The 72,089-nt window shown below is 39.0% G+C and overlaps 2 protein-coding genes across 2 annotated transcripts; both read right to left on the reverse strand.

Annotated features, from left to right (window-relative positions):
- Positions 1-24,418: 24,418 nt before the first annotated feature.
- On the reverse strand, positions 24,419-28,573 carry LOC149174417 (LEAF RUST 10 DISEASE-RESISTANCE LOCUS RECEPTOR-LIKE PROTEIN KINASE-like 1.2). Its single transcript, XM_089419336.1, has 3 exons — positions 25,987-28,573; positions 25,835-25,867; positions 24,419-25,738 (listed from the first exon to the last, which is right to left on the reverse strand). Exons 1-3 carry the CDS (start codon positions 26,702-26,704, stop codon positions 24,582-24,584), a joined length of 1,908 nt encoding a protein of 635 aa, XP_089275462.1. The 5' UTR covers positions 26,705-28,573; the 3' UTR covers positions 24,419-24,581.
- Positions 28,574-29,834: 1,261 nt separating this feature from the next.
- LOC149174418 (LEAF RUST 10 DISEASE-RESISTANCE LOCUS RECEPTOR-LIKE PROTEIN KINASE-like 1.2) lies at positions 29,835-32,699 on the reverse strand. The gene is made up of 3 exons (XM_089419337.1): positions 31,441-32,699; positions 31,315-31,344; positions 29,835-31,226 (listed from the first exon to the last, which is right to left on the reverse strand). Exons 1-3 carry the CDS (start codon positions 32,129-32,131, stop codon positions 30,064-30,066), a joined length of 1,884 nt encoding a protein of 627 aa, XP_089275463.1. The 5' UTR covers positions 32,132-32,699; the 3' UTR covers positions 29,835-30,063.
- Positions 32,700-72,089: the final 39,390 nt, after the last annotated feature.

Raw genomic sequence — 72,089 nt, forward strand, 5'->3', positions numbered from 1 at the left:
GCCTCTGGCTTAGTTGACCTTGCTGATAGTTCTTGTGGCAACCGTCGTTCGTCGGTTCACCCAGGTGGCAGCAGTATGGATGACGAGGCAAAGGCGGGCGAGTTATGGGTTGGCAATGCATGCCCGGTTGTGGAGGAATGTCCAGACCAAGACGCGGTCATTTGATGCCTCCTGGACCCTGCATGCTCCCCCAGCATTTTATTTTGGCTCACCAGGTTACTTCGTTTTGTTTCTATGGTTCTGGTAGTGTCTTTTTGCTATGGGTCTATGGTTTAGCAGATGTCGATTGCTTCTCTGTCTCTGGTTAGTATCGACAGCTTCGCTAAGGGCTACCACATGTCCTTTTTCGGGTTTATCGATATATTCAACTCTCTATGTATGGTTTTTGGGCATTCTGTAACTGGTTCTCCCAACCTTGGGATAGTTTTGATGAGCTGAAGGCTACTACTCTCCTCTGAGGTTTCGACCTCCTTGTATTATTATTTTTATTTACCTTTAATAGAATTAGTCTTTACCGAGAAAAAAAAAATATTATAAATCCAAGGTATATAAACCCTAAGATAAATATTATAAACCCTAAAATAAGCATGGTTTACCATGGTTGACCATGTTTGATTTTCATATTGAGACAATCCTTGTCACAATGTGAAGGTGGACCATGGTTGACCATGATTAATTTTCATATCGAGAGAATCTTAGTCACAATGCGACAATTGGACCATGGTTTTCATAGTGAGACAATATTTGTTGCAATGCGACGTTGAACAATGGTTGACTATAATTGACCATGGGAATAATAAACTAGAAGGGATTATAAACCAATGGGAATAATATTAAACCAAATAGAATAACATAAACCTAAGGTATATAAACCCTAAAATAAATGGCGTTGGACCATGATTGAACATGTTTTACCAATGTCGACCATGGTTGACAATGGTTGAGCATGGTTGATTTTCATATTGAGACAATCTTTGTCACAATGTGATGTTGGACCATGGTTGACCATGATTATAAACCCAAGAGATTTATATTAAACCCTAGGATTAATATTATAAACCCTATGAATAATATTATACCCTAGGAATATGAACCCTAGCATTAGTAAACCCAAGGTATTGATATTATAAACCCAAAGGAATAATAAACCCATGGGATTAATACTAAAACCCCAAGGGATTATAAACCCAAGGGAATAACATTAAACCTAAGGGAATAATATAAACCCTAAGATAAATATTATAAACCCTCAAATAAATGGTGTTGGACCATGACTAACCATAATTGACCATATGCAACCATGTTTGACTAATGATGACCATGATTGACCATGGTTGACGATGTTTGACAATGATTGAGCATGGTTGACTTTCATATTGAGACAATGTTGGTCACAATGTGACATTAGACCATGGATGACCATGATTATAAATCCAAGGGATTTATATTAAACCCTAGGATTAATATTATAAATCCTTTAAACAATATTATACCCTAGGAATATGAACCCTTAGATTAATAAAGCCAAGGGATTTATATTATAAACCCAAGGGAATAATAAACCTAAGGGATTAATACTATTACGCCAAGGGATTAATATTACTAGCATTTGCACCAGATGTTGCAAAGGAAACGCTGTAAGGCATAAATTGAGGAACAATCGCGACATGGGAATGGGAAAATCTAAATAAGATGCAGAGATGTAGCAGAAATGAAATTCTAAAGCTGTATAAACTGAAGTTGATTTAGGGTGCCTAAGACTATATTTTTTATTAATTATTGAATTAATATTGCATATAAATCTCATAAAATTCAACCAACTTACAATTCAGGGCTCTGATCTCTAAGTTTGACTTTGGGTCATTAACATGATGATGCCCTGTCTCAACCACTAAACCACAGGCCAACAAACAGAAGACTACAAAATGTTACGATCATTATTTTTCTAGAATCATTTTGTGAACTTACAATTCAGGGCTCTGAACTCTAAGTTTGACTTTGGGTCATTAACATGGTGATGCCTTGTCTCAACCACTAAACCACAGGCCAGATTATATTCTATTTTATTCCACTTCAAGCCATTCTAACTCTCCAGGATTTATGAAAATAATGTTTGGGAACTTTGCAGGGTTGTCCTGCAGCCAATCACTTTACATGTGCTTCAGATGCTCCACCTCTCACGATTGAACTTGCTGACCCTCAAAATGTCTTCTGCTAAGGCTTGGGTTTTGAAAGTCAAATCGCACATAAACATTTCTAATAACCATTCAAAGATCATTTTGCTTTGCAGCTTAAAAATTGTTTATAATCTCCACGTGTAATCAGGAAAGTTGGATATTTTTTCATAGAAGTGAAGATTGCACTGGCCTTCTGTCTTCAATCCATCATCAATTTATGACCATTTCCTACAAATTCCATGTACAGTTTAAGCTGGGTGATGAAGAGTTTGATAAGTGATAGCAGCAACTCTCATTTTTTTCACCATTCATCATGCAAAAGCCAATTGAATTGTCTATCAACTATTTCTTTTCACCATCCAATCCCCCGGGATAGCTCAAAATTTCTGAGCAATTGTGTGGGCCCAACTACAGCCCCTCCAATAACAAAGGGTCCATCCTTCCTTCCTGTTGTTAAGTGTTCCATATGCATAACAGTTGTGAAACAGATGTTTTATAAAGCATACCTGCACCGAAAGCTTTGCCAATCTGAAAGCTGACTTTCAGATCATTACCAAGGATCATATTACCTACTATTGTTTTTGGAATGTTTTCAGTGTGATCACCATGTCAACAAAGAATGAATGAACCAGACAACAAAATCTAAATAGTTGGTCCCATAAGACATTACTGGGCTGGTCCTGACTGAAAGACTACCTTACTGGTTGATTGGGACCTTATTGTCTGTAAGGACCCTACATATATTTTGGCTTAAGGCCTTGAAGACACAATGTTAACTAGAAGCTTGTTTATGCCATATACAGTTTAAGCTGGGCAATGAAGAGTTTGATAAGTGATAGCAACAACTCTAATTTTTTTACCATTCATCACGCAAAAGCCAATTGAATTGTCTATCAACTGTTTCTTTTCACCATCCAATCCCCCGGTATAGCTCAAAATTTCCGAGCAATTGTGTGGACCCAACTACAGCCCCTCAAATAACAAAGGGTCGATCCTTCCTTCCTGTTGTTAAGTGTTCCATATGCATAACAATTGTGAAACATATGTTTTATAAAGCATACCAGCACCGAAAGGTTTGCCAATCTAGAAGCTGGCTTTCAGATGCAAGTCCCCATGTTGATGTGATAGCATCCTCCCACACTAGGATACTAACATTACCAATGATTTCAGTGCTATGCCTTGTGAAATCATCTTTTCCTTGCAGTTATTATCTATGGGTTGTTGCATGCTAGCTTACCACATTGACATGTCGATGTGTTGAAGGGCCTCCTATTGATTAGCCCACAAATGATAGTCGGCCCCATAAGCACAGGAAACAACCATTTACCAATTGCCATCCATAAGACCAGTACTGCCATAAAAACTACAAATGATTGGCTGCAAGAAGAAAAAATGAGAGTGCTGCCCTGAGGGAGGGCACAAACGCACAGGATAACCCCTTGTATCTGCTGAAAAAGGCCAACAAACAGCCAAGAAAGGAGGGCACTAGAGGAAATGAGGATAAAAAACCTTTAAAAACAGTTTGTTATGCAAAATAGAATGATGAAACCTAGTTTCATACCTAAAATTTACCCTAGCTTCAGACCTGGAACAACTCTGAAACAATACAAAATAGAGAAAGAAGAGTCCACAGTAGCTCTGATACCATGTTGAGATTATAAGATAGTGGATTTACAATGAAACATTCAATAAACCCTAATCCAGTGCAACAGAAAAATATGACAGCACTTCAATAATGAGCACAATATATATGAACCCATACAATGTGCTTGAAAGAGAAATTCAACACAAAAAAGGATGATCACTGTCAAAACACAAGTATTCAAGAGAGGGGCACTATAAGTAAGATTACCCCTAGGTCTTTTATCAAATAAAAACTTGTGATTAATTTACAAATGAGGAGGATGGTGTACACTGTATATATACAATATTACACCTAAAGCTCCTTTCAGGTTTAGAGTGCTAGCCCCCAGATGATGAGATGACTAGGCCAACATAGTCAAACATTGATAACTGATAAGTACAATAAGGTGGGTTAATTATCAATATGTAGGCTCAATAAAAACACTCAGACCTCAAATAGAGGGTTGACACATGGCATCAAGTGTATATTAGCCATAATCTCAATAGCAATAAGTGTGCCCTTACTACTGTTGTACATATTTGTTGTTGTACCTGGTCACTGACTGTGCCCTGCTACTCTAGAGAAGACTGCCAGAGAAAAACAAGGTAAATTAAAAAAAAATCAATCTAATTATATTCTATTTTATTCCACTTCAAGCCATTCTAACTCTACAGGATTTACGAACATAATGTTTGGGAACTTTGTAGGGTTTTCCTGTAGCCAATCAATTAACATGTGTTTCAGATGCTCCACCTCCCACGATTGAACTTGTTGACCATCAAAATGTCTTCTGGTGAGACTTGCATTTTGAAAGTCCTGTACCTGGTCACTGACTGCACCCTGCTACTCTAGAGAAGACTGCCAGAGCTAAACAAGTAAAAATTTAACAAAATCAATCAAATTATATTCTATTTTATTCCACTTCAAGACATTCTAACTCTCCAGGATTTACGAACATAATGTTTGGGAACTTTGCAGGGTTGTCCTGCAGCCAATCACTTAACATGTGCTTCAGATGCTCCACCTCCCATGATTGAACTTGTTGACCTTGAAAATGTCTTCTGGTGTTAAACCTAAATTCTTTGTTATCATGCCTACTCCAACCATTATAGCACATTACACATAGACACATAGACATTTCCCCACCAAGACATGCAATACCTACACTTTCCAAACAAAACGATAGTAGACTACCCCTATTGCCATGGAAGTGATCCCAACACTAGAAGAAATCATAGGAAACAAATATGCATATCATTCAACCTTCTTCCTGCCTCTTTTCTCAGACACCTTTCTTTAGCTTTCATTTATTTTCATTAACTCAAATGCTAACTTTGATTGCAAGGGCTCATCAATATTTTCCTTCTCATCTTTCTCTAGGCCTTTCTTTGTTGCTATTTATTGAGATCCTTCACTCAATGCCATGTTTCACAATGACAAGATTTCTACACAATAATATTAAGCAATCTTAATACTAGCAGGACCAAGGCCAGGAATGTCTTGTTTGGGAAATGGTTCAGTCCAGAAAAAATCCAACGCAGCTTGTTCAGGTATAATTGCATGGTAGGGGAATTTATTTAGCCTCGTGGTCCATGACAAAAATGAATTCATCACCAATGTTGTCAGAAGAAACCAACCCCACGTAACTCCCTCCTAATGCTTGTTCGTTCCTTCCTTGATTACGTAATTTACAGATAAACTCTTCTCAAGTCTATAATCCTTGCATGGCTGGAATTATTTGTTACACTAAAAAATGTCACCATGACTATTTACAGTTAGTATGGCTCAATCAACAGTCATGCTACCCTCTTAGGCAAGTCTTATGCCTCTGCTCTCCATGTCAAACTCCAAAAAGAGAGAAAGTCTTGTATAAATGTATTTATCTCTGGGGACGCAGGTTCTCTCAAACTTACCTGCGGGGACGCTCCCAATGTTCACAAAAGCTGAGTCCGAAGACGCTCTGTATGTAAAGGGACAGGTGCGTCCCCCTGTAAAAGTTAGAATGCGCAAGTTTCATCTTTAAAAAGTTACTTGTGGTCATTTCTAGAGTATTCTAGAAGGTTGTTCGACGTGTATTGGGCGCCTCCAGATGGTTCATGCACTCCTATCAAAGAGGAACTTATCCCATCAATAAGGGAGTGATCCCATCCAAAGAGGGGACTATCCCATTGATGGTGGACCTGATTAACCTCCTCTTGAGTACTATAAATACAGGCATTGGGCCAGAAGGAGGAGAGGTTGAAGCTATACATTTTCTAAGGGTAAATGCTGCAGGAATTAGGACTCCCATTTAGAAGCTTGTGAGGAGAGATTGCCATCTTTTCTTGTTCTATTTGGAAGTGGGTGAGCTTTGTCAAAGTAGAGGAAGACTCTTGTGGACCCTGGAAGGAGCTTGCACAACACCAAGGCTCAGGTTGTAATGGTTCCTTTTGATTACCTTTAATGCAAATTGGTCCATTCTTCTCAATAACTTGTTGTTTATGGGTTATTTCATGTACTCCTTGGTCTATATGTTGGATATGCTTTGTTTTATGTTATAATCAGGTGCTATTTAATTGTTTGACTGTTGGTGATTGCAGGTTTTGGAGAAAAGGAGGAGCTCATCCAGATCAACAAAGCTTGGACTTCTACAACAACGTTTGGACAAAGGTAAGAACGAAACACTTGATTTCTCATATCATAATGCATGTTTAGAGAAGGATAGCTCTAGTTTGTTTTGTTTGTCATTAGAATGTCTTAGACTTCTAGGAAGGTCGGTTGTGTCCGCACTTTTGACTGATTCCGTGTGACAAATTGGCGACTCCGCTGGGGAATCCATTGTTGAGAAGAGTCTTTTCTTTTGTGTGAACTTTGCTTTGAGAAAATTGGTTTATTTTTCTGGTTTTGGCTCTGTGATTCTGTCTCTGGGTGGGTTAGCTTAGGATTAGTTTTATTTTGCATTTTCTTGAGTTTTTCAGTAGGACGCACCCTCTGAGTGCTGCACAGTGCGTCCCTGGACGCACTTTTGCTGTGTGCACAGAGCGGGCCCACACCTGTGCTAACGGGTTGCCTGCGTCCCCCTGCTAAAATTTGAGAAAACTCCATTTTTTGCTTTTTTACTCTTAGATTTTGTTGTTTCTTAGTTTTTTTCTGCCCAGATTCATTAGTCCCTTGCCAAGAATCTTCACCTGAACTTGTTTTCATAGCATTAAGTGTTTTAGTGGATTTCATTGAAATTTAAGCCTAGGGTTTGATTTTTGAGTAGATCCTGTAGTGACTTTAATGGTGGAAGTTGTCAAGCCTTAGATCTCTCTGGTTTGGTCAACCTTCTTAAGAGTCGGATCTGTCGTAAGTCTACCCGTGTGAGCAACCAACCTGTTGAGTTGTCTCTTTGGTCAAATTTCAAAGTGCTTGTTGATTAAGTCTTGAATTCCATTTTACAAAAAGAACAAAAAGATTTGAGTTTTGTTTTGATCAGCTCTTGATTCTGCAATAGCTGGTCCTTGATTTGATTTTGGTCAAGTAAAACAACCTAGAAACATCCTTGTAGGTTTTGGCCTCGTTAAGTTTGCTTAGAGTAAATTTACCTTTTAGTTTGCTCGTGAGTGAATTTTCGTAGATTTTAATAGTTGTTAAGATTGATTTTTGTTAAATTAGATTTATTTGCTTTATTAAAAGAAAAATACAAAAACATCTTCTTTAAAAGTCTTGTTTCAAGTAGCTTTGAAAGTTTTGAAAGAAAAAGAATTTTTCGTGCAAGTAAAGAGTGGTCATGTTTGTGTGCTTGAAAAGAAAAAGAGAATTGTTTCTTTGATTGTCTTTTCTAAGGAAGTTGTTTTCTCTAAAAATTTGCATTCTCTCAACTCTCTTAGTTAAGAATTTCATTGAAAAAGGAAAGTAGCGTAAATCATCTTAGGTGCATCTTTGTAGTGGTTGGAGTCAAGTCTACACACCATTGGTTTCACTTCCACTACCTTGTGATTTTAAAGAACAACCATAAAAGTAACGCTTAAAGTAAAATTGAAATAGTAAATTTTATTTACTAGGGCTCTGAAGCACCAATTTAGATCAGGCTAGTGTCTTGGAGTAGGTGAGTAATTAACTCTCCAAGACAACAAAACCAAACAAGTAGCTTATCTTGTGATAGAATAAATCCAATTGTCTCACTTGTACTCTGGGAAAGCTCCTCTTAAAGGAGAAGCACGAGCTCGTGTCCGAACCAGTGAGGGGATCATTCCCCCCTCGTTGGGAATGATGCCAGACACGCACGTATTACAAACGGTAAACCTCGGATTAACCATTGTCGAGGAGCCAGGGGTCACTTGTCGGTAAACCTTGGATTATTGTCAAGGAGCCGGTAAGGGGATTGAGCTTGCTACTCTGCCCTTGCGTGCTGTCGGAGTTTAGACTGTTCCCCCAGGTGCATTTGTTGCGGTTGGTAACCTTAGTAGCCATTATCTTTAGGATTCTACCGAGGTGACGGTGGAGGGAAGGTCCCACTGTACCTGGAGCAGACGTCGGTTATACTCACTTGGATTTTCTGGGGGGTTCACTTCACTCGAGACGGTTAAAGTGGAGGAACTTGGTCCAGTCTATTCATTAAGCAGGTTGCTGGGGTAACTGTTCCACCCGCCATTTCTGTACTGAATCCAGCGAGGTTGGGCTTCATCACCAACTAGCGCTTTTGGTCCGGAAGACTACTGTTTGTGTTTGGTTTGACGCCCTAGATTCTTTAGGCGTGTGATTCAAATTTGTTTGGTTCTTTAGAGACTTTAGGTGGTTTGATTTGAAATTTTATTTTGTTTTCGTGTGTAGTAGTTAAAAGTTTTTAGCTGTGGCGGAATTACCGAGACAGTCCCGTAGACTGCGGGGCCAGTCTCCTGAAGTTGTTTCTGTGGCCGAATTGTTGAGAAGATCCCGTAGACTTAGGGGTGAACCTCCTCAAGACGAGTCCAGTCATTTAAAAGGTTTAAAGGTCCTTGTAACTCCTCCTAGTGGCAGTAGAGTAGGTTCACCTGAAGAAGGAGAATCTTCCTTGGTGGTCCATCCAGATTACCAAAGTTTAGAGACAGGTTATAATCCCGAAGCTGTTACAGTTTCTGAGCTTGTTGGTAGTTTTTCGTCTGCTAGTGATACAAGCGAAGAACCAGAAATATCCGAACCTGTTACTCCGACTCCTAGTGTTCCTGATTCACCGAGAATAGAAAGGATTATCACCGAAAATCTTCTTGTTGGTTTGATTGCTATTGAAGAACTTGTTCCAGAGGAAGAAATAGGCGTCTCTGAACTTGAAGATCAAATTACCCTTGATCTAAGGGAGCGTGAATATATCTTTTACAGTCCTCCTAGAAGTACTACTTGGTACCTTTCGTTAACAAATTATCTAGACAACTTTGGGCTAGGTTTTTCTACACCTCGTACTCCTTTTCCACCTGGAGGTATTCATACTCCTGTAAATATGTCTGGTCAGTCGTCCGTGTTTACACAAAGTCCTGAATCTGTTTTACATGGCGGTCCTTCTGTTCCTACTGGGTATCAATCTCTTTCTGGTACCTTTGCGGGAGCATCTCCTCAACCCGTTGATCATGGGTTATTAGTTGGAAACAGTGGTAATGTACCATTGGGTGTAGGAGACATTTACATGATGTCAGGTTCAGTTCCCGTTTCCCAACCTCAAGGTGGCCAATTACCGCCTGGGGGGCAGCCTCCGTTAATGCCTGGGGGGCAACCTCAAGGTACTTCATTCGTGTCTGGGGGGCAACCTCAAGGTCAGTACGCTCCTATAGGGCAATACATACCTCAAGGTCAACCCCAGCCTCAATATGTACCCCAAGGTCAACCTCAGTATCAATATCAACCTCAAGGATGGCAACCTCAAGGATGGCAACCCCAAGGGTATCAACCCCAAGGGTATCAACCTCAAGGGTACCAACCTCAAGGTCAAGGTCAACCCCAGTATCCGTATTTACCTCAAGGTTATCAACCTCAAGGTCAATACTCAAATCAAGGTTATCAACCACCTCAAGGTCAATCGTATGGTCAAGGTATGGGAACTACACCTTACAATTATCAATCCTATCCTCAATCCGGCTATGGATCTCAGTATCCTCAACCTGTTATGGGTCAATACCCTGGAATGTTAGTGTGGGATCCTTCACAGGGTCAACAGATGTTGCAGCCAAGTATGCAGTCGGTACCTCAAGCTGGACAACCTGTAGTTTCTGGTCCACCCCAGCAACCGCAACCTGTCCAGTCAAGTGTTCAAACCTCTGTAACTTCGGTAGTTACTCAGCCACCAATTTCACCTAGTACTCCATCTCAAATGGTTGCTGCAACTACCGCCACATCTACCATACTTACTTCTGGAGTATCGACGGCTCCGGTTTCTACTGTCTCTGTAACCACTCCTCAGACATCTGTACCGTTGTCCAGATCTACGATTCAAACCACGGTCCAGATGCCTGTAGGCCAGCCTGGTATAAGTACGGTTGTCACTACTCAACCTCAATTTGTTCAACCTCCGTACCAGGGACAGTATCAACCTGGGCAAGCTGTCCAACAACCGGTTTACCAGTATCAACCGTATCCTGGGTACACTTATCAACAACCTCAACAACCCCAGTATGGTCCGGTTAATCCTGGTTTTCCAGGAGGATATAATATCCCAAATGCGACTCCTGTTCCTAGTTATCCTGGATATCCTCCTCCTGGGGCTGGTATTGTGACCCAGAGTTTTAGAGATCCTAACCGGCAGTTACCGTTTATCGCAACTTTGGATTTACCAGACTTGACGCGCCTAACGAACGATCCAATTCAATATCTTCTGTTCTGGCCGCCAATGCCAAATAAGTTGCCCAGCGATATACCCAAGTTCGAAGGTAAGTCTGGAGAGGATCCGTCCAATCACGTGATGACTTACCACCTCTGGTGTGCTTCAAATTCTATCTCGGATGATTCGATCCGCCTACGTCTTTTCTAGCGTACACTCATTGGTCTCGCGGCCAAGTGGTACATTGAGTTACCACGGGCCTCTTTTTACAACTTTAGCCAGTTAGCTACCTCGTTCTTAACTCACTTTCAGTTACCGGTCAGATACGATAACGGTACGGAGTTATTAACTTCACTAAAACAATCAACCTCCACGTATATTTCTGATCACATTCATGAGTGGAGACGTCGAAGAAGGCTAGTGAAAGTTTTTATCCCGGACCAAATCTTAGCTGAATGGTTTGTTAAATCATTATTACCAAGGATTACTGAAGATGTAGCTAAGGCCGGAGTAGTTACTGAGGAGCAAGTCATTGCTCAGGCGCAATACCTTGACTTAGTTTACACTCAGTCGGGTACGTTACACGAGAAGATTCCGGATCTTCCAAAGTCGAATCAAATCGCTGCTGCTCCTTCGGGATCTCATGCCGCTGATGGTATGATTGGTATCGTGAATACAAAGAGCAAGAAGAAGTCTTCCAAGGCTTCAACTACTCCAATTATCACTTTGCCCGATTCTCCGACAGGAGAGTCTTCTCCTGAACTTACCGCTGATATTCACGCTGTAGAGTCATCTACGGCCAAATCAAAAAACGGTGGAAAGAAGAAAGGAAAGAAGAAGGCTAAAGCAGACAAGGCCCCGAAGGAGAAAACAGAAAAGTCGGAAACCAATGACGAAAAGCACAAACCTCGATATCCTTGTCTTATTTGCGAAGAGGATCATTTTACGAGAGATTGCCCTCATCGGGCCGAGGTAGTGAAAATAGTCAAAGGTTCTCCCACTCCTGCTGTGTTAAAAAATCCATTTCCGGAGCAGGAGAATAAGATGATAGGTTCTTCCTCGAATGCCAGTGAAGAACCCATTTTGATGATGTCTCATGTGAGGATTGCGACTCGATCACAAGATTATGGTAGTAAGAATCCTGTTGATGGTAAGGAAGCAGAATCTTCTCATTCTAATCCATCAACCTCAGCTCCTGGTTCCGATCCACTACAGATCGAGAAACCTAACCCAGACTTAGTAATTAAACCGCCCGCCAAGGGTGTACTTCGAAGGTCTGCTTTCAATCCACATGCGAGAGCGGCCCAGAATTACAACATTGTTGAGGACTTAGCTGTTTCACCCTCAGCAATGTCGGCTTTAGAAGTGCTGCAATCATGTCCAGCACAACGGAAATTACTTTTGTCGGCTATAGGAGCTGTTGACGTTCAGGATCCGAATCTAATGATCTTCGATCTAGAAAATAGTACGCCGCGTCTCCCCCATCAAATGGCTTTCCAAATTCCAGTGATAGTCAAAAACAGGCCTATTCATAGGACTGTGATTGATGAGGGAGCTTCTACGTGTATTATGTCGATTCAATGTTGGAGATCCCTTGGTTCTCCTTCGTTGAACCAATCCCCCACCATCCTTAAGGCCTTTGATGGCCGTGGGTTCCGTCCGTTTGGTATTCTACAGGAATTGCCTATAGGGGTAGAAGGTAAAACCGTTAGTCTGGATGTGGAAGTGGTTGATGCCCCTCTAGACTACAACCTTCTTTTGGGTCGAAGTTGGTCATATGCTATGACAGCGGTCGTTTCATCGGTCTTCAGAGTAATTAAATTTCCACATAACGGTAAGATCGTGACTATTGATCAGCTGACATACTTTTCATCCGACCCAGCCTCTTCAGAAAGTATCCAGCATGTCGGTAAGACGACAATCCCTTATAGGGACGTTGGTGTAGGTTTAGTTAAGGATTCCGGTTTACTGGGAACTTTTCCTCTCCCTCCACTCAGCGTAGAACCTTCGTTTGCAACAATTCATATGATTACATCAGAAAACATTATTTATGATGATCCTTGGTTTGTCCCATCTGACTCTGAGATAGACTCATTCGGTAATGCTATGCCCTTGAGTCCATATGAAATTGCTTATGAAGCTCTCATGTCTTTTACCGACTTTCATTCAACCGAGGTCGACCAAATGAATGTGGTCAGTGAAGAGTCACTTTTCACCTCACCCTTAGAATGGATAGCGTTTCCCGAAGTCGTGTCATCTGACGAACAACTTCGCGAAATCCTAAGTGTAGACGATCTACCATGGGAGGATCTCCATCACAGATCTTCGTTTTTACCTAAGGATGATGCATTTGAAAATGATTTTTCATCTATCTTTACCGCTGAATATGTCAAAGACGCTCAGGATCCAACAAAACATTCTGATTCAGAGTTGAATTTAGGGAATATTTCTCGTACTATTCCCATTGATATTTCAGTGAAGCCCGGAATTGAGGAGAACATTCATATAGGTGCCGCATGTAAAGAAGATAACTCCCTCCTAATGCTTGTTCGTTCCTTCCTTGATTACGTAATTTACAGATAAACTCTTCTCAAGTCTATAATCCTTGCATGGCTGGAATTATTTGTTACACTAAAAAATGTCACCATGACTATTTACAGTTAGTATGGCTCAATCAACAGTCATGCTACCCTCTTAGGCAAGTCTTATGCCTCTGCTCTCCATGTCAAACTCCAAAAAGAGAGAAAGTCTTGTATAAATGTATTTATCTCTGGGGACGCAGGTTCTCTCAAACTTACCTGCGGGGACGCTCCCAATGTTCACAAAATCTGCGTCCGAAGACGCTCTGTATGTAAAGGGACAGGTGCGTCCCCCTGTAAAAGTTAGAATGCGCAAGTTTCATCTTTAAAAAGTTACTTGTGGTCATTTCTAGAGTATTCTAGAAGGTTGTTCGACGTGTATTGGGCGCCTCCAGATGGTTCATGCACTCCTATCAAAGAGGAACTTATCCCATCAATAAGGGAGTGATCCCATCCAAAGAGGGGACTATCCCATTGATGGTGGACCTGATTAACCTCCTCTTGAGTACTATAAATACAGGCATTGGGCCAGAAGGAGGAGAGGTTGAAGCTATACATTTTCTAAGGGTAAATGCTGCAGGAATTAGGACTCCCATTTAGAAGCTTGTGAGGAGAGATTGCCATCTTTGCTTGTTCTATTTGGAAGTGGGTGAGCTTTGTCAAAGTAGAGGAAGACTCTTGTGGACCCTGGAAGGAGCTTGCACAACACCAAGGCTCAGGTTGTAATGGTTCCTTTTGATTACCTTTAATGCAAATTGGTCCATTCTTCTCAATAACTTGTTGTTTATGGGTTATTTCATGTACTCCTTGGTCTATATGTTGGATATGCTTTGTTTTATGTTATAATCAGGTGTTATTTAATTGTTTGACTGTTAGTGATTGCAGGTTTTGGAGAAAAGGAGGAGCTCATCCAGATCAACAAAGCTTGGACTTCTACAACAGCGTTTGGACAAAGGTAAGAACGAAACACTTGATTTCTCATATCATAATGCATGTTTAGAGAAGGATAGCTCCAGTTTGTTTTGTTTGTCATTAGAATGTCTTACACTTCTAGGAAGGTCGGTTGTGTCCGCACTTTTGACTGATTCCGTGTGACATTATTCATAATGGTTTTACAATAAAGAAAGTATTCGTTGTACTGGCATTACAAATGGATGATGCATGGTTTGTCACAAACTTGCAACTGCTAAGCATGTTATCTGGAACTACAAGATTGACAGAGACTTTTTGATATGGCTTGTTGTTGAGTACAGGCTTCTCTTTGTTGCAGATCTTTGTTATTAAATGGTTTCTTTTAGGGAAAAATAGATAATCTCTAGGAACGAAAACCATGGGAAACCAAATCAAACTAACATACAACTCCTTATGGAAACAACGGTGCAGAACAACCTTCTAATCCAGTCCATTTTGGAGAAGTTTCAATTAATAGAATGGAGTTGGCTATGCAAATATCTAATATGATTGAAATTTTTAGGGATGACGTAGATGCATTGACATCAGATACAAAATGGACATGCTAACTCTCCTTGCTTATGTAGGGAGGGTGAGCCTAGTATGTGGTCACTGTCTTTTGGGTTCATAATGTATCATTCTTGATTTGCATTTTTCTTGTGTAGTAGTGAAATATAAAATGTATTATTCCCAAAACAAGTGATACAAGGCTGACGAGTGTGGCCATACCTAATTGGATTCTCCTTAAGATTTACCTTCTCTGAATGGATGTCAGGCTCTCCAATTATAACAACATTTCATACTTTATGTTGTGCGTGATGAGTCATCATGGCCTATATGCACCATGAGAGAAGCCTATTTCAGAATTATGCTAACAAGAACTTAGAACAATCTATATAAAAGGAAATATTACTGTGTATAATCTGAAAGATAGTGTGACATGCAATGAATGGAACTTCCCCACACTTGTCATCATGGCCTATATGCACCAGGAGAGAAGCCTATTTTGGAATTATGCTAACAAGAACAATCTATATAAAAGGAAATATTACTTTGTCTAAACTGAAAGATAGTGTGACATACAATGAATGGAACTGCGCCACACCTCCACTTGGATATTGGTTGAATTACGTTTGTGATGGTAGCCATGTAACTGTAGTACGACAAGACATAATGCTAATTGACCTAGAGTCTGTAAGAAAAGAGCATCAACTTGTTCAAGGTACACATTACTCTTAAATGCTTATTAGCTTCCCAAGTACCCAGTTTATTAGCTCATTATACTTTAAACGCATTTGAATGGTTTGTGTAATTATAATGGTATTTGCACTTACAAATGCATTGTTGCAATCAAAATTAGATGGTAAAGAGTCACGAGATTGATAACCCAAAAAATGACACGCACTGTCTAATTTCTGAGTTGTGTATGTCCCTTCTACAAAACAGAACAATCGTTAATGTTACAATACTTTTGCTAGAATATCATACAAGAATCTAGATTTGTTAGAATATATACAAACTTATTTAGTTCAATAAAAACAACTCTAAAATGGAGACCATGGTAAAATCTCAAGGTCCTGAAAATATTGGAGGCTTAGATCCCTAGACTACTGGAGTGCATCAAACATATGTTGTTCTAACTCTTAACCAATAAATGGCATCCCACATAGATCATTATAGTATGCCACTTTCTCAAGTATTGTACAAGGTAAGAGAGAACATCAAACCTTCTGCTTCCCTGGCTCCTCAACTAATTTTGCCAGAAATTTTTCAGTTTCTATTTGAGTATCCAACAAAAAGGAAAATTTTAGTCTATGTGCATAACAAAATGACTATGCCAACACTTTAAATTTGATACAAAACTCTGAGGAAGCAATCAAAATCTTTTGATTAGTTTCTTCTCCTAAACTCATATGAACTTTGGAATCATATCATGTAATATCAACTACATATAACAACTGATGACACTTCAAGAAACATCAAATCTTTGAGATCAATCTCCCACTACAGAAATACACTCAAAATTACATTGAAGTTTCTTATGAAAAATCAAACTTACATTGAAGTTTCTTATGAAAAATTATAAATTCCTGACTTACATAAAATCTTAACCATTGTAGCACATTACACATAGACATTTCCCCACCAAGACATGCAATACCTACACTTTCCAAACAAAACGATAGTAGACTACCCCTGTTGCCATGGAAGTGATCCCAACACTAGAAGCAATCACAGGAAACAAATATGCATATCATTCAACCTTCTTCCTACCTCTTTTCTTAGACACCTTTCTCTGGCTTTCATTTATTTTCATTAACTCAAATGCTAACTTTGACTGCAAGGGCTCATCAATATTTTCCTTCTCATCTTTCTCTAGGCCTTTCTCTGTTGCTATTTATTGAGATCCTTCACTCAATGCCATGTTGCACAATGACAAGCTTTCTACAAAATAATATTAAGCAATCTTCATACTAGCAAGACCAAGGCCAGGAATGCCTTGTCTGGAAAATGGTTCAGTCCAGAAAAAATCCAACGCAATTTGTTCAGGTATAATTGCATGGTAGGAAAATTTATTTAACCTCGTGGTCCATGAAAAAAATGAATTCATCACCAATGTTGTAAGAAGAAACCAACCCCATGTAACTCCCTCCTAATGCTTGTCCGTTCCTTCCTTCCTTGATTACGTAATTTACGAATAAACTCTTCTCAAGTCTATAATCCTTGCATGGCTAGAATTATTCATAATGGTTTTACAATAATGAAAGTATTCATTGTACTGGCATTACAAATGGACAATGCATGGTTTGTCACAAACCTGCAACTGTTAAGCATGTTATGTGGAACTACAAGATTGACAGAGACTTCCCAAGTACCCACTTTATTAGCTCATTATACTTTAAACACATTTGAATGGTTCATGTAATTATAATGGTATTTGCACTTACAAATGCATTGTTGCAATCAAAATTAGATGGTAAAGAGTCACAAGATTGATAACCCCAAAAATGACACACACTGTCTAATTTCTGAGTTGTGTATGTCCCTTCTGCAAAACAGAACAATCGTTAATGTTACGATACTTTTGCTAGAGTATCATAAAAGAATCTAGATTTGTTAGATTATATACAAACTTATTTAGTTCAATAAAAGCAACTCTAAAATCAAGACCATGGTAAAAGCTCAAGGTCCTGAAAATATTGGAGGCTTAGATCCCTAGACTACTGAAGTGCATCAAACATATGTTTTTCTAACTCTTAACCAATAAATGGCATCCCACATAGATCATTGCAGTACACCACTTTCTCAAGTATTGTACAAGGTAAGAGAGAACATCAAACCTTCTACTTCCCTGGCTCCTCAAGTAGTTTTTCCATAAAATTTTTAGTTTCTATTTGAATATCCAGCAAAAAGGAAAATCTTAGTTTATGTGCATAACAAAATGACTATGCCAACACTTTAAATTTGATACGAAACTCTGAGGAAGCAATCAAAATATTTTGATTAGTTTCTTCTCCTAAACTCATAAGAACTTTGGAATCATATCATGTAATATCAACTACATATAACAATTGATGACACTTCAAGAAACATCAAATCTTTGAGATCAATCTCCCACTACAGAAATACACTCAAACTTACATTGAAGTTTCTTATGAAAAATTATAAATGCCTGACTTACATAAAATTTTAATGGGGATTATGTCATTCAAAATTTTATTGGCACTATACCTAATATCAAACATTTGGATTTAATTGAAACTACCTTTCTAAAAACATTAAGCATACAAAATATGTTTTTTTCCATTTAAATGATTGAATTTAAACATGATAATGAGAAACCAGACAACAAAATCTAAACAGTTGGTCCTATAAGACATTACTGGGTTGTTCCTAACTGAAAGACTACCTTACTGGTTGATTGGGACCTTACTGTCTGTAAGGACCCTACATAGATTTTGGCTTAAGGCCTTGAAGACACAGTGTTAACCAGAAGCTTGTTTATGCCATGTACAGTTTAAGCTGGGCAATGAAGAGTTTGATAAGTGATAGCAGCAACTCTCATTTTTTTACCATTCATCATGCAAAAGCCAATTGAATTGTCTATCAATTGTTTCTTTTCACCATCCAATCCCCGGTATAGCTCAAAATTTCTGAGCAATTGTGTGGGCCCAACTACAGCCCCTAAAATAACAAAGGGTCAATCCTTCCTTCCTGTTGTTAAGTGTTCCATATGCATAACAGTTGTGAAACATATGTTTTATAAAGCATACCTGCACCGAAAGGTTTGCCAATCTGGAAGCTGACTTTCAGATGCAAGTCCCCACGTTGATGTGATAGCATCCTCCCACACTAGGATACTAACATTATCGATGATTTCAATGCTATGACTTGTGAAATCATCTTTTCCTTACATTTATTATCTATGGGCTATTGCATGCTATCTTACCACATTGACATGTCAATGTGTTGAAGGGCCTCCTATTCATTAGCCCACAAATGATAGTTGGCCCCATAAGAATAGGAAACAACCATTTGCCAATTGCCATCCATAAGACCAGTACTGCCATAAAAACTACAAATGATTGGCTACAAGAAGAAAAAATGAGAGTGCTACCCTGAGGGAGGGCACAAACCCGCAGAATAACCCCTTGTATTTGCTGAAAAAACACATATATTCTAGTAAATTTTGTTTTACTTGTCCTTATACAATCGCTTCACAGAATACAACGTAGAACAAACAGTAAACTAAATAAAACTTGTAATTTAAATAATAATGGGAGATTGCCCTTAAAAAATATTTTCTTGTTTAATGCCTGAAAGAAGTGGGAAGCAATGAATTAACTCAAAACAGTGCTTCAAAGAGATGACCTGTAGTATCTCCAATGCAAATTATTGCAGCAATGATGATTTCCATCTTGCTCAAATTCACATTCTCCCATTGCAAACTGGGCTATTCATACAATCTCGAGCCAAGTGGCCAGTCTGGCGACAGTTATTGCAGGCCTTATCATTAGGACAGTCTGGCATAATATGCCCAGGCAAATAGCACTTCTTGCAGAGTGTGGATTTTGGAAGTCCTAGCTCATGAGCAGAACATTCCTTTGCCATGTGACCTATTTTACCACACATGTTACAGACAGGCTCATTGCGGCAATCAGCTGCAAGATGACCAAGCTTCTTGCAATTCCTGCATAATTTCTCTTTTGGACACTTCGATGCAATGTGACTGACCCTGAAAATGTCTTCTGGTGTTAAACCTGAATTCTTTGTTATCATGCCTACTCCAACCATTATAGCACATTACACATAGACACATAGACATTTCCCCACCAAGACATGCAATACCTGCACTTTCCAAACAAAATGATAGTAGACTACCCCTGCTGCCATGGAAGTGATCCCAACACTAGAAGCAATCACAAGAAACAAATATTGGTTGAATTAGGTTTGTGATGGTAGCCATGTAACTGTAGTATGACAAGACATAATGCTAATTGACCTAGAGTCTATATGAAAAGAGAATCAACCTGTTCAAGGTACACATTACTATGAAATGCTTGATTAGCTTCCCAAGTACCCAGTTTATTAGCTCATTATACTTTAAACACATTTGAACGGTTCATGTAATGATAATGGTATTTGCACTTACAAATGCATTGTTGCAATCAAAATTAAATGGTAAAGAGTCATGAGATTGATAACCCAAAAAATGACATGCACTGTCTAATTTCTGAGCTGTGTATGTCCCTTCTGCAAAACAGAACAATCGTTAATGTTACGATACTTTTGCTAGAATATCATACAAGAATCTAGATTTGTTAGATTATATACAAACTTATTTAGTTCAATAAAAACAACTCTAAAATCGAGACCATGGTAAAAGCTCAAGGTCCTGAAAATATTGGAGGCTTAGATCCCTAGACTACTGGAGTGCATCAAACATATGTTGTTCTAACTGTTAAGAAATAAATGGCATCCCACATAGATAATTATAGTATGCCACGTTCTCAAGTATTGTACAAGGTAAGAGAGAACATCAAACCTTCTGCTTCCCTGGCTCCTCAACTAATTTTGCCAGAAATTTTCAATTTCTATTTGAGTATCCAACAAAAAGGAAAATTTTAGTCTATGTGCATAACAAAATGACTATGCCAACACTTTAAATTTGATACAGAACTCTAAGGAAGCAATCAAAATCTTTTGATTAGTTTCTCCTCCTAAGCTCATATGAACTTTGGAATCATATCATGTAATATCAACTACATATAACAACTGATGACACTTCAAGAAACATCAAATCCTTGAGATCAATCTCCCACTGCAGAAATACACTCAAACTTACATTGAAGTTTCTTATGAAAAATCAAACTTACATTGAAGTTTCTTATGAAAAATTATAAATGCCTGACTTACATAAAATTTTAATGGGGATTATGTCATACAAAATTTTATTGGCTTTGGATTTAATTGAAACTACCTTTCTAAAGGCAAGCATTTGGATTTAATTGAAACTACCTTTCTAAAGGCATCCAATGCCAGATTACTAGGGCTAGTCCAGCCATAAACAAGATAGCAGTGGCCTTCCTCAAACGCGCCCTCCTCTTGCTAAGAAAGGGCCTCCAGGGATTTGGATTGGGTATCTTATTTAATAAAGACACTAACAACAAAGAAGTGGCCTTCCTCAAACGCGCCCAGCAGTGGCCTCCCTCAAATGCGCCATCCTCCTGCTGAGAAAGCCACTAACAAGATAGAAGTGGCCTTCCTCAAATGCGCCCTCATAGCAGTGGCCTCCCTCAAACGCACCATCCTCCAGCCACAAACAAGATAACTGTGGCCTTCCTCAAACATGCCCTCCTCTTGCTAAGAAAGGGCCTCCAGGGATTTGGATTGGGTATCTTATTTAATAAAGCCACTAACAAGATAGAAGTGGCCTTCCTCAAATGCGCCCTCATAGCAGTGGCCTCCCTCAAACGCGCCATCCTCCTGCTGAGAAATCCACTAAGAAGATAGAAGTGGCCTTCCTCAAATGCGCCCTCATAGCAGTGACCTCCCTCAAACATGCCATCCTCCTGCTGAGAAAGAGCCTCTTGGGATTTGGATTGGGTATCTGTTGCTGTCGATGTTGTTACTGCTGATGCTGAATTGCACCCCCTCCTCCTCCTGCTCCTCTAACCATAAAAGCTGCACACAGTTTTTCCTTCATTTGGGTTGGATCTTCTACATACCCATCTGGATAGACATTGCCTTGGATTGTAAAAGCAGTAGAAGAACTGGTAGAAGTTGCAGGTGACACATTATTTCTGGTGGTGTCTCTGTCCACAAATGCCCCCAATTTCAGAGCGGTTTGTCCTCCACAGGCCCGTTATAATTATTCCCATACAACACCTGAAAACCCTTTGATGTCTGCAACCCTTCAACAAATGAGATTTCTTAAGAGAAGCACGAGCCCCATGGCAGGAAATTTCTTTAGAGACCCACGAAGGAGTTATGAATATGTCTAGGATTTCTTTAGAGAAGCACGAGCCCCATGGCAGGAAATTTCTTTAGAGACCCACGAAGGAGTTATGAAAACTGAATAATATTGAAACCGAATAAAAGACAATAACGTGGTGACATCAAACGGTGGATAAGGTTTCAATCGTCTAACAAGCCATTTGACGGTGAATAACAGATCCACGAATGATCACAGGGGAGTTGTTTTCAAAAGAAACGCCTTACGGTGTAATAAACCATATAAACCCTAAGATAAATATTTTAAACCCTAAATAAACATGGTTGACCATGGTTGATTTTCATATTGAGATAATACTTCTCACAATGCGACGTTGGACCATGGTTGACCATGATTAATTTTCATATCAAGAGAATCTTTGTCACAATGTGACATTGGACCATGGTTGATTTTTATATTGAGACAATCTTTGTTGCAATGTGACATTGAACAATAGTGGACCATAATTAACTATAGAAATAATAAACCTGAAAAAATTATAAACCCAAAAAATTAATATTATAATATAATAAGAAGAGAATACATCTAAAAAATAGTATAATAATATATTATATTATAAACTCATGATAATAATATAATAATATAATAATATAAATATATATATATATATTATAAACCAAAAAGAATAATATTATAATATAATCTTAATACAACACACCCCATACACATATATTATATAAAATAATACATATATACATATATTAAGTAAGTTAATGATGCGTATCTTAAAATTATCATCAAACATAACTCTGACTTCCTCATTCGTAAGGTGTATATCAGATTTCTGTGCATTCGATATAGATTATTTGTGTACACCAGAAAATTATATATATCGAATTGAACTCTAATTAAAGGGCCGTATCAGATCAGGTACATATGAATACATAATGTGGAGAACTTTCAGATGAGGTCAAAGATAAATATATAACGTAGGGGAGAATTCTTAGGAATGAATAAAACTTCTTATAATTATTAATTTAGTATTGTAATATGCTGGTAGCGATTGACCTAATTGGATTTTATATTTCTGAACAGCAATATCAATGAGCTTGTATTCACAATTCATTCTTAAGAGAAAAATAAAAGGAGTGGACTTTCTTAGGAAGGTTTTGCTTAAGCATGTCCATCTTTCTCTATGTGCAGTAATGTTTTTGTTTTTAATTATGATAAAGTATAGTATTTAATATAAAATTTGTTAAATTATTATTTAAAAAAATTTTATTTAATAATTTTTATTGTATTTTTTTTATTACAAAATAAGTATAGGCAGTGGGAAAGTTTGTTTAAATGGAAAATTTAAATGAGAAAGTATAAATTAAATTATAATAATATTTAATTTTAAAAAATGAATATATAATTTTTAAATTAGTTTATTTAATAAATAACTAGAATCATTTTTATATATTTTGTGATTTTTTAGTTTATGATTTATATTATTTTTTATTTAAAATATATGTAAGATCATAAAATTATAAATATTTATTAGAGAGTTATAAAGAAATTACATGTAAATAATTATGTTTTGGTTTGATGAATCACTTATTTAGATATTTTATTTTATTTTAACTAACAAATCACCTATTATAGTTTAAGTCTAGTCCAAATCTCAAGTAAATAGCCTATCATAATTTAAGTCTAGCCTAAATCTCAAGTAAATTAGTTGGTGTATCCTTTATAGGTTATTTAGACATAAACTTATGTTACTGAAAATCAAATAATAAACTTTAAAGAGTTTGAGAAATTTATTTTTTTAGTTTGACTTAACCAAACTAATATTTTTATTAAAAAATCATCAAAATAAACTTTATTTGTATTTTTTTAATAATTATCTTAATTTGAAATTTGTAACAAAATTAAACAATAGAAATAATTATTTTTCTAATTAAGAAGGTATAGCAAAACTAAATACCATAGATCATTCTAATAAAAAATAAATTTAATTAGTCAACTATTCTGGTAAGTAATGAGAAATATTGTTGTAATGACTTTGTAAACAAATTTAATTAGTCAACTATTCTTGCAAGTAATGAGAAATATTGTTGTGATGACTTTGTATTTTTCAATATTTTGGTATTTATCATCATTCTCACTCCAATTTTTTAGAATAATTTATTTAAAAAAAATGCTCGTTCACATCACATGATTATTTAAAAACCAATGTAATATACAACTTGAGTGGGCTTAAGAGCATGTGTTTCCTCTTAATATGTTGCATCTTCAAAACAAGATAGGTTGCATCTTCAAAACAAGAGAATAAGATATGTATGTTTTAATTCTCACACCAATTTGATATATAACTTGACCATCACCTTAAAAATAAATAATAATAATAATATAAAAATATCTTGTGATCACTCAAATCTATCCATTATAATGTAATCATTGAAATAAATATATAAATCAAAATCTATCCATTATAATCTAATCATTAAAATAAATATATAAAATCAAAACATTAAAATAAATATATAAAATCAACTGTGGTCTGTTCACATCATCTCCGTTAGTTAAATAATAGGTATGAATGTGACATGAACATGTTCTCGACTTATTTGTAGCGTTCAAAACTTTCCAACTAGGAGAAACAAAGTAAGCATATATTAATTTATTTATTTCGAGAAAACAATCTATACAAAAAATATTGCTATGTTATGGAAAATATATCCGATGAAGTCAAAGACAAAAAAACTTTACACAGTAAATGATAAGGTTTTAAAATATATATTTTTCCCAAATATTGAATTTATATAAATAATAATCTGAATTTTGTAAAAAAATTAAAAAATATATAATAACTTTGAAAATTAAAAATATATTCCATGTCTAGGGTTGTTTTTCTGGTTTCTGAGGCCAAAGAGAAAGTATATATAATAATTTAGAGTTTTCAAAGGATTGAGAGACGAGGACGATACAATAACCAAAAACAACTAACACATAGATTGTACTTCGTCAAAAATAAAAGAACAACGGTAAGACTGTAGCTGGACTAATCGCTGTATTCGTTAGTGCTTCCTATGCTGGGCCACTTTTCCCGAACAGAAACTGGGGACAGAGGAATCACTGAAGGGTACTTATACTGGTCTGCATATTGTTTGATTTGTTCCAGTTCGGCGACAACTTCCTTCATATGTGGCCGATCCTCTTTTAGCGGTGCAAGACATTTGAGAGCCAATTTGGCAACTGCAAATACAGTAATCTTTTGGTCAGAGTTTGTGTCAAAGTCCAGATTTGGATCTATAAACTCATGCAAAGCTTCCGCTTGCATCTTTGCTATAGCCATGTTAGCGAGGATGATTTCTCCCTTTTCCCGACTAATGTCCACAGCTAACTTGGCCGATATGATTTCCATCAAAACAACGCCGAAGCTGTAGACATCAGATCTGTCTGAGAGCTGAAAGCAAATGTGGTACTCTGGGTCAATGTACCCGGGCGTGCCCTGTGGCGCAGTGGAAATATGGGTTGCATCTAATGGCATAAATCTTGAAACCCCAAAATCCCCCACTTTGACATGTAAGTCTTCGTCCAGTAGAATGTTGGCAGACTTTACGTCTCTGTGGAACAGAGGTGGATCACGGCAGTGAAGAAATGCCAGGGCCTGAGCAGTTTCTATGCAAATTTTCAGGCGGGTATCCCAACTTAGACCTCCTCTGTCGGCCTTCCGGTCCCCGTGAAGATGGTCTGCCAAAGTACCATTTTGAACATATTCATAAACAAGAAGCAGGTCACGGTCCTTTGGAGAACTGCAGCCATAAAGCCGAACCAGATTTGGATGATAGCAGGTCGAGAGAATCTGCACTTCATTATAAAACTGTTCAACTCTTTTATAATTATCATGATACAGTTTCTTCACCGCCACAACACGACCATCGGGGAGTTTACCCAGATACACCGTACCATGCCCCCCATCTCCTAATTGATTTCTCTCGTCGAAGTCATTAGTCGCTTTTCTCAGCACTTCGTAGGAGAAAATGGGCAGAGTCCCTATCTTGCCTTGTATAGCTGCTTCCATATCCTTGCACGCATCATGTTTAAAGCCTCTAACCACAAAACTCTCGCTAAACATACGGTGTTTCCTTCTCCTTTGCACAGTTATACACATTGACAATACTGCTACTACCACGAGAGTCACTCCAAAGAGACCACCTGAAGTAAACAAAATGATTTATCAGTAATCAATAAAGCCACCCACACAGACCTTCAACAAATATTCAACGCAAATACTTGTGAGCAGATCTTTACCAATTACCGCGCCAATGTTTATGGACCTCCCAGCTTCAAAAACAAAAATGGCAATCAGGTTATGGTATATATTAATTAAATGCACGGCTACTTAACCAAAACAATGAGAGGAAGAATTCACTTGTACAGAAATGTAAGTGAATTAAGAGTACCACGGACGCAGTTCTTTGTACGGGGTCCATTCTTGCAATAACAGATGAAACGCGCAGTTGAATCCGAAGCGTTGTAACCACATATTCCACCACTTGCTTGACACGATATACAACTCTGATCTCTTTCTGCATCTCTGGAAATCCATTGCGTTAAGGCTACCTCAACTGTTTCTTCGTTCAAAGGGCATCCAGGAATCCAATGCTGAAACAGACTGTAATACACAGTAGCATTACATTGTTTGATCTCATCTCTTTTTGACACTGTAATGTTATTATTATTATTATTATTAGATGTTATACACCTGTACACATTTAGAGTCCAGTTCACTACACTTGTAATGCCGAAGTGGCTGTCTGCAACTTGCTGGTCTATAACGGCATCAAAGAACTGGCATTTCTCGTCCTTGAAAATCACGAAGCTGTGTATATCATAGCTCATCGCAAATATTGTGTAATTCACCCCTTGAATCAAAATTACCGGACTTACGTTCCCCACACAGTTGACCTGAAAGTCAGGCAGACCGCATCCACGCTTTCCTACGCCGAAAGGATACAGAAAAGTAATATTGCCACAACTACTACCTGCGTTTAGGCAATATTCATAGTCCGCGTCCAAGCATACCGAGAATGGGAGTAGAGATGCACATAATACAGTTATTCCGATAAAGTAAAGGAGGGGCCGAAGCCTGGAGCAGAGGCCAGGAACATAAAATTCCATTGGAAGTAGATCCGATGATAAAGTACATGGGACACGGGTTTGGGAAAACAAAAAAGGATTCCGTAACAGGAAACAGACTTGGGCGACTATAAAGCCAAGGTACCCATGGAATGATTCAATGTCGGCGGGGTCCTGTTAGAACGGTCCTCGGGCCGTGATCATATAAAATCTGTTAACAATTTGGTTTTCATTATAACACTATCATCAAATAATTTGATCTTGATCTCGTCTGCCCATTTCTACTTTATGGTAACAAACATTTGAAAGTAAAATCTACTACGAGATGAAAGGAGTTCTGGGATTTTTGCCATTACATTGGAAAAAGTGGTTACACTATTTACCGTAATATGAGTTTTCGCAATCCAAATTAGAATAATGATAAGAAGGCTTCAAAGGCCACGCCATTTAAGTCGCTCAAATAATCGGAGCAAAAATCGGAGCAAGTAACTGTCTTGCCTAAAACTCGAAACGTCTCTTCTGGTTGACCTGATTGAAACCAAACTGAGGTTGATAGGAAACCAATAAAGGTTGATAGGAGCAAGCGGGCAAGTTTTTCGGCAGTCTTTGCAGGGATGAGGTTGTTTGGAGAGATAAATCAGAAGGTTCATTAATGACTGCAGAGATAAAAAAGTACGGGATGTTCCATGGTTGAGGACGGTAAATCTGAAGGGCAAGCGGGCATGTTGTTAGTAGACATAAATCAGAAGATTGATTAATAACTACTTACATAAAAATGTACGGAATGTTCCATGGATGAAGGGATAAATCAAAGCGCAAGCGCGCATGTTGTTTGGACGTAGCAGCGGGGATGAGTTTGTTAGGAGACCAATAAATCAGAAGGTTGATTAATGCCTAATAAGGTAAAAATCTGGGATGATCCATGATTCGAATTTAGTACTGATAAAGCTATTTAGTGAGGGAATTGATTATAAAACTTTAAATATTATTTTACACCAAAATCATATTAAAAATAAAAATATTTATAAAAAAAATAGTTTAAATATAATTCAAGGTGAATTACCTAACACCCCAATCATAATTACAACCAAATAAATGAATATAAAAATATAATTAGAGGTGAATCACCTCGAGGTAAAGGGACTTATGATATCATAAGAAAAAATGATTTAGTATTTTTTTCTTGAGTGGAGTATCAGGTTTTTGAAGTCTTTTTATTTTGTAAATGCAGAGTTGAGTGTGCATATTTTTATAGTTGGAATTTATTTAAAATTTATATGTGTTAATTTGATTTTTTAAAATGAAAAATGGTGTATTGTGATTAAATTAATTAATATTTATGGTGAGACAGAGACTGTAGCGATGTTTTAATTAAGATATCTAATTTTTTATTAGAAAAAAATAGATTAAAAATATAAACTTAAAATTTTAATTATTTTTTAAATAAATATTAAGTTGAATATAAGTTGTGAGTAGTTTTTTTTGTTGGTTAAATGAGTGAGTCTTAAGACTATTCAGTGTTTAACTTTTGTATTATGCCAGTCAAAATCACTTACAGATCTCATCTTGCTTTGGCCACACCATTTCTTATTAATATGGCTGTATTTTTGTTCAAGGAATTTCCAACCGATACCCTTCAAATCATAACTCAATCTCTATTCTATACCCCATAAACAGCAATTTTAAATTTTTAATATTAAATAAAAATATCTATTTATTAATATAATTCTATTATTAACTTGAATATAAATTAAAAGTAAATTTAATATTAAATAAAAAATCATATAACATTGAATATAAATTGAATCTAATCTAATTTTAATATTAGATAAAAATAGTGAAAATATATTAAATAAAAATAATAAAAATTGTGAGAGATTTAATTAAATCCAGAAACAATTAACTTCACTCTGGACTCTTATCTTCAATCTTCCTTATAAAATTTAAACATAAAACCTAACATGCAATCTTTCTTATAAAATTTAAACCTAAAACCTAACTTTCAAATCTCTTAGCTCATCAAAGAGTTTAATTATATAAAATTTAAACATAAAACCTAACATTCAATCTTTCTTATAAAATTTAAACCTAAAACCTAACTTTCAAATCTCTTAGCTCATCAAAGAGTTTAATTATAAAATAGGAATAGATTTTATATCTCACAATAATAAAAACAAAAAATACACACTTTTCCTCAATAATTTTTACGAAAAATAAGCTCATCAAAGAGTTTAATTATAAAATAGGAATAGATTTTATATCTCACAATAATAAAAAACAAAAATACACACTTTTCCTCAATAATTTTTACGAAAAATATATAATTTTGAATAAAGACTTTAATAAAAAATACTTGTTGGCATGCAATAACACATTTTTTAAAAATAAGGAATACCTTTTACTATAAGGTGTCCCAAGTTCCTATGTGACTATTTGGGTTATGATATTTGCTATATCTTGGGTGAAGATTGTCCGCCTGATTTCGGTAGTGAAACTGGTTAGAAATATTGTACTGGCAGAGCAGCTTTACATCATATTTTGTTTTGTTATTCGTCATACATTGTTATTTTAAGACTTAAAAACTGTGAAACAGAGAATGCAGACATTGTTATTGTAGGGCTAAAAGCTGCGAAACAGAGAATGCAGACATTGTTATTTTAAGGCCAAAAAACTGTGAAACAGAGAATGCAAACATTGTCATTTTAAGGCCAAAAAAACTGAGAACAGAAAATGCAGACATCGTCATTTTAAGGCCAAAAAAAACTGTGAAACAGAGAATGGAGACATTGTCATTTTAAGGCCAAAAAACTGTGAAACAGAGAATGCAGACATAGCAGGCACGCCACTGCAAAAACAGGGGCCTATTTCTGTAGGACGACAAACTCCGGCTCTAAGCTTTAATTTATTTTTGTTGATTCGACTTATAATGGAAACAAGATATTGTATGAAACAGAAAGAAATCATATATTTACCTTGTATGGACGATCTGTATCGCTACCGTGAGAGCTAATTACGATCCACAAGTTTTGCTAAGAGAATTATTGCAAAGATCACTGCCATAAGAAATATATAAATGTGATTTCAACAAGTACTGGAACCATTCAAATCTATTTCTCCTGTTAAACAACTTTTAAAAACAATAATCATACACGCGGAGAGTGCAGAGTACATCAAAACTCAAAATTAAAGCAGCCACCAATTTATCCCTTCTTCGACAATGGTCCTTCCAATAAGTAGTTTTATATACTATAGACATACATGATGCACCCACAGGCGATCCACTCTACACAGCAAAAACTATACGCTGTCTAAAAGGAATCGGTGTAAAATTACAGAAACAAAATGTAATTTAATGTACAACAATTTGCCTCAAATAAAACAACCAACAACCATAAGGAGCACTATATGGATGACGCGCTATTTTCAGGAGTTGTTCTTGTGCTGGGCCACTTTTCCTGAACAGAAGTTGGGGACCGAGGATGCAATGCAGGGTCTTTACGTTTCCCTCCATTTTGTTTGATTTGCTCAAGTACGGTCACAACTTCCTTCATATTTGGTCGGCTGTCCTTCTCCGGTGCAAGGCACCTGAAAGCCAATTCAGCCACTGCATTAACCATTACTTTTATGTGAGGGTTTCCGTCAATGTCAAGATTTGGATCCACCAGCTCGTGCAAAGACCCGTCTTGAACCTTGGCTATAGCCATAGTAGCTAGAACAATTTCCCTTCTGGTCCGATTTATGTCCACAGCTATTTTGGCCGAGATAATTTCCATCAAAACAACCCCAAAGCTGTAGACATCGGATTTGTCTGAGAGTTGAAAGCATTGGTGGTATTCAGGGTCAATATATCCCGGCGTGCCCTGTGGAGCAGTGGAAACATGGGTTGCATCTAATGGCACAAATCTTGAAAGCCCAAAATCCGCCACTTTGACCTGGAAGTGTTCGTCCAGCAAAATATTAGTAGACTTTACATCTCTGTGGAATATAGGTGGTTCAAGGCTGTGAAGAAATGCCAGGGCCTGAGCAGTCTCTATACAAATCTTCAGACGAGTATCCCAATTTAGACCTTTGCCCTTCTTCCTTTCCCCGTGAAGATGATCTGCCAAAGTACCATTTGGAACATACTCATAAACGAGAAGCAGATCTCGGCTCTCTGGGGATGTACAGCCATAGAGAATAACCAGGTTTGGATGATAGAAACTTGAAAGAATCTGCACCTCATTGATGAACTGTTCAACTCTTCTGGAATTATCTTGATACAGTCTCTTCACTGCCACAGCACGACCATCCGGGAGTTTGCCCAGATAGACCGAACCAAACCCCCCATCTCCAAGTTGATTCTTGTCATCGAAGTAATTTGTTGCCTGTTTCAGTACTTCGTAGGAGAAAATGGGCATAGTCCCTATCTTACCTTGTACAACTGTTTCCATACCCTTGTCCTCATCGTCTCTAACGCTGCGACCAACTAAACTCTTCCGTAAACTTTCACTTTTCCTTCTCCTATACCAAATTAGACCCATTAATATTCCTGCTGCTATCAACGCAGCCGCTCCAACTGAAACACCTGGAGTTGTTAAAATGGTTTTAGTAATCAGTAAACCTAGCTATACCTATTAACAGATCAGCGAAAATATTTGAGAGAGTATCCTTACCTATTGCAACGCCATTCGTAGCCTTCTTTCCTGATTCACAAATATGAAGGGCAATTAGCTTATTGACACGGCTGCTTAACCAAAATATTCAGAGACGCTGCTACATAAATATCAATGAAAGAATACCTTTGCCAGGGCATTTGTCGGTACGGGGTCCATCTTCGCAATAGCAGAGGAACGGCGCAACCCCATCTGTAACTGAAACATTGTAACCACATATCCCTCCACTTTTTCGACATGATGTACAGCTTTCATTTCTCTGTGTATCATCATAAAGAAATTCCGATATTCCATCATAAACTGTGAATTGCTCCGCCACAACACATAGCGGCGGCAGATACCCAAGGTCGTACAAAGTGTAATAGAAAGTATCATTACATTTCCTGATCTCCCCTATTGCATCCACAGGGGATGCAACACACTTGTACACTTTTAGAGTCCAGTTGTATCTGAAGCCAGAGCCTGCAAGTTCCGATGCTTGCAGTCCATCTGAAAATTGGCAGTCCTGGCCCTTGACTATCACGAAGGAGTTATTTTGGGCATACTGCAGTATTGTGTAATCCTGATTATTAATCTCAATTACTGGATATGAGTTCGGCACACAATCGATCTGAAAGCGAGGGTCACCGCATCCAAGCTTTCCTACACCGAAAGGATATTCAAAAGTTATGTTATCACATGTATTATTATATTGGCAGAACTCATATTGCTCGTTCCAGCTTAGGGAGTAGGGGAATAAAGAGGCACAGCAGGCAGTAACGATAAGGAAGACGAGGTGTATCGGGATGGAGGGAAGGCCAGGAACATACAATTCCATTGTGAGAGGATGAGATGAAATGACAGGAATCGTTATGCTTTGGCCCTGGGATGACAAAATCTATCCCTGGATCTCAGCAGCAAGATTGGGCAATATTGTTTTTGCAAGAATACTGATTCTAATGTTGAGACAATTTCATCATATCTAACAAACAGAGGGCTTGTATGAACCAGGAAAGAAGATTATGAATAAGACATTTTGGTCAGGACTGGGCATTAATTCGGCGTAGGTAGGTAGAGTTGCTTTGAACCAAATCAATTTCATTTTTTAAATTAAGATTCATTACCTGACCTGTACCACCAAATAATTTAATTCCATTGGGTTTCACCAGAATCAAAAGAAAAGATACCGTGAAGATGAGTACTGCGATTTTCCGGTGAAGAATAGGAAAGTCTCGTGATGGATCGTTATTTTTCCTTTCGAACTTTCCATTCCGAGACTACAATTACAGAAAGGACTCTTCAAAGCCAATGAGGCATGAAGCCGATATGACCATGACTCATTCAAAAGTCACAACCCACTTCCCTCATTAATTCATAAACCCCTGCAAAGATGAGCCCGTGAAGATGGATAGTGATTCTTAACTAAAATATCAAATAGGGTTTTAATGGGAATTTCTAAGCGACTTCTAGATGGATTGGGATCCCTAAACTCTTAAATGTTGATAGAGATTTTTAACCAAAATATGAATAGGACTTTGCAATTCCTCAACCCCTTTTAGATGGATAAGTAACCCTAGGCCCAAAGATGGAGTGGGAATTTTAACTACCACATAGATTTTTAATGGTCTTTACCAGAAGAACAAATCAGCAAATGACTAAATGATGACAGTAGAGGCGTGAGGATGACAGTTGCAGGTATTGAAAATTTCACAAAGAGTTAGATGCGTGTAGCACGAGCAGGCTAGTAGTCTATGCGCAATTAAGGCGCCCGATGGTCAAGGTATCCCTGGATGCTTTCACATAGCGGTAGATTTCGTTCAACACAAGTGGTGTTTGTTTTTCTAATTTTTCTTTTGTCTTTTCACACCCACTTATATGCAAAAACAACTACCGCAACTATAAACCTGAGCTGTAGTTTTATAGAAAACTGAAAAGATCCTCGAATATGGCGTACATATATATGAAAGTAAGTAGAAACTTTGTTTTTAATTAATCTATTTCTTTATATTAAAATTTAATTAAATATTTTATTATTAAATGATTTTCTCAAAACTCTTATTATTAAAGTCCATTTATTTCAGGGTAAAGTAAGTCGTATTTATATTAATTAGAATATTTATTTTTTATTTTGATATATTTAAAGATATTTAAATTAAGTAGTTATTTATGATAAGTTGCTATTTAGGAAAAAAAAGAGTTTATTTTAAAAAATAGAATTTTATTATTTTAACTGTTTTTAAAAAAATGATAATAATAAGAAATAACTAGTTAAATAATATTTACAACTAGTTGGTTCGAAACGCGTCGACAAATGGTATTCCATGTGATTTAGGTTTTCCCACTCTATGAAAAATAATAATAATAATTATAAAAGGAATTAATATATGAATCATTCAGATATACTTATAAAAAAACATGTAGCAATAATTTTTACTAGGGAGATTATTAATTTGTAAATAGACTTTGTTACAATACCATGATTTATCAATAATACATGTTCAAAAAACCATAACTCCTTTTATATAACATTTATTTATATGATATTTTTTTCAATTAATCAATCTAATTAAAAGGGTACAAAGGGCATAACTACTTTTGAGATAGATCTCAACCATTGATTTGTGACTACTACTAAGAATGTTTTAGAATATTTTGTAGAAGTTAAATCACTACCATCCACCTATTAAATATTGATAATTAAATTAAAATTCTAGAAATCCTATTCCAAAATATGCATGCATTCATAGGGTGAGATTACCAAACCTACCCTTGCATCTCTGGAATTTCTCTTTGCTAAAGGCCATTGGAAATGCAATTGGGAAATTTTATTGCAGGTGCCCAGAAACAGAGGAATATGCCAGAACCACCTATGCACGCATCTGTGTGGAAATGGACTTCAGTGTCGGATTCCCAGCTGAAATACACCTAACAAGTAAAGACTATGTGTGGAACCAGAAACTCGATTATGAAAGTGTCCTCTTCAGATGTCGATCCTGCTTTGAGATAGACCACCTAGCCAAAAATTGCCCAAAAGCCTCCCAGAAAAATTCTGCTAGAAAAATCACCACAAATCTACATGGTGGGAAGGAGCACAAAAGGAACAATACACTGTCATCAAAGAAGAATACTCTCGAGAAAACTCTGAATCACAAGAAATCGATGAAGAAAGAAACAACTCTCAAGACAAGCAGGGGGAAAGCCCCTCCCAACAACAAAAGAGTGAACTCAACAATCCCTCAAGTTATGAGGGTATGAATATCGCACAAAATAAATCTCCCAGACCAAACATCTTCTCCGACTATCTTCAAAAGGACGAATACAATAGATCGCGAAGCTAAGACACCAATGTCCCAAGAATCAGAAGAGATGAAGGAGATGCAAGATAAAGAAAGTTGGAAGACGGTAGAGAAGAAAAAGAAAGCTACAACACCACTCTCGTCAAGAAAGACAAGGAGCCAGACAATTAGAAACTAAGAAAGAAAATTATAGGTCTGATAGACCAATTTGGTCTCAGTGGACGGTAACCATCATCATCATCATCATCATCATATATATGTACAATGATTTTGCCCAAATAACGATTATATATATATATATATATATATATAAATGGTGGAAATCGATTCAACACCCTCGAGAACCATTGGAGCACATAAAATTCAAAAACTCTATAGCGGTAACCTAAGTTTCCAACAAGATTTTGGTGAAAATAGTGCCCCAAAAACATTTTTTTGGATATATATATATATATATATATATATATATATATATAAATTTAATTAAAATTTTATTATTAAATGATTTTTTGATATTAAAAAAAAAGGAATTAGATTTTATTCAATAGTAAAGTAAGTCATATTTATGTCAATTGGGATAATCTTGGGAGGTTGAGAGGAAGAAACAAAACCCTCCCCACCCAAGATCAATTTCGGCAATGGTTGTTGAAATATTGATAGTTAATCCATGATAAACATCAAAACACTTACTTCACAATACATCTCAAGTTACCAATATTCAAAAAAGTCGTAAAAATTAACTAAACCAACCTAAATTACAACATCTCTACCATACCTTATTTTAAATTATTATCATCGTTATTAATAATTATAAAATGAATTAATATATTAATTAAACACATGTTCCTTTTAAAAACATATGTACCAAGATTCTTAATTATGGAAATAAATTCTAAATAGGCTTTGTTATCATGGATCAATACCATGGCTTATCAATACCTTATGCCATAAAAATTATTAAATTGTAGCAAGAAAAGGCTTCGTTTGACTTGTGCCTTAGTCAAATGGAGAAAATCAAATTTTCACTTCCGTAGGATGACTTGAGTTGCAGTTAATAGGAGTGACATGGCCAAGTCACTCAGTTAAATTAGTCAATTTGAGTTTGTGAGATAGAAGCAGAGTTGTGAGAGTTTCATTTAGCAGGAGTGACATGGCCAAGTCACTCAGTTAAATCAGTCAATTCGAGTTTGTGGGCTAGAAGTAGAGTTGTGCATGAGTTGATTACTAAGATCTAACAATCTAGTGGAGTTATTGTTAGTTAAGCTAAGTTATTTGAGCTCTAGTCATGAATACAATCAGTAGGATTTCAGTTGAGTAGTAGTAACTAGTGTTAACTCATTGATCTCTCAGTTAACTGATCAATTTACTAAAAATAACCCTAGTCATGCATGCAATTCGAAATTCCTAGTTTGAGTGGAGGAAAATGCACATTGTAATGATCAATTATATTCTCGTTGAGTGTATAGGTTTTGGATTAAAGAAGGTGATCAATTCCTCTAGGATTTGAGCAAGAAAATATGGAATTTCCATATCTTTTAGGAGTTAATTTCCTCAAGGATTGTGCAAGGAAATAGGAGGAAGGATAAGGCTTGTTTTGGCCAAGTGTTGGTCAGAGCAGGCAAAGCAGGAGGAGATTAGTATTGCATTGCAGGTTGAGCTTCAAGGATTGAAGTTGTCATTGTAATAGATCCATATTTTCATCTGATTTAATACAAAACAAAGGAGAGGCTTTTCCCAGTTAGGTTCCCCAGTAAAAATATGGTGTTCATTATTATTGAATGGTTGCAAGTTATTGCATGTGTTTATATTGTATGTTTTCCTTTCTGCAATTTGAGTAGAAGAAATTTGTCTTTTGATTTCAGTCTGATTTCATTAGGAGCTACAAATTTCAAGTTAATATTTCTACCTGGTATCAGAGCTATTGAAAACTACATAGAGACCATATTCCTGATCTTCTCTAAGAAAAATTTCGAATAACAGATTTGTGGTGCAAGAATTTTATTTAGTTCAGGAACAATATCTTTCTATGGATTGTGACTTCCGTATGTAATATGCAGCAAATTGAAGACCTCAAGTACAATATGCATGAAAGGTGCCATGGACTATTAGAAGGCTGATTGATGGAGCCCTAGTTTTGGGTAAATCTAGAAGACCCTATGTGCAGAATTCTTAATGGAGCTAGAAGGATGCTAATGGGAAAATTAGTGTGTCAATGTTTGGTGACACAAAAGGGAGTTGTGATCATTGATATTGGCATATTGTGGAGCTAGAGATGCATGGTTTTAGAGGGAGCAACCTTGAGCAGCAAGGCAAGTTGTGCACAAAATAGGGAGGTGATGGAATCACAAAGCATTGTGGGAAAGAACAGGTCTTCATATCAGGTTTTGTAGAGGAAATCATAAAAGTATTCTAGTTCAGAGGGGGAAACTGCATCAACAAAGAACTTGGTAGAGTTGAATATAGACCTAGGTGGATAGGGTTCTTCCAAGAATCCTTTTCTTGCTAAGAGGGAGTGCTAAATTGTAGCAAGAAAAGGCTTCATTTGACTTGTGCCTTAGTCAAATGGAGAAATTCGAATTTCCACTTAAGTAGGATGACTTGAGTTGCAGTTAGCAGTAGTGACATGGACATGTCACTCAGTTAAATGAGTCAAGTTGAGTTTGTTTTCTAGAAGAAGAGTTGTGTGTTGGCGGAAAATTTTAAATTAAGTTTGGCCCAGGGTTCGACCTAGGGTGCCAACAAAAGTTTTCGCATAGTCTAGCACTTTGTTGACATTTTCACTCCCTTGGATCAAAGGAGCATCTCACTCGAGGTGAGACAGAACCATAGAAAGGTGGAAGGGATCTAGATTTAGTTATCTAAGGAGCTTGCACAACCATTGGTGCATTCATTCACAACTATTTAACTTATGCATTTAACCAAAAATACGCATAAGCAGAAAAGTTTAAAAGGGGACACAAAATACATAAGAAAATAACAAAACTCCCATTCTCCTTTTATTATTAAAAAAACAAAGCCCAAGTATAACAAGATTTCTCCATTACAACTGGCGGCACATTAAAGACTTGCACGCATATAACAAAACTCAAAACAAGTGTCAAAATAGAACATTGCATAACCCGCTCTGCCCATAAGCAGTCTTTCACAGTTCAAATCCCAAACATTACAACAAAACTAAACTTGTAGCGCAATCCAATATTTACAGTACTGTCTAAACTTGCAAGAGAATCTAAACTTTACGGCACCATCTAAACTTCACAAAGTTGTCTAGAAAATTATTTCTCATTGCTCTTCATCTTCTTTTATAGCCATGATCGCTTGATTTATTCTTTGGTCCCTCGCTCACTTGATCTACGTTTTTCCAATACCTAGGGCCATTACCTTGGTTCTTTATTAACCATATCAAAATTGGCTCCTGGTTCTTTGGTACGTGCCCTTATTTTCTACTGCCACTTTTCTTTTCCGGTGCCCTGCTTTTGGTAGCTTTAACCAAAATGTCCTTCACAACTCTTATTCATTCAAAAGTAAAGGACCCAACATGCCCCGACCACAATCCATTGAATCACCCTCGAGTCAATGTGCTGCTAGTTCTGCATCTAAACTCTGTGTAGGTTGGCTTCTGCTTGGATCAACTACAGTACCTTCAAATGAAGGACCCAACTTTGGAACTCTTTGAAGAGTCAACTCCTTAAATGCAATGCATGTAGAAACATATGAGATCCACAAGTCCAACAGAGTAGACACTTTGCTGGATTATTCTTCCACTTCCTGAGCACGAGCATTGAGATTGTTGGGTTGTTGATAAGCTAGAGTGGATAGCAAGCTCGAGGTGAGAAAATGTCTCTATGCTTCCAGGTAGAGGTCATGAAGAACACATTTAGTCTCTTGGGATGCATCTTCTAGCTGATTGATCTGAACATTAAATTCATCAAATTGAGCCATGAGTTTCTTCTTCACCTCTAGGTGGGAAGTCACCATCGCTTGCTGAAGCTGATTCTTGACGTTCTTGTGCAAGGGATAGATGGGTGCATTCTTATTCGCAAGAACGCCACTCCAATTAGAAATTTAACTGACCATTTGATGTGACTCTTGCATAAGTTGAGGAAAAATGTCATGGACAAAGGTGGCTTCCTGTAGCTTGCCGACTATCTGGTTATTGAAGATCTCTGAGGGATCCGATGTAGATTGTCGTAAGCTAGTGATAGTGTCCTGGAACACAAGATTCTGGGCGACAAGTTGATTACACACCACTTCAACAAATCTACAAAATTTGGCAGGGGAATAGGCGGCAAGATCTTCTGACTACTCTGTGACAAAAGGTGAAAGTGTAGGCCACATAGTGTTATGAAACCAGCTTACAAAAAGATAGAAAAGATAGATCAATGCCTTAGAAATAAGCCTCTTCAAGGGGGAAACCTCCTTTACATTACACAAATGAACAATTCTTAGATGATACAAATGACAAGTCCTCCTTTCTATATATAGGAGTCTAAGGGGTCATAATATAATCAGAGCCGACATAACAATAATAATGTAAGGGCACAATAATAACAATAGTGGGCTTCTATGGGGCACAATAATAACAATATGGGACTACACAGGTACAACAATATAATAAGGGGGTTGTACTAATAACAATAAGGGGTTACACTAGTAGTATAGGGGCCTAACATGCCCCTCTCCTTCAAAAAGTGTTGTCCTCAATGCTTGAGTAGTTCTTGATGCTTCTGTATAAAATTCTTGTCCTCCCATGTGGAACCTTCAGTGGATAAGTTCTTCCACTTGATGAGATACTTTGAAATTGATCGATTTCGTAGCTATCGCGTTCTTGCTTCTGTGACTGCTCTAGGTTCCAATATGATTTTTCCTTCCTCTTCAAGTTATGGCAATATTGTTTGAATTGGGATCTTTTGCAACTTTTGAATGAGTGGCCACACTTATTTGTACTTATTCCATTCATCCCTTGCTTTATTTATCCAATCTGGTTGGATAATAGAAATAACACAAAACAATGCTTCCACATCCTCATCCTTTCTTGAGAGTGCATCTGCAACAAAATTTTTCTTCCCTTTTTTATAGATGATGTCAAAGTCATAACCCAGCATATTTGCGACCCATTTTTTCTATTCTTCTAAAGATAATATTTGTTCTAAAAAGTATTTAAGACTTTCATGATCCATTTTTACCTTGAAGTGTCTTCCCATTGGGTAAGGTCGCCATTTCTTAAGTGCATGTAGTATTGCCAACATTTCCTTCTCATAAATATCTTGCTTGAGATGTAGCTGTAAAAATACCCAATCACCTACATCAAAGATGTAGCTGTAAAAATACCCAATCACCTACATCAAAACTTTTTTCACTACGATGTTGATCTACCTGTTGTTTCATTCGATTCTGCACCAAAGTGGCGTTATCCTTTAAAAGTTGGAGAACTTGTTGTTGATGCTCAGTGTGATCTTTCACTGCTTGAACCTTTTTATTCTTGACATGTCCTTCCATCTTGAGAGTTTGAGGAGTGGTAATTTCTTCCAATGCTTTACAAAATATGGTCGGATTCATTTCTTGATTCTCTATGTGATCTTTCACTTCTTGAACATTTTTCTTCTTGATATGTCCTTCTATCTTAAGAGTTTGAGGAGTAGTAATTATTTCCAATGCTTTACAAGATGTGGTCGGATTCATTTCTTCTTTCTCCGGGGTTGGTTCCTGGTGTATATACTCTCTTTTGACGTTTCTTGATCCTTTTTTTCCTCCTCTCCACAATCAATGTAAAATAATTTCTTCTCAACACACTTATGACCTTTAATGTATTTTTTATCACAATTGTAACAAAGCCCTTTTTCTCTTTTTTCTTCAAATTGTTGTGGTGTAACCCTTGTAGGTTGTGGAAGGCTAGGAGAAACAAAACTTCCATCTTTATAGTTGTGAGGGGTAGACTTCCGTGTTGCCATAATTTTTCTTTCCACTTTGTAACAAAGCCCTTTTTCTCTTTTTTCTTCCAATTGTTGTGGTGTTGCTCTAAAGAAGGTGTTGCTCTTTCTCATAATGTGTTATAATTTCCTCCATGAAAATTGACCACGTAACAAGTGGTTTACGAGAACAAAGCCCTTTATACCATAAAAATTGATCTTTTTTCTAAATATGAAGATGCAATACATACCTTTTGTAACAGTGGTACACCATGTAGATCAAAATATTTCTCCAACTGTAGTATCCAATTTACCAGATCCTTGCCATCAAACTTCCTCATCTAGATTTTTCTTGATTTTAGGAGCTCGATCTTGAAACGACTGTAACTCAGTAATTTCAGATCTCTAAGTTCTGAAATTTCTTACTGCGGTGTCTCTCTGAGTTCTATTTCTAACCCCGCAAGTCTTATTAGAATTTGATTATCCAAGAAAGAGTTATGCCAAATCTCCCACGGTGACCTGATTATAAACTAGTTCAATAGAGTGAACTTGTACGACGTGCCACGTCTCATTGTTTCGACCTTAGTACCTGAAACCGATATACAAAAAACTAAAGGAAGTCCTCTTTCCGAAACTTCTTATGAAATTTAAATCTGATTCTCATAACAAAAGTTATGACGATTTTCCCAAGGTGACCTGTTTAGGATGTAATTCGGGAGCCTGCAAAAATCCTAAATGTCTCAGATTATATCTCCGAAAATATAGCGAGACAAGATCTAAAATTAGGACCCGAGCTTCACCAAGATTTCGGTTCAAATGGGTTTTTGTTTTAGCTTCTGAAACGTCGTAGAAAAACAATTATAGCGAAAATGGCATGATGACCTGTTTGGAGCATCGAAACCCTAGAATCCAAAGCTCTGATACCAAATGTTATGAAACCAACTCACAAAAAGATAGAAAAGATAGATCAACGTCTTAGAAATAAGCCTCTTTGAGGGGGCAACCTCCTTTACATTACACAAATGAACAATTCTTAGATGATACAAATGACAATACCTCCTTTCTATATATAGGAGTCTAAGGGGTCATAATATAATCAGAGCCAACATAACAATAAGAATGTAAGGGCACAATAATAACAATAGTGGGCTTCTATGGGGCACAATAATAAAAATATGGGGACTACATGGGTACAACGATATAATAAGGGGGTTGTACTAATAAGAATAAGGGGTTACACTAGTAGTACATGGGCCTAACACATAGATTGTAGATGGGTATGAACATCATTTACACGATCTTCCAATTCATATTTCTTAATGTGTAGTGTGTGTGGACAACAACGACAACATTGAGTTGGTGTTCCTGTTCTTCACAAGTGACTTGGAGGTTAGTGCAGCAAGTCTCAGTCTGGATAATCAAGGCGACTGATAAAAAATCAGGTGCAATGCATGACTTCATTGGTGGTGCCAAAAACAAGTAAGTCACGCATAAGGAGAGTGGATTGCTTTAGAAGGAATACTGGTCTAACTTTCATGGTAGAATGGGCATTGGGATGGGTATTGGGCTCCATAAATACATCGGTGTGGAGTGCAGGGAACAAAGTTGGATCAAATAGCTCATTGTAAAAAAGGTGGGCTTTCTCGTACATTCCCAAGAGGTCATCCTGGTAGTGGATACAAGAATCAATTGGGTATAGAATGACAATGATTTTATCTTAGAAAACCATATTTGAAGACCGATGGATATACACAAAACGGAGAGGGGACGATAAGGAAGTGAGGACTTAGAGATAGGGGAAGACGAAGCCAAAGTGGAAACTGAGAATGGAGGAGATAAAAGAGTGAAAATGGAAACAAGTAGCACACATATAGAGAACGATCAAAAGGGGGGGGACTTAGCCATTAGGCGTGGAAAATTTGAATTAGACTCAGCTTAATGACAGGTGATTCAGACACATACCGAGGAATTTCATGGCGTAACAAAAGGGCTAAAGGTAGAAGAAAATATTATCGTAAATTGGGAGACATATTTGATAACTAACTTGGACATGACTGAAAATAATGATAGACAGGACAAGCATTAATGATGCTGAAAAACTAAGATATGACGAAATCTCCCTGACCACAATGGGTTGCGGTGGGTCACAACTAAAAAACAACATTTTTGTGGAACAGAGTGACGACACAACTACTAAACTGTCAAAAGACTTATTGTTGCAACTATCGTAACTCTTACTTTCTACTCTCACGAAGAGAGGACACTTCATTTCAAAATTGAAACAAAAAAACAGGGCTTCAGGCGAGTTCCATTTACCCATCCAGAGAAGAGCATACCATCTAATTGAGCAAGCTGAACAACACCAGAATATTTGATTTCTGCAACATAAAAATGACCAAGCCAATGCATTTGGAGCTTACCAAGATGCTTGTGATACTTGCTGTCATAAAGTAATACCTGGTCGCCCACAGAAAACGACTTCTTTTTTATATGGTGATCGTGTCAAGCCTTCTGGCAAACCTTCTCAACAATTTGATGAAAATATGCAAAAAATCGAGACCCATCCAGTTGAAATAATTCATTAACTTGTTCAGGAATGGATTCATCTTTAGACATTTGAGTTTCATGAGCAATAAAAAGATTACGAACAATAAAATCAATAGGGACAACAACTTATTTCCCATAAACCAACTTAAAAGGAGTGTACTTGTGAAACCTCTTGACTATAGTTCAATAGGCCCACAAAGTAACAAGAACTCATTCATCCCAATCATCTCTATTTGTGGAGGAAACCTTAGTAAGTAACTTCTCTAAAATTTTGTTAAAATCTTTGATAATATCATTCGATTGGGGATGATAAGGAGTGCTCTTATGATTTTGTATCATTAAATTATGTAGTAGAGCTTGGACTGTTTCATTATTGAAATGGGAACCTTGATCACTTGTAAGACTTTGCAGACAACCAAATTTAGTAATAATGTTTTCAAAGATAAACTTCTGCCCAAAGAGTCAAATAATCTATTGCAGTAATGATATACTGAGCATGTGAATGACGAGTAGGAGGATGAATGGGCCTAACAAAATCAATTGCCCATTTCTCAAAAGAAGAAAGGGATTGTACCATATGCAAAGGAATTTCATCGCGACGCGACGGTCGACCAACCCATTGAAAAAAATCACAAGTCTTTGCATATTCTTTTGCATCTTTAAAAAGAGTCAGCCACCAAAGGCCAACTTGTAGAACTTTCCGAGCAGTAGATTTCCATCTAACATGGCCTCCTGCAACCCCGACATGACATTCCCATAATACACTTTCATGTTCATGATCAAGGATACAATGACACAAAACTTGATTGAGCCCCATTTTATATAATTGTCTCGCAATAAGTTGATAGTCTACTACTCGAACTACCAAATGCTTCTTCTGCATCGTAGTATAATATGGAGGGCATTGACCTATAGCAAGAAAATTGGCAATATCTTCCAAGTAATCAATGACAACTTCAATGTGAAACAAATTAGAATCTGATAACTGATCATCAAGGGATCCCCCCGATTTGCCTAACTCTTGCCTAGACAAATGGTCTGGTTGCACATTCGACCTGCCCAGCTTGACAATCACTTCAAAAGTAAATTCTTAAAGAACAATAACCACTGACAAATAATTCCTTCAAGTATAGGTTTATTGACTAAATATTTCAGTGCTGAGTGGTGTCACACGGAATAAGTTGATCTTGCGGACAAGATAGACCTTCCTAGAATCTAAAGAAGACCTAATGACAAGCAAACCAACCAGACACTATCTTTCTCTAAATATGCTTTGATAAACAATAGCAAACAAGTGTTTTTAGGGCCTACCTTAGGTCCAACGCTAGCTTGTGGATGCCCTCGCTCCTTCAATCCAGATGAGCTCCTTTTCACGAATCTGCAAACACAAACAAGGCAAACAAATTAAATAGCACCTGAAAAGCCAATTGCATAAAACATATTTAACATGAAAGTCAAGGAGTCCATGAAACAAATAACATAAGATACTTGTTGAGAAAAATTGTTTGATTGTATTAATTCAAAAGAAGAAGAACCTTACAACCTTTGCCTTGACGCTGTACAAGCTCCTCCCAGGGTCCAGCAAGAAGTCTCCTCTACTTTGACAAGTTTCACTCACTCCCTAATGAAGCCAAAAAGATGTGTGATCTCTCCTCTTAAGCTCAACTAGGAAGTCTTGATTTCACCAGCATTTACCCTAAAAAATGTTCAGCTTCTAACCTCCCTAGCAACCAGCCCAATGCCTGTATTTATAGTGCAATGGAGGGAGGTTACTAGGTCCTCCTTCAAAGGGATAAAGCCCTCCTTCAAAGGGATAGCTCCTCTCATCAAGGGATTAGCTCCTTCTCTTTTGGGATGCATGAACCACCTCAGAGCGAACAATCCACATCAAAATTCCTTCTAGAAACCTCTAGAATTAACCCAAAGTGATTTTTTTAAGATAAAACTTGCGCCTTTTGACTTTCACAGGGGTCCGCACCTACACCGTTAGGGACAGAGCGGGCAGGTCCACAGCTTTTGTACACAGAAGGTGCGGGACCGCAGGTGACCATGAGAGAAAGTGCGGAACCAGAGTTACATTTATTTTTAATGTCTTTCTCTCATTTCCAAAGCTTGATTTGAAGAGCTGAGGTCTGAGACTTGCTTAGGAGGACAGTACAAGTGATGATAGACCCATACTAACTGAAAATAATCATGGTGACGATATTTTTGTGTAACAGATTGCCCCCTAAAGTGCGAAGTCTGTAGTAGATGAGAATTTCTTATCATTTAGGAAGAGTGAAGTACTTTATCATTTCGAGGATCATCTTGTGGAGAACCCGGTTGGAACCTGTAAAAACATTCAATGTAAGATATATATATATGAGATCATAGCATCGCTGAGGTAGGCATTCCCATACTCAGATAAAAACTGACTAGAAACTAACTATTGTTCTGATACATGAATGATCTTGTAAAACATCACAAGTATAGACTCATGTGGACACAGTATGGACGCAGCCATCTGTTTATGAATAGTCCATTATATAATGAATACAAAATTCCTCGCAGCCTGGATTGTGGAAATTGGATCCAGGGTCTTTATTTCTAGTTCCCGAAACAGTACGATTCTATCCATGCGAATAAATGTGTTGATGTCGAACATGGTAGAAACCACTTGATTACTAGTTAATGATGTAAACTGTTAACAAGTGTGAGAGAAACCACCAGTAATGTCAATGGCTCTCAAAGTACCCAGTACAGTCCATGAGATGCGAATAAATGTGTTGATGTCGAGCATGTCACGGAATCCTTTGATCGAAAGTCAATGATGTAAACTGTTGTCAAAGGTGAGAAACCTGCCATTGATGCATGCAGATCTCAAGGTACTGACGATTCCTAGATCATCTTTCTAGATAATGAGCTGATGTCGATAGAAAGCGATTCGTCGTAGGCAAGCCCACAACACGAAATCATAGATCAAGTTGAAGAAATTTAGTTGCAAGGACTGACTCAGGGATGATCAAGATGGATGAAGGATATTTTGCAAATGAATGGCTTATTGGCAGTGACCTCTTGAACACATAACGACACGACAGAGGGCTTGGTGACAATTGACCCAAAGTTAATACCCAGAAACTGGCTGAAGACTTTCAATGTGGTTTGATCAACTGTTAGGCAAAGGATTTCCCAACCCAGGTGAATAAAAGTGTCATGTTCAAGAGTGGTTACAAAGTATGACAAACAGGCTCATTTTTCTCTCTTTTCCCCCACCATTTCTGGCAAGTACCTCTTTATTTTTGACAAGCTTGAGGAGGATAACATTTGCTTGATTATAAGCTCATCCTTCAGATGAGTCCAACTTAGTTTAAATTCAAACCCTAAGAAGGAGTGGTTCGTTCCTGTTTGTAATTGAACAGGTCCTTTACTGTGAAATTTTAACGAGTCCAGTATAGGAGAAACTCGGCGTTTTTCAATTTTAGAGAGTCTGAAAAAACTTAAGAAGACTCCAGGGTTGACCTTTTTCGTAAATTTGTGTCTCCCAAGCCCGAAAAAGTATAAAATAATACTGGAGAGAACCGCTTGATCTTTTACGACCAAGGAGTACTTTTCATTATTAGTGCCTTTGACCCAAAAAAGTAAAAAAGCGATCAATGACACATCATTTTATAACCAATATCGAATTTGAAATGACAAAAATCCGGCAATCTTTTCATGTTTTTACGGTCGGAAAAGCGCTGTAAGTGGACCGTCTTCTAATTCTGTTTTAACGAGTCTAAAAGAAACACTCGGTAATCTTTTCATGTTTTAGGAGTCAGAAAAGAGCTTAAAGATGACTCTACATGTTTTTCTGTTGAAAATGATAGATTTTGCCTGAATAATCCTTTATTCTGCACAAAAACACAAACATTACTCATACCTGTTTGAAATGGATAAAAACGTCGCAAAATACCTTTTCAAAGTGAAACATAAACAAATTTTCGATTTATTTACTCAAAAAACTTATAAAAAGGGCCTTTGTCAATTCATTTTTACCGTTTGAGTTTGGGTGAGAAAATAGTGCTTTTGCTCAGAAAACTTCCCGTGAAGATTTCGGAAAATCCAACCGTTGGAATCGAGCGTCGTCTTCTCCAGGTAATCCACATCATCCTACTCTTCATTTTTAACCGATTAATTTTTTGTTTTAGTCCTTTATTTTCATTTTTGGGAGGGTTTTTAGGCGCAAAACCCGCGTGCGGGGGCCCGTAGGTTTACCATTGCGGGCCTGCGGACCCCGACTTTTTCTCCATTGGGAAAAAGCTCGGGGTCCGCACCTTCCGTGTAGACAAAGTGCGGTCCCACACACTGTGTCTAACACGGAGGGTGCATACCCCGCCGCAAGGGTTTTGAACCCAAAAATTCTCAAAAATGGACCAATCAAAATATTTTCTAGCAATTTAATTAATCTTTATACTTGATGCAGAGAGTACATCATGCTAGATTGGCGTGAACGAGAGCATGAGGACGTGGATGCTGCCGCATGGAATCATCATCCTTCACTTGATGCTTTGAGGGTGTGCGGATTGTACAAATTCTAGGCCATTCATGGCATGAGGGCTCAGGTGGATTTCTTATAGTGGTTGGTTGACAGATGGAGCATACAGGACCAGTGCTTCTTCATTGGCGGCCACCAGCTTGAAATCGAGCCGGAGGACATATATTTCTTGACTAGTTTGCTTAAGAGAGGCGAAGACTTGACTCTGCACGGGACTAGGCCAGGTGGCTAGTCTGTCGATAGCCTTCGGCTAGAGTACTGCAACAGCCAGGCTAGAGACAAAGGGATAGACATAAAGATGATATCCCGTCCTGAGCTCATGGTGATTGTATTCACTGTCACCAGACTTTGCAGAGCTGCCGCATTACATATTGCCACCGGATCCCAGATGCGTATGGTAGTTGATTGCTTTCGAGGCACCATCATCAACTGGTGTGATGCTGTGTTGGCCAATGTGAAAGGTCAACTGACCAGGGCCAAGAACAGACGACTAAAGACCTTTGGTTATGGGGCTTTGGTCGTGAGTTTTGGCCTGGAGAGGGTTCCTATGTTGATCCCACAGCACCTTACTGTTGGAGCTGGGCTTCCTCGAGAGCCCAAGCTGATGCGATGGGTCGTAGTCATGGCCTGTCACCCAGACGAGAGGACAGAGGTTGCTCGATTCAAACCTGAGTATTTCCAATGGCTGGAAAACCAGGTCTTTTCCATTCAGGACTTCCCTTACGCTGGGATAGATTTTCGTGGTGACCCAGACATGGTTCTTCCACCAGGAGAGCAGTGGGACGAGTCAGGTAAAATCCTTTTCAACATTTTTTTCTATTTAAATTTTTTTGTTATTTTTCCATCGTCTCAAAACTGATAGTAAAAACTTTGAAATGCAGATGTGGGTCCACAGCGACCAGCCGCTCTCCGGCCTTTCGAGAGGAGGCAACCAGTTGCACCCGCACCAGCCCCGCAGGACGAATCAGCAGAGGTTTTGGCCGAGTTGGAGGGTCATCTCGAGCACTTGATAGGAGATATTCCTGAGACCACTATAGACGACATTCCTCGTCGACTTCAGCGCTATGTGATTGGAGTCCTGGGACCTTTTAGGAGGTTCCTTTGCAAGGTGGCCCGTGCAGTGGTTTCTTATAGAGATCATCACCAGTGATAGGATGATCGCCTATTGTGGGCACATGTGACATTTTTGTTTTTTGTACTTATCATTTTTGCCGATCATAAGGTGTTTTTCAACCTATGATCGAAGACGATGTATTTTTTGACACACTCCTATATATATATATCACTCTTACCGGCTTATCTTGTAAATCATGTTATGGAATGGTTTTAAATTTACATGTACGATTATTGTAAATGTCTATTTAACATTCGAGAAGCGATTGCATCTACTAATGTATTTAAAGATCTCGGAATATGCTGATATTCAATGTAATCAAATTCACGTTCCAAGAGACACACTCTCAAAAATAATCTTAATAAGACTGGATTTCTAATGGCATACACTCTATTAAGCTGTAATACAACGAGTTCAGAATCTAACCTCACTATCAAACTCCGAATCCCAAATGAAATAGATTCAGACAATAACTCAATCACTGCACTGTACTCGGCAATGTTGTTCGTTGTTTGACCGAGGCTTACCCCATGCATAGATACTAACTCGTCAGAGGGCGAATAGATAACCCAAGCTGCAGAAGAGATGTTCCGTGTATTACGACAAGCACCATCAGCGAAACCAATGTATGTTTGGAGAGGCATCGACATCTGCAATATCAAGAGTAAAACCAAGATGAGCAGGAATAATGACGAAAAAACACTCTCTAAGCTAAGCACACTGTTTAAACTAAAACACACCAGCTAGAAAGAAAAACTATCCTAACTAAAAATCTCCATACCCATTCTTTTAAGCATAATACCTCTTCAAGTAAAGGCCATTTCTGGGTTTACCCAAAGAGTCCCCATCAAAGTCTACCAATTCATAAGCCCCTTTGGCTAGCTTTCGCTTGACAAAATAGGGACCATGCCACATAGGAACAAATTTTCCAGCGTCTAATTTATCATTAGCTTGATCATAAACTAAGACCAGATCTCCTTCCGAAAAATTCGAGGGGTCACATTTCGATCATATTGAGCTTTCATTCGTTTTGCATGAGTCTCGATCGCCAATGCAGCATCACGTCGATTCTCATCTAATTGAGCTAAGTATAACAAACGCTTTTCCTCTTTCGGAAGTGGTTGGAAGTAACTCGATGGCCATTTGCAGTGACGGGATTTCGCATTCAATGGGTAACACGGCTTCCAAACCATAGACTAGTTGGAAAGGAGTGAACCCTGTTGATGTTTTTACTGAAGTTCGGTACGCCCAAAGCGCTGAAAATAGCATGTTGTGCCAATTCGATCGATGAATCCCAATGATTCGTCGGATCATGATAACTAAAACTTTGTTGATGGACTCAACCAGACCATTCGCTTGTGGATAATAAGGGGTTGAACTATCGTGACGTAAACCAAGCTCGCCTGTAAGTTCGGTCATCATAACATTTCGAAAATGACGCCCATGATCAATGATTATCGCTTGCGGGACACCAAACCTAGCAATTATATGATTGAACACGAAAATTGCAGCTGTCTTGCCGTCTGCCTCGAATGTAGGCATCGCCTCGGCCCACTTAGTAAAATAATCTACCGCAAGGATGATATACACATGCCCCCCGGCCGAGTGAGGGTTACATGTAATAAAATCGATACCCCATTTGGAAAAAGGACCAACGACAATTATAGGGTGGAGAGGAGCAGGTGGAGCGCGCATCTTACGATCAAAAATCTGGCAGTTGTGGCATTTTCGGACTGCCGTGATACAATCTTTAAATAAAGACGGCCAGAAGTAGCCAGCGCGCAATATCTTTTGGGCTGTGGCATACCCAGACATATGACCACCACACGCTCCAGAGTGACAGTCATTTAGAACCCTTTCAACTTCCTCGTGAGTTAAGCAACGTCGAAAAACAGAGTCCGCCCCACAGCGATAAAGAGTATCTCCAATAATCCTGAATTGTTGGGACTGGAATCGAATTTTTCGACGTTCTGACCTTGAAATTTCTGGCCAAAAGGATTGGGTCTGGAGATAAATGATGATATCCCCATACCACGGATCTAAAGTGCTGATTAGAAACAAGGATTCGTCCGCAATGGGCTCCTCCGCCACAGTTTCCGTGTCAGCACGCGGGAAGTCACATATTAACTCCGCAAAAACTAAAGATTTATTAGACTTAGATTTCTCAAATTCCAAGTCGAACTCTTGCAGGATAACGATCCATTTAAGTACTTGCCCCCTAGCAATTTCTTGGTCAAAATGTAGATCATAGGGTTGCAATCTGAAATTACCGTAGTTCTACGTAGTAAAATGTAGTGACGAAAATGTTGGACAGCTTGAACGGCTGCCAATGCCAATTTCTCCACATGTGAGTATTTTAGCTCAGTTGGATTTAACGTTCGACTAAGGTAATATATCACATGTTCAGTTCCGAATTCATCTCCCTGAACTAAGACCATTCCAATGGTGGAATGAGAGGAGGCAAGATACAAGAAGTAATCCTGGTTGTAATTGGGAGGATGCAACAATGGTGCATGGGTCAACGCGTGTTTGAGTGCATCAAAAGATTTCTGAGCTATCTCATCCCAATAGAATTGAGTGTTTTGCTTCAACAACCGGGTAAAACCCTTTGTAACCTCGGCGTAGTTAGGAATGAATCGTCATAAAAAGTTTGCTTTCCCCTGCAAACTTTGGAGTTGGCGAAGACTCGAAGGAGGAGGCAATTTGATGATAGCTTCGACCTTCGAGGGATCAACGCGAATGCCGGCTTTCGAAACTACAAATCCCAACAATTGACCTGTTTCTATACAGAAAACACATTTGTGTGGGTTCAACCGAATCCGATAATGCCTACACCTCATAAAGATTTCTCGTAAATGGACGAGGTGATCAACTCGATGTAAGGAATGAGCAGGAAAATCATCGAGATACGGTTGCACAATGTTCTTGATGTCATGAAACGCATAAGACATCGCCCTTTGAAAAGTTGCTCCGGAATTCTTAAGCCCAAAAGGTAATTTGCAATAAGCAAATGTCCCCCATGGACAAATGAAAGCCGTTTTTGGTTGATCGGCAGGTAGAATGTTGATTTGATTGTATCCGGAAAAACCGTCCATAAAGGAAAATATTTCGCTGCCGGCACAATCATCAATGATTTGATCGATATAGGGGGTTGGGTAATTGTCCTTTGGACAGGCTCGATTAATGTCCCTATAATCCATGCATATTCCTATTGTTCCCTGCTTTTTGTTAATCGGAACAATATTCGATACCCAATCTGTTAACGGGATCGGATAAATGAAACCTGCTTTCAACAATTTTTCAACTTCTGCTTTAATTGCAACAACTTTTCGTGGGTGAATCTGACGCAAACGTTGCCAGACGGGTTTAGTGTCCGGGTAAGTCTTGATCTCATGAACAACAATCGCGGGATCAATTCCTGGAATTTCCTCATAGGACCAGGCAAACACGTCGCGGAATTCTTGAAATAGGGCCTTATATATTTGAATTTCATCATCTGTACACGAGGCACCTATATGAATGTTCTCAACAATTCCGGGCTTAACCGAAATGTCAATAGGAATAGTTCGAGAGATGTTCCCCAAATTTAACTCTGAATCGGGATGTTTCATTGGATTCTGAGGTTCCTTGACATATTCAGTTGTAAAAATTAATGAGAAATCAGTTTCAAAATGATCATCCTCAGGTAAAAACGAAGATCTGTGATGGAGATCTTCCCATGGTAAATCATCTACACATAGGATTTCACGAATTTTCTCATCAGAGTGAACAAGTTCGGAAAACGTGGTTAAATCCGAGGTTGATGTGAAAAGAGGTTCCTCACGGACCACATTCATTAAGTCATTTTTGGTTGAACACGGGTCAGCAAAAGACTGCACGGCTTCATAGGAAATTTCATATGGACTCAAAGGCATGGAATTGCCAAATGAGTCTATCTCAGATTCAGAAGGGACGATCCAAGGATCATCATAAACAATGGTGTCTGATGTAATCATATGAATGGTTGCGAATGAAGATGATGCGTTGATTGGAGGAAAAGGAAAAGTTCCCAGTAAACTGGCATCTTTAACTAGTCCTACTCCAACATCCTTATATGGGATAGTCGTTTTACCAACATGCCGTATACTCTCCGAAGAGACTGGGTCGGATGAAAAGTAAGCCAGCTGGTCTATTGTTACGATCTTTCCATTATGTGGAACCATTATGTGGAAACTTTATTACTCGAAAGACCGATGAAACAACCGTTGTCATAGCGTAAGACCAACTTCGACCCAAGAGAAGGTTGTAATCTAGAGGGGCATCAACCACCTCCACATCTAGACTAACGGTTTTTCCTTCAACCCCTATAGGCAAATCCTATAGAATGCCAAAAGGATGAAACCCACGGCCATCAAAGGCCTTTAGAATCGTCGGGGATTGATTTAGTGAAGGAGAACCAAGCGATCTCCAACACTGTATCGACATAATACACGTTGAAGCTCCCTCATCAATTACAGTCCGATGAATAGGCTTGTTTTTGACTATCACTGGAATCTGGAAAGCCATTTGATGAGGAAAATGCGGTGTACTATTTTCTAGATCGAAAATTATTAGGTTCGGGTCTTGAACATCAACAGCTCCTATAGCCGACAAAAGTAATTTACGTTGTGCTGGGCATGATTGCAGCACTTCCAAAGCCGACATTGCCGAGGGTGAAACAGCTAAATCCTCAACAATGTTATAATTCTGAGCCGCTCTCGCATGTGGATTGAAAGCTGACTTTCGAAGTATACCCTTGGTGGGCGGTTTGATTACCAAGTCAGGATTAGGTTTCTCGATCTGTAGTGGATCGAAACCGGGAGCTGAGGTTGATGGATTAGAATGAGAAGATTCTGCTTCTTTACCATCAATAGGACTCTTACTACCATAATCTTGCGATCGAGTCGCAATCCTAACATGGGACATCATCAGTATCGGCTCTTCATTGGCACTCAAGGATGAACCTATCATCTTATTGTCTTGAGCTGGAAAAGGATCCTTCAAAACAGCAGGAGTTTGGGAACCCTTGACAATTTTCGCAACCTCTGCACGATGAGGGCAGTGTCTTGTAAAATTTTCATCGTCACAAATGAGACAAGGATAACGAGGTTTGCGCTTTTCGTCATTGGATTCCGCCTTTTCAGGTTTCTCCTTTGAACTTTTGTCCGTTTTATTCTTCTTCTTTCCTTTCTTCTTCCCACCAGATTTTGATTTGGCTATAGATGATTCTACAACGTGAATATCGGCGGAAATCTCTGCAGAAGAATCTCCTGTTGGGGAATCAGGCAAGGTTATGATAGGGGAAGAATTCTTGGAAGACTTCTTCTTACTTTTAGTGTTAACCATGCCAATCATACCATCGGCGGCATGAGATCCCGAAGGAGCTGCAGCGATTTGATTTTGCTTGGGAAGATCGGGGATTTTTTCGTGTAACGTACTCGACTCAGTATACACCAAGTCAAGGTACTGTGCTTGAGCAATGACTTGCTCCTCAGTAACCACTCCAGCTTTAGCAACATCTTCAGTGATCTTTGGCAACAAAAATTTTACAAACCACTCAGCCAAGATCTGATCCGGAATAAATACCTTCACTAAACGACGTCGACATCTCCACTCATGAATATGATCTGAAATGTACGTGGATGTTGATTGTTTTAGCAAAGTTAAGAATTCTGTGCCATTGTCATATCGGACTGGCAACTGAAAATGAGTTAAAAACAAGGTAGCTAACTGACTAAAATTATAAAAAGTGCCTCGCGGTAACTCAATGTACCACTTGGCCGCGAGACCAATTAGAGTGCGCTGGAAAAGTCTAAGACGGATTGAATCTTCTGTGATGGAGTTAGACGCACACCAGAGGTGGTAAGTCATCACATGGTTCGACGGGTCCTCTCCTGATTTACCTTCGAACTTGGGAATGTCACTGGGCAACTTATTTGGCATCGGTGGCCAAAATGGAAGATAATTAATGGGATCGTTCGTTAGGCGTGACAAGTTAGGCAAGTCCAAAGTTGCGATAAACGGTAACTGCCGATTAGGATCCCTGAAACTCTGGGTCATGAGACCAGCCCCAGGAGGAGGATATCTAGGATAACTAGGAATAGGAATCGCGTTCGGGATATTGTATCCTCCCGGAAAACCAGGATTAACTGGACCGTACTGGGGTTGTTGATAAGTGTACCCAGGGTACGGTTGATACTGATAAACTGGTTGCTGGATAGCAGGACCGAATTGGTACTGTCCCTGGTACGGTTGATAGGTGAATTGTGGTTGACTTGTGACAACCGTACTTAAACCAGGTTGTCCTACAGGCATCTGAACCGAAGTTTGAATCGTAGATCCAGACGGTGGTAAAGATGTCTGAGGAGTAGATACAGGAATAGTAGAAACCGGAGCTGTCGATACTCCAGAAGTAGGTGGGGTAGATTGAACAGATGTAGTGGCAGTTGTAGCAGTCGTTTGAGGTGGAGTACGAGGTGTACTGGGCCCAGGCTGAGAAACTACCGAAGGTATAGAAGTTTGAATGTTAGACTGGACTGGTTGCTGGGGTGTACCAGAAACTAGGGGTTGTCCAGTTTGAGATGACAACTGTACACTTGGCTGCAACACCTTTTGGGTTTGCGATGGATCCCACACTATATTCATTCCGGGGTACTGACCCATAACAGGTTGAGAATACTGAGGACCATAACCGGGTTGAGGGTAGAATTGATAATTGAAACGTACATTTCCCGTTCCTTGAACATATGTTTGACCTTGGGGTGATTGGAAACCTTGGTTTGAGTATTGACCTTGGGGTTAATACCCTTGAGGCACATACTGATACTGGGGTTGACCTTGAGGTATAAATTGATACTGGGGTTGACCTTGGGGTACATATTGAGTCTGGGGTTGACCTTGAGGAACGTACTGTCCTGTAGGTATGTACTGTCCTTGAGGTTGCCCCCCAGATGCAAATTGTGTACCTTGAGGTTGCCCCCCAGGCGTTAACTGAGGCTGCCCCCCAGGCGGTAACTGGCCACCTTGAGGTTGAGGATTGGGAATAGAACCTGACATCATAAGAATATCTTCTACGCTCAACGACTTTGTACCATTGTTTGCAGTTAATAACCCTTGCTCAATGGGTTGAGGAGATGCTCCCAAAAAAGTACCAGAAAGAGACTGATACCCGGAGGGAACAGAAGGATTCGGGCGATTGAGTAAACATGGACGACTGTCCTGCCATATTTATGGGAGTGTAAAAACCTCTAGGTGTTGAGTGATAAGGAGCACGAGGTGGTGAAAAACTTAACCCTGAGTTTTCTAAATAATTAGTCAAAGAAAATTCCAAGAACTACTCCTAGGTGGACTGTAAAAAATTGATTCACGCTCCCTTAGTTCAATGACAGGTTGATTTTCAGGGATAGGGATGCCTACTTCTTCTTCTTCCGGAGCAAGTTCTTCAATAGAAATAAGTCCAGAAGGAAGATCTTGAGTGATTACTCTCTCTACCCTAGGTGAACCAGGACGACTAAAAGTTGGAGAAACAAACCCCGATGTCGGAGTAGCAGCAAATTCACTTTCAGGCTCGGATATTTCGGGTTCTTCACCTATATCACTAGTAGATGAAAAGCTACCAGCGACTTCGGAGACAGACACTGACTGTGGATTATATTCTGATACTGGCGCTTGAAAATCAGGATGTACTATCAAAGAAGATTCTCCTTCTTCCGGTGACCCTACTCTACTGTCTCTAGGAGTTACGAGGACTTTTAAGCCTTCAAGTTGGCTCGGTACTTCCTCAGGAGGTTGGCCCCGAAGTCTACGGGACTTCCTTAATAACTCAGCCACGTTTATAATCTCAGGAGACTGGCCCCGAAGTCTACAGGATTGTCTTGGTAATTCAGCCACAGTTAAAGACTTTTAACTACTTCACACACAAACAAAGTAAAATCTCAATAAAAAGCACCTAAGGTCTCTAAAGAACCAAACAAATTTGAATCACACGCCTAAAGAATCTAGGAGATCAAACACACACAAACAGTAACTTTCCGGACCGAAAACACTAGTTGGTGATGAAATCCAACGTCGCAGAGTTCAGTACAGAAATGGCGGTTGGAACAGTTACCCCGGCAACCTGCTTAATGAATAGACTGGCACAAGTTCCTCCACTTAACCGTCACGAGTGAAGTGAACCCCCCAGAAAATCCAAGTGAGTCTAGCCGACGTCTGCTCCAGGTATAGTGGGATCTTCCCACCACTGTCACCTCAGGAAGAGTCCTAAAGAATATGGCCACTAAGGTTACCAACTGAGACAAATACACCTGGGGGAACAGTCTACGATCCGATACTCACGCAAGGGCAGAGTAGTAAGCTCAATCCCCTTGAAGGCTCCTTGACATAATCCAAGGTTTACCAACAAGTGACCCCAAGCTCCTCGACAATGGTTAATCCGAGGTTTACCATTTTTAATACGTGAATATCTGGCGTCGTTCCCAATGAGGAAGGATTGATTCCCACACTGGTTCGGACACGATCTCGTGCTTCTCCTTTAAGAGGAGCTTTCCCAGAGCATAAATGCAACAATTGGATTTCTTCCCTACCCCAAGATATAGCTACTTGTTTGTTTTTACTGTCTTGGAGAGTTAATTACTCTCCTACTCCAAGACACTAGCCTAAGCTAAGTTGGTGTATCAGAGCCCTAGAAATAAAAATGTTACTAGGTGAATTTTACTTTAAGCGTTAATTTTAGTGGTTTTTGTTTAAGTCCAAAGGTGCGGAGATGAAACTCGTGGTATGAAGACTCGACTCAAAATCACTAAAAATGCACCTAAGATGATCTAAACAATCTTTTTCTCTTCGATGAACTTCTAAACTAAGAAAGAGTTTGAGAATGCAAATACTTTGTAAACACAAATCTTTCTCAATTAAACAAATTAAAAGAAGAGCTTTTCCTTTCCAAAGCACTCAAAACGAGACAACTAATTATTTCACAAAAATTTCCCTTTTTCGTTTCAAAGCATTCAAACACTACAAAAAACAAACTTTTTTCAAAAGAGATTTTTTTATATTTTGTAAATAAAACACTCAAAACTAATGAAAATAACTAACCTTGAGAGCTACAAACTATAAAAACCTATTTGAAGTCAAAGTCTACTAAAAGTCCTTTTTAAGGATGTTTTACTCAGCTAGATGCAAGCTAAGGACTAATTTATGCAGAATCACAAATTAGTCAAGAACAACCAATTTCGTTTTCTTTTTGAAAATGAAAATCCAAACTCTCAAACACAAGCTTTTCGAAGTTTTGTAAAGAGAAAACTCATAGCGGATTCCTCAAACAAGGGGAGATTTCATTAATGGTTAGACTCATAAGAAAGCTGGTAGACACTAAGGTGATCTGAAGTCCCTACAGCCTCTAAGCTTAGAGCCACTACACAACCAAAACGAAAAACAAACCCAAGAAGCAAAACTCCTAGGAATTTCACCTAAAACCCTAACACTAACGAAATCAATCCAAGGAAAGCTTCTGACAAGTTATATGTAGGTCTGGGCAGTGGATAACAATTTCTAAAGACAAACTAAGCTGACTGACAGAGGAAATTTTAGGGTTTTCAAAATTTTGACAGCGTCCGCAGGCCCATAGTTGGCACAGGTGCGGCCCCGCTCTGTGCTAAAAGCCAAGTTGCGGGTAAGTACGCACTGTGTCAAACGGCTAGGGTGCGGTCCTCTTCCAAAGCTATGAAAAAAGAAAAATAACCCTGGATCTACAAACTCTACGCAATTTTACACACAACAAGCCAAAAACAGAAACAAAAATAGAGTTTCTCAGGTCAAAGTAAAAACAAGGAAAACAATCAAGTCCCCAGTGGAGTCGCCATTTTGTCACATGGAAAAAGTCGATCTTGCGGACAAGATAGACCTTCCTAGAATCTAAAGAAGACCTAATGACAAGCAAACCAACCAAACACTATCTTTCTCTAAATATGATTTGATAAACAATAGCAAACAAGTGTTTTTAGGGCCTACCTTAGGTCCAACGCTAGCTTGTGGATGCCCTCGCTCCTTCGATCTAGATGAGCTCCTTTTCATGAATCTGCAAACACAAACAAGGCAAACAAATTAAATAGCACCTGAAAAGCCAATTGCATAAAACATATTTAACATGAAAGTCAAGGAGTCCATGAAACAAATAACATAAGATACTTGTTGAGAAAAATGAGTTTGATTGTATTAATTCAAAAGAAGAAGAACCTTACAACCTTTGCCTTGACGCTGTACAAGCTCCTCCCAGGGTCCAGCGAGAAGTCTCCTCTACTTTGACAAGTTTCACTCACTCCCCAATGAAGCCAAAAAGATGTGTGATCTCTCCTCTTAAGCTCAACTAGGAAGTCTTGATTTCACCAGCATTTACCCTAAAAAATGTTCAGCTTCTAACCTCCCTAGCAACCAGCCCAATGCTTGTATTTATAGTGCAATGGAGGGAGGTTACTAGGTCCTCCTTCAAAGGGATAAAGCCCTCCTTCAAAGGGATAGCTCCTCTCATCAAGGGATTAGCTCCTTCTCTTTTGGGATGCATGAACCACCTCAGAGCGAACAATCCACGTCAAAATTCCTTCTAGAAACCTCTAGAATTAACCCAAAGTGAGTTTTTTAAGATAAAACTTGCGCCTTTTGACTTTCACAGGGGTCTGCACCTACATCGTTAGGGACAGAGGGGGCAGGTCCGCAGCTTTTGTACACAGAAGGTGTGGGACCGCAGGTGACCATGAGAGAAAGTGCAGAACCAGAGTTACATTGATTTTTAATGTCTTTCTCTCATTTCCAAAGCTTGATTTGAAGAGCTGAGGTCTGAGACTTGCTTAGGAGGACAGTACAAGTGATGATAGACCCATACTGACTGCAAATAATCATGGTGACAATATTTTTGTGTAACAAGTGGTTTGTGAAGAAATTGAATGGACCTCCCAGCAAATAATGTCAGAATTTTTGGAGAGAATAGAGCATTGTTAAAGCCTCCTGTTATGTAGTAGTATAATTTTTCTTCGCGATAGAAAGTTTTCTTATTTCAAATTAAATAGGATGTTCTGAGTTTACTTCACCTAGTTGCGTTAATATAGCTCCTAAGGCAATCTCAAATGCATCAACATGAATATGAATTGGCTTATTCCAGTAGGATATACCAGAATGGGTGCACTTGCAAGTTTCTCCTTCAAAGTATCGAAGGAAACATCACATTCCATAGATCGAATAAATCGTTCAGATTTCTTCAAAAGCTTATCAATCGGCACTGTGATGGAAACATAATTTCTTATAAAACTACGATAATAACTAGTATGGCCTAAAGTGGAACGAAACCGGTGAACACAAGAGGGTGGCAACATATTCAGTATTACTACAACCTTGGCAAGGTCCACACATACTCCTTCCTTAAAGACGATATGGCCCAACAATGTTCTAAAAGGCACAAAAAAATGCATTTCTTCAAGTTCAAAGATAATTGAAGTTGTCTGCATCTATCAAACATAAATATCAACAAAATAGGATGGTTTTTGAGCTAACTATAGATGGTCCAATAATCCATATAAACTTCCAGAAACTTATTTATATATTCATGAAAGGCAACAATAACAATGTGCGAGAAACCAACAGGGCATCCTTCAAACCAATGGGCATAACATTATAAGTGCAAAACCCCCATTCAATAGTGAATGTGGTCTTCTTCTTATCTTCTTCTGCAATGTGGACTTGATGATACCTCGAGAAACTATCAGTAAAACAATAAGCTTCATTTCCTCCAACATTATCTAAAACTTCATCGCTAAAGGGAGTTGCAAATGGGTCATGCACACAAGCATTATTGAGGCTGTGGTAATCAACACACACTCGAATTTCCTCTAAATCCTTATTATCCTGGATAAAAATAGGGCTTATCCATTGTTCAGTAATTTAATTGAGGCTAAATTACTTACACAAATTGTCAACTAGGGCTAGTATATTGATGAAGTGTATGTGCATTGTATGTGCTAGAAGCCATTATCACTCATGCAATTTCTAAGTTAATTTGAGTTATCGAAATGCACATGCTTCTCTATAGCTATGTAAATAAATAAAGCACTCATAAAAATGGAATCAATTCTATTTCTCTTGCTTAAAATAATGATCGCACACTTCTTGAAATAAACTTCACACTTGCCTCACACTTTAAATAAAATCACACTCACACTTTGCTTGAAATAAGATCACTCACACACTTGCTTTAAAATGAAATCACTCTTTCTTATAAATAAAATCACACTTGAAAATCAATCTTGCTTATCAATAAATTCACACTTGTTTAAATGAAAATCACACTTGCATTCAAATGGAATCACTCTTGCTCATAAACAAAATTACACCTAAAATAAAATCACACTTATAAATGAATCTACTTCAACAGAATGAAATATTAACTCTGTAAAGGAAAATCCTATGTATATCATCAAAAAATAAATCTTATACTTCTAATTCTATGTTAAATTATACTCTATCCATATGCATTTGAGATCTCTCTTCACCTGAATAATGAAATGATTAGATAGCTTGTTGCAAATCAATATTAAAACTATATCTAATAATAAAAACTTGAATGATTAAATGAACTGATAAAAATCTACATGAAACATAAAATGAAATGCTAACAAAATAAAACCTTGTTGTCTCAAGGGGGACCTCCTATGAGAAGCAGGTAGCACTATGATGCCTTCGAGAGTTGATTATTCACACATTTGAATCACAAAGCAAGGAAATAGAAAGAGAAAAAGTTTATAATTGCAAAAAATATCTTTTGAAACAATAATCTCCCCTCATCAAATAAATTACAGTGGTTTTATAGATCTCTGAAGCAACTAGAAATTCAGAATTTCATTACATGAATTCTGCCACGAGATCTCAACAAGTCAATTTGAGAAGGATTTTAGGATAAAAGATGAGCCCAAATATGATCATAATGATATTATTTCCACGAATTTTCTAAATAACAACTCGTTCTGGCTTCTTTATTGCCTGTGCATTAAATGACAATTTAAAAAAAAGTATATCCATGTAATCTGTAAAATAAGGCTCCAAAGGTCTTCGACAATATATCAAATCGTAACGAATTTGAGAAAAATGATCATAGAGAACCTAATTGGGTCTATTCTAAACAAAACCCATGTTTTTTTTGTTCGAAAATCACTTTCATTTGCTCAAAAAACATGTTTGAAGTTGACTGGTCAAACTTGCTGCGTTTTTCCCTTGATTTGATGCTGGAGGTCCACACGTGCGAGCTGGGTGGTATTCGACCAATAAAAATCCATATTGGAACCTTTAGAAACAATGTTCATGTGATGGATTTCCTTCTAGCGTGGTGCTACTACCTCAACCATGGAGGTGGATATGGAAAATTGACAAAACTGCAGAAACTTGAACTTGCTAAATTGTCATTAGTTAAAACCATGCAAAATAATTCTTAATATACTAAAAATATGTTGTGTGTGGAGCATGATTGTTCAGATGTCTTTGTTTCAGCCGGATGTATACCCCAGGATGTTTGTACACCCCTCCATGCAGGGGGGTTGATCCTCCCCGACTGGGGGGTCCGGGGGCCAGCGCCCCCGAAGCCAAAAACAGATGTAAAATTGCCTTGTAAAAGTATAGTAATTTCTAGTCAATCTGGGCCGTTCATTAGGCGGATGATCTGATGGTAGAACTTATGTTTAGTTTAGGGTTTTTTGCCCTAGAAGGCAACCCCCCTCTTTGTATGAGGGCATTGTATTTGAGGCTGTGATATAGATGTGTATTCTGTGAGCGAGAAACAGAGAGGTGAGATTGTGAGAGAAAACAGAGGATATTACAGCGGATCTGCTATAGGTTGTGTCTCTTCATTTTGCTGGATAATAGAAAGGAAGGACTGGCTGTTCGGGGTGGACGTAGCCCAAACTGGGTGAACCACATATATCTGTGTCTCTCTTGTTTTATGCGTTTTCTGTGTTTATATTTCTGCAATATTTTATGTGTTCCATTGCTCCGTAATATATAATTTTCTAACAAAATAGGGGAAAATGATGTTAATTAACCATTTAGACATATAGTGACACATCATGAAGAATTATTGTTGGGCGTGGAATCCCCCCAAGGCATGTTTTGGGGCTTAAAGCCCAAGTTTTGACTAAGTCCATTGTAAAGACTCCGCGATTTGTGGGCACGGAGTGCGAAGTCATAATAGAGTCACAAGGTTGTCCACCCTTGTTTTTGTAATGTAATGTTGGTTTGAAAGATCTACCCATGGTCCGCGGACCATGGGATTGTATAAATAGAGCGAGGCTCTAAGTGTAGAAAATAGCTAGAGAAAAAAAGGAAGCATGATGAATAGAAGAAATTGATTGAGTCGAAGTGTAAGTCGTGTCTTTGGGTCGTAGAGTAGGAGAAAGCTCTGCAACTAAGTGTGCAGAGGCCTAGTAGTCCGCAGCTGAGTGCACGGACCCTTGCAACTGAGTGTGCAGGGCAAGTCGAGTCTGTAACCATTGAAAGGATTAATAAAGAGAAGTTTTACTATATTTCTGTGTATCTTTTCCCGTTTATGCATTATTGGGTATGAATAGCAAGTTTACTGTTTATTTACTGCGCGAACCCATATGAATGTGTTGAATGAGTAAATATTATATAAGACATTTGTTTATGCGAAGATAACTAACTGTTGTAAGAAGATAAGTAGGATCGCGTACGTGACTTAGAGGAATAGTGTAGATCGCTGTTCCAGCAGGGCAAAAGCCCCACATCCCTTAGTTAGGGTTGCGCGAAGTCTAGGGAAGTACGTGAAGTAACCTATACGAAGAGACTCACAGTTGTACCAGGTCAACCCCTGAGACATCTCAAGGGTGTGGAAACCTAGTTCCAGAACCCCCCATACTACTTCGGGTGAGACCTCAGTCCGTGCTCCACGAAATATTGTCGGAAGGGCCAGTAGTAGAGGGATTTGTTTGGCTAATTAAATCCGAACCTGGGTCGAGCCCCAATAAGCCAACAAATTGTTCCATTGCCAGGACCGGGATTTGCATAGAGATGTCTGATGTCGTATCACTGGAATCCAACTAAGAAAGGAATTGAAAATTGGCTAGATAGGAATATTCCCAAGTTCGCAATGCAGGAGAATAGGAATCCGCAACTATGAAAAGAAGAGTGGTTAGACTGCTACCTGTACACAGAAATCCACTAAAATTTCTGCGCATCCTTCCCTACTGAGCTATACAAGTGGATCACAAAGTTAGAAGATAGCCAAGGAAGGTGCAAACTCGATAGTCCTATTGTGTGGACTCTAGAATTGGTGCGCATATTGGAAGTATCGAAGGATAATATCGCATGTGATGTTGATCGCCGACTTGATCGAATTATAAGAGGATTCGTCACTGAGTTCACGGTAGATACTTCAGTTAGCTATAGCGAGGCAGAGCGACTCTTCCTCAAAGGACCGCGAGGTAAGTACATTAAGTCTTTGAACACTTGGATTAAAATGCTACTATGTGAAAAGTGGGTTATGCGAATACATTGATGTTTGGGGCTATGCGAAGTGGGAGGATATACAAAAACGAAGGTAGCGGAGAACTAGAAACTAGCCCCTTGATTTCACCTTTGTGAGGAAATGAAGAAGAGCTTGCTAAGGTCTCACCAAGAAGTGCGATCAATCTGATAAGGCAGAGGATTCCATGCATACCACCCCCACCCACACCACCACCAGTTTCACCATCGTCACCCCCATCTTCGCCCATACCACCTCCGCCACCACCGCGAGTTAATATGGCAATCGCAATAAAATTGCAGCTATTCAAGGGAGTAGGAAATGAAGATCCGGACCAGTTTTGGTTCGTGATAAAAGCTGCGTGGGAAGTGCAGGGAGTTACGAATGACAATATAAAGAAAGTAACATTGGTTAGTGCTCTGCAGGATCACGCGCTGACCTGGTACATTAAGCATTCCAATGACAATATGAATGCGGGGATCATAGATATCCAAACTACGCTGAACAAAGAATTTAGCAGGTCAAATTCAGAGGCGCAGTCGATCATTGGGTTCAAGGAGATCATGATGCTACTAGGAGAGACTCCTTGGGAGTTGGATCAGAGACTGAAGTGTACAATTCACGAAGCTAATATGACTTTGACGGATGGACAACACCGCGAATGGTTTGTAGCATTGCTAACGCCGCATTTAAGGAACACGCTGTCACAATAGAGGCTAACAACTCAGGGCGAGGCCTTGGAGATCATGATGAGGCTGCATGAGACCCTAATACAGGATCCTAATCTGGGAGTTCAGCAGATCCATGTGTAGTTGAAAAACTTGTGCCTTGAGATGCAGAGTCTAAAACAAGACAGGACAGCTCGCCTAGAGGTGCGCGACGAGGTATGGTGTGTTAAATGCAAGGGTCAGGGACATGACAAGGACCACTGCCTGGTGTTTGCGAATTACCTCGAGGGAGGAGGACCAATGCCATGAGACCAGAGGCATAAGAAGGACCTAACGTGGTGCCTGCGTTGTGGTGCGCGATTTGTCAAATAGGAGGAAAGCATGCTACATACAATTTCCATATGTTGCAAAAGTACATGAAGAATTCACAATAGTTGTTATGTAATATCTGTAGATCAGTGGTACATGATGAGCACACTTGTAGAAGTTACGAGATGATGATGGATAGGACTCTCACCTACAAAGTTTAGGTCGAAATGTGGCCCACTGACCAGAACGCAGGGATAGCGTGAACCGGATTTCAGGGGCGCGGATGAGGCCGAGGTGGGGGAGGACCTGGAAGAGGTCGCGAACAACTAATATGTTACAATTGCAGAGGGCTAGGACATTATGCCCGTGATTGTACGAATCCAATGCGTCCATCATGTCTATATTATACATTGTTTGATCACGAGATAGAGGACTGTCCCACACTGATAGCAAGGCTGCATGACAAGGGAGCACTCCAACCTCCCCCGACTCAGAACCTACAAATGATGAGGTCTGAGCTGCACGAGGAAGACCCTAATGTGAACATTGTGCTCTATGGGAGATGACAAAGGCAAGCAGCCTAAAGATAGTACGTGGGTTCGCAAGGCTCTGACGAAAGAACCAAAGTTTGATTTGGAGCGTGCTAAGCAAACCCTCATGGAAGCTAGGAAGAGCTTCGTTGATGCCTCCACTTTAGAAAGAAAAGACAGACAGGAGTCGGAAATGGACCCCTCAATGCTCACGACGTTCCTGGAAACATGCATGAAGCTGCTGCACGATAGAAAGGTTGTAAAGGGACTGCATGAAATCATAAATAAATGCGCTGGGACTGCTATAGGAGAACCGCGCGTAGTCAGGAAGGTTGGAAAGCATGCGACGAGGATGGGAAGAGAAATGAGGTTGATCGCATAGATTAGGGAATATGAGATGGACTAAGTGATTCTGGACCTAGGATCAGACGTGAATGTTCTATCGAAGCAAACATGGGAGCGCATGGGAAGGCCTATGCTGCAATGGTCTCCTATCCAACTGTGAATGGAAAACAAGCAAAAGATCCTACCTATGGGAAGTTTGCAGGGAATCACCGTAGATATCAAAGGAGCAAGCACACTGGCAAATTTTGAAGTAATAGAGATTGTTGATGACAACAATCTCTATCCTATGCTATTAGGGATAGATTGGGTCACTGACATGAATGGGGTGATAAATATGAAGAAGCGCAAGACAATTTTTGAGAAAAAGTCTCTGTGCGTAGTTGTACCTTTGGACCCTACAAAAGGATCGCGATACATGGAGCCCGTGCGTGACTATGAAAGCGACGACGATTTGGACTGCATCTACAAGATAACTACGTGAGAGAAAGACTGGGTAAATCTCACTGCGGATGGACAAATATAATGGGAGATCAAAAGCTCCTGTACATCGGATTCTGACGAGGAGATAGAGCAATGGCAGAACTGGTTACACGAGGTAACCACGCTGAACTGTAACATGATGACAAGATCATTGCACTGTGTATCAACAGAGGTAAGGGATTTTCCTACGTATGATGGGTTAAGAAAGGTAGATGCCTTTCTGAACAGATTTTGAAAGGGAAGTGCCGAAACAACAACGTTTCAAGGCTTTGAAATGGGTATTACGCGCTACACCCACGAGGTTGTGGGGTACGCACCAAGGAAGCTTTGAGGACTGACGCGAATGCAGGAGAATGATGCGCATACATTTTGGGAAGCCTCATATGTGATTAACAGACAAGATTGAGGTCCAGAACGGTCCGCGCGCACACCTGTCTAGATGGATATAGACATATGTTACAAAACCTGTGTGGATGCACACAGACTTCCTGTTAAGAGACATGGTCAGTGAGCATGTGCGGGTGAGAAAATTGCACGAACTACCCTTCTGGTTGGAACAACGAAATATGGGAAGAACGAGTGTGCGCCATAAGGTTATCCACATAGAAGCCTTTAATGAAGTATGTGAAGTACTGAACAAGGTATATGATGCACAGTGGACTGATTGGGACCTGCGCATACTAGCAGCTCTCTGGGCTTATAGGAAAACGTGCAAGAAACTGACGGAGTAGACGCCTCCAAGGCTGGAGTATGGAGCGAACGTTGTAATCCCCATAAAGTATGATATGCCTAGTCCATGCATAGCAGCGCCGGTAGAAATGATGGCTCGCGAAGCTTTGGAAGGAGGGGTAGCACAGTTGAACAAAGAAGAACGCTTGGGAACTGAAGAAGAAATGTGACAGGATGATCTTAGGCTCCAAGAACTTATGAAAGAAAGGGTGTGAATAAGAGAGAAAAGAACTCTGGTGGAAGCGGAAGTCAAGAAGCTTGAGGACGAAATAAAGAAATATTTTCTCGATAAGAAAACTCGGGTGATAAAACAGGGTGCACACAATCACGTTGAAAAATTTGGGGACTACCGCTGAGAGTTGATAAACTTGAGGTCTTGGATTAGACCACATATTATGAAAGGGATCGCCCGTAATAGCACGATGCCAATGGTAAAGTGCGCGACGTAGCCAGTAACAATCAAAGGTGGATGTTTTTCGGGAAAAATGATGGATGACCAGTTGACTCCCTATACAGGTGGTGCGACCACCTGACTAACTGTGGGAAGTATAGTCTTAGCGCTCCAAGTAGTTGAAAGTAGGCACAGGACTATAAAATACTATGCCCAGGAGCTACGCGCAAGAGCACAGTGTCATAAGGCCTGCGACCGCACAAGGGGCGCTGCGTTGCCACGCGGGTTGGCTGGAAAGTGACCATTGGAGTCATTATTCACGATGTGATGCTTGACTTGAGACCAAATGGAGCAAGCGACAAGCAATTAAGGTGCACTTTATGGGCAAGATTTGGGAAAATCTGCCGCCAAGGGAGAATTAATGAACCGGATTTGGGGGGAACAGTCGAATTCAAATTCAAAAGGCACTATAAATTATAGAGGGATGCCAGCAAACAACACTTGGTCATTTGCGAAGTGAGATCCAACAACACTATGACAACATCAAAGGGACTGTGTAGACAGTGGCCCTCACTCAGAGGCTCGCGTAGATGCAGCAGGCCAAAGTGCTGAAAGAGCAAGTGGATGTAGCACGGCACCGAGAAGTAGTTTTGAAGGTGTGCGTTCATGTTGTGGGGAAAAATGCCTATGCAGGACGATCCTATCCACCTAAGGTGTGACAGTGCCTTAGCAACAAACAGAGACAGCTATTCTAGTTTCTTCCTTTATTAAATGTGAAAGAGGAGAGATCAATGGACTTACTGGTGTCTTCCGTTTGTCCCTCGATCTAGATCCTCTTCTCCTTTGGGTGTTCACAACTACTTGCCTCCTCGCTCGCCCAAGAGAACAGCTACCTGATTCCTGCGAGATCACAAGAGAACAGCTACTTGTGACAAGAGAAGAACACAACACAAAGCCAAATATTCATATTCATAAATGATTCAGGATTAGAAGTAAATCAAATACACTAATGCAATCATACATCAAAGATACATCAGTATATAGGAGAAAACCAAGATAGCTTTATTGATAAATAACAAGGTTCAGGAAGAGATACAACCTAGAGGGCTCCAATCCAGCATCTCCTTCCCAGCAGAATGGAATTCCTATCTTCACCTCCCTTCAAAGCATTAAGCACCCAATGATTCCAGTCTCAAACCAACAGCAATTCTTTGCAATAACAAAATTCCAGCCTCCTCTTCCCATGGAGGAGAGATCTATATATAGATCTTTTGGAGAGAGGATGAGTCAGCTTGAGGCTGGTATGAAACTGACTAGTGTCCTCTCCCTCTCTCAGTTCTTGAGTCCACTTGGAGGTTCTTGCTTCCACTTGGAGATTTGGAACCTCTGACTCATCACCAGTCGAATTCCTTGATGCAAATGTCATTTTGGAAGCCTCCTGAGCATTGACACATTGAGAAATGAGCCTGCCACTTGTCCAGTTACGCTCAGCGCAGATGCTCAGTGGACATTCAGCGCAGATGCTCAGTGGACATTCAGCGCAGATGCTCAGTGGACATTCAGCGCAGATGCTCAGTGGAGCAGTTGACATGATCCAGAATTGGCTTGTTTTTGAGTGTTTTCAGGTGGAGAACTTCTGTGAATTGCTGTGGTTTGTTGGCCTTGTTCCTCTAGGGGTAGGAACAACATGTTTAGGGACTTTGGATCCCTTGATTATGGACATTTCATGCTCAATGCTGTAAGGCACAAAAATGTCTGTAACAGTTGCCCCCTAAAGTATGAGGCCGTTTATCGGGTGAAATGCTTTATCCAGGAGGGTCCGAAGTTCATCCATTTGCTGGGAGGAGACCTGTAATAAGATACAATACAATACATTATGATTCATACTACTTTCATGATCTAGCTGAGGTGGGCATTCCCATGCTCAGCTTTATAAATTCATTTTTGTACATAGCACAGACAATCGTCTGATGGTAGACTGATAATTTTGGTGAAATTATCATCCTTTGAGTAGGATGATCATCTGCTGCAATGATGTACATGTCAAATGTCTTTATTTTTCCTGAATATATATCGCAGCCCAGATGGATGAAACTAGATCCGGGGTCTTCAAACTCGTTCGATCTTCACTCTAAGTACAAGTCGATCCATGTGAGAATTGCGCTGAAGTCGAACATGGAAAGACATCGCTTGACTACCGGTCAATGATGTAAACCGTTAACAAGCGTGAGAGGAATCACCGATAATGATAATGACCCTCAAGGTACTGCAGTACAATTCATGTGGTGTGAATACAGGACTTGGCGTCGAACACCACGCAAAATCTTCTGGTCGAAGGTCATTGATGTATACCTGTCGCCGGAAGTGAGAAACCTGCCATTGAGGCATGCAAGCTTCAAAGTATTGAAGGGGTTGTTCCTAGATCAACTTCTTGGATAATGAGCTGATGTCGACAAGAAGCAATCCGTCAAAGGAGGGCCTTAATGAATCCCACATCAGTGACACGGAACAGAGCTAATGATTTTAATGGAGGTGAAAACGATCTGTGACATATGATTCAGGGTGGCGGTCATGAATGGATGAAGGATAATGTATGGCAGTGGATGGGACCCGGTTGACTCTTTCTGAACGACTTCTCTTGAACATATGGCGACACTGATGTGATGGATCGGTAGCATTACCCCAATTATGGATGGTATGGCGAGACCATGGTGATGCGACCGGTGAATGAAACAACCCAACCCGATTGTGGTACGGAGGAAAAGTGTCATGTTCAAGAGCGACTTGCTACCATCAAAGTTTTCTTTAGTTTTCTCCCAATTTTTCCCCAGTCATCGCTGACCAGTACCTCTTTATTTTTGTCAAGCTTGAGGAGGATAACATATGCTTGTTCTATAACCTGCCCTTCGGGCAAGCCCATCGCTATGTTTTAACGAGCCTAGCGATAGTGAAACTCGTTCTTGTCTAAAGACAAGTTTGTCGCTATTTAGTGATTTTAACGAGTCTAATGACAAAGACAACTCGGTCCCTTTTCATTTTTAGAGAGTCTGAAAAGGTACGTAAAGTTAACTCCAAAATTCCTTTTTCGTCATCTAATCCCTTAAGTCCGAAAAAGTATAAAACAATACAGAAGGGATGAGTTTTCGATCGTTTTAACGAGCCGAACAAAACAAGCGCTCGATCTTTTTGTGCAATAATCCCTCAGGTCCAAAAAGATTAAAATCTAGAGGAGGGATAGCACTTCCGGTCGCTTTAACAAGCTGGAAGGCCAAAACTCGGCAATCTTTTCATATTTTACGAGTCAGTTGAAAAGAGCTTAAAGAAGACTCGTCTTTTGAGGAACGAGTGATAAACAGGGTTAGCAGCTGGTTCCAGGTACAGGTTGGAATTCTCCAATCACGGCAGTGTCACAAGGATGGCTAGGTGAAATCACTCTTCGTAGCTGTTCCTCAAAATGGGTAAACAATCAGATGGAGGTGAACGATCGGCCAAATGAAAAGTGGAGGTGATGGTGCACAAAACACGACCAAGGCTTCTATGGTTGATCAGGTTACATACTCAATGGTTATTTATCGGGATGGGTTCATTTTTTAACGAGCTTGAATGCGCCAAAACACTGCTCAATATCGCTTTTCTATTTTTTAACGAGCATAAATTCCGCGTTAAAACTGATCGACATCGCTTTTCTATTTTTTAACGAGCATAAATTCCGCGTTAAAACTGCTCGAGCTTATGTTTATTTTTTAACGAGCATGAATTCCGCGTTAAAACTGCTCGGATCTTGCGTTTATTTTTTAACGAGCATGAACTTTGTGCTAAAACTGCTCGTTGATAAGTTTCCATGCCCCCAGCATAATAACGCAAATCGAGGTGCATGCCCCACAAGCTTCATTGCATTCAACTCGGTGGTTGGAATGAAGGTTTACCTTTGAGATTTGAAAAGGGGATTTGTTTCATTTTTTAATGAGGTTGACATAGTAAAAGAACTATCCTCATGACTCCTTGTTTCATTTTTTAACGAGGTTGACATGAGATAAGAACCGTCCTCGGAGTCCAAATCCATTAGATGTAGAAGGTTTCATATTCCACTGTGGCCACTTCCGCCAGATTACTTGGAGGCGGTAGGGCAAAAGTACCCATTAAAGCAGGGTCTTTTAGGAGACCTACTCCGATATTTTGGAGCGAATGATTGCTTTCATGGATCATTGGAATGCTTCCCGTAACTTGTGAACTGTTGGGGAGAAAATTTTGTTGGTCGACGATTGTAATTCCTCCTTGGAAGGGAAATGCAATCTTCCTGAAGTAGGTCGACACAACTGCGGCCATGGCATAGATCCACGGTCGTCCTAGTAGGATGTTGTAATCAAGATTACCATCGATGACTTCAACATCTATTTCTACTGTTTTCCCTCCTAGTTCAACTTTCAGGTTACTTA

Source organism: Pinus tabuliformis, chromosome 4_1 (genome assembly GCF_031772625.1).
Source record: "Pinus tabuliformis cultivar Carrire ecotype Pingquan chromosome 4_1, CPIR1, whole genome shotgun sequence".
NCBI classification, from domain to species: Eukaryota; Viridiplantae; Streptophyta; class Pinopsida; order Pinales; family Pinaceae; genus Pinus; species Pinus tabuliformis.

Coding starts and splice junctions, on each gene's coding strand:
- LOC149174417 (XM_089419336.1), bottom strand. CDS start 26,704: ATGGAATTTTATGTTCCTGGCCTCTGCTCCAGGCTTCGGCCCCTCCTT. Junction 25,868..25,986: donor TACAAAGAACTGCGTCCGTG/GTACTCTTAATT, acceptor TTGTTTTTGAAG/CTGGGAGGTCCATAAACATT. Junction 25,739..25,834: donor AAACATTGGCGCGGTAATTG/GTAAAGATCTGC, acceptor TGTTTACTTCAG/GTGGTCTCTTTGGAGTGACT.
- LOC149174418 (XM_089419337.1), bottom strand. CDS start 32,131: ATGGAATTGTATGTTCCTGGCCTTCCCTCCATCCCGATACACCTCGTC. Junction 31,345..31,440: donor CGACAAATGCCCTGGCAAAG/GTATTCTTTCAT, acceptor TTTGTGAATCAG/GAAAGAAGGCTACGAATGGC. Junction 31,227..31,314: donor TACGAATGGCGTTGCAATAG/GTAAGGATACTC, acceptor TAACAACTCCAG/GTGTTTCAGTTGGAGCGGCT.